The 69,251-nt window shown below is 44.5% G+C and overlaps 1 protein-coding gene across 1 annotated transcript; it reads left to right on the top strand.

Annotated features, from left to right (window-relative positions):
* The first annotated feature begins 23,342 nt into the window (after positions 1–23,342).
* NSUN7 (NOP2/Sun RNA methyltransferase family member 7) lies at positions 23,343–62,867 on the top strand. The gene is made up of 11 exons (XM_056125527.1): positions 23,343–23,702; positions 31,242–31,300; positions 31,673–31,803; positions 32,488–32,640; positions 33,501–33,684; positions 35,994–36,204; positions 41,790–41,933; positions 44,972–45,073; positions 51,081–51,198; positions 58,717–58,840; positions 62,241–62,867. Exons 1-11 carry the CDS (start codon positions 23,390–23,392, stop codon positions 62,865–62,867), a joined length of 2,166 nt encoding a protein of 721 aa, XP_055981502.1. The 5' UTR covers positions 23,343–23,389.
* The last annotated feature ends 6,384 nt before the right edge of the window (positions 62,868–69,251 follow it).

Genomic DNA, 69,251 nt, shown 5'->3' with positions numbered 1-69,251 from the left:
AACTAAATCAAACACCTGGAAATTAAACAGTGCGCTATTGAACAAGAGTCGCAACAATTCCAATGTAGAGATTAGTAAGCAAAAATGCAATTTTGTTTTAATCCCAAACCATCCTGAATAAATATTATTCTCATTGAAGTGCCATGGTTACAACAGTGCTAACCTTTATGCTTTAGATGTACAAAATTACTGCTCCTTAATCCCAAGCACCATTGTCCTTATATCACTTGCTTCCACTCCACACGATCACCTAAGCTTTAACAGTGTACCCAGGCTAACCCTCTCCAAGGCGAATGAAAACAAACAAAATCCCAACTCAGAGTCTTCAAAATCCAGCCACCTCATACTCAAAAAAATTGTCCAAACTGAGGGTGTCTCCATTTTTTCCCAACCATTTTCTTTGGAAAATCTAATTCTAATAATTAGTGAACAGTAAACTCTGTCCCTTTCATTTCTCTGTGGTATATTGCTTGGGGTTCCAAGTGAGAGCACTGATCCTCTAAACAGTTCTTTCTTTCTTTGTGGGGGGAGGGTTTGTGGGGGGATACCTGGTGATTCTCAGGGATTACTCCTGGCTCTGTGCTCAGGGATCACTCCTGGCAGACTCTGAGGATCATAGTGGGTGCTGGGAATTGAACCTGATTCAGCTGTGTGCAAGGCAAAACCCTCCCCACTGTATCGTCATTCCGGCCCCTAAAGAATCCTTTCTCAAAGAGATGTCACACAGCAATAGATTATCAGCTAGTTTACTGCAAATTCTTCCCCCCAAACCCTGTGGAAGTTTAGATTCTTCTCTTACTAATGCCACCAGTAAAGATTCTACCTTCAGTTCCATTACCTGGGGATGAGTGGGGGGATCAGTCTTTACATTTCAGCCAAATTCTCCTTTGAAGAATGTAGAATTAGATATCAACACAGGGTGCTCTAGAAAATCATAGCTTTGGGGTGATTAATTGGGACAAAGAAAATCTTTTTGGGGGCATTGGGGTGTTTGCGTGAAGTTTCTCTTTTTCTGGAGGGGCAGGAGGATCCTTTCTCATTTTCTACTGATATGCTTTGTTATTTATATAGCAATCAGGGTTCATTTGCTTCTTTTTGTTTGTTTCATCTAAGTATTTTTGTCTTGAGAGCTAGACGAAATGTATTTCTAGAGTTCTAAGTTTAGTTTATGTTCCAAGCAAGTGAGTTGTAAGTTCATTTTAACAGATACAAAATTACTCTCTGTCCCATACACCCTAAATAATAATAAAAGAAAAATTTAAAAACTTTTTTTAAGGGTTCTAAAGTGGTTAAAAAAAATCCCCTCCCCACCATGGGCAGGAGGGAAACTGGGGATATTGTTGGTAGGAAATGTATACTGGTGGAAGGATGGATGTTGGAACATTGTGTGACTGAAACCCCTTCCTCTCCTCCTTCCCCTTCATTGCTGATGATGAACAGAGGTGATAACCTGGCTTTGTTGAGTACAGTTTTAGATGTGGTTGGTGCTTGCCAGGGAGCTCTGCAGAGCTTATACACACACACACACACACACACACACACACACACACACACAGTAGTTGGGATGTTCATACTTCTTTTTAGTTGTGGAAATCTCTAGACACCCCCCTCCCAACACCCCCCCAGCCCCCCCCCCCCCCGTGTGGTACTTGCACAGGACAGGCTGTGGAGAAACCAGAGATCACTAGAGTGGTAGACGGCAGAGTTTCTAAAACATTTGGCGCAGGTGGAGCACAAGGGATTAGAACTCACTCCTCTGAGCTGCTAGGTAGGTGCAGATGCTGTTTGGCTCAATGTTGAGCGCTGTAGTACTATATTATAGAATCTGAACACTTCAAAATTCTCCATAGTTTCTGTCTCTTTCTTTACAAATTCCCTAACCAGCTCAGGATCAGATGAGATGAATGGGCTCCCTCATAACAATTCACATTTCAGAGTCAAATCGGTGCCTTTCAGAGTTTAAGAAAAAAGCCGTAATAGAATTTAAATAATTATGATCATTAATGTGATTGCTATAACAATCTTCCTTTGTTGAGTGCTTCCTGAGATGTAAGAATGATGCAAAATGTCTCACAAACATTATCTCATTGAAGCCTTAAAATAAGGTCAATAGTCATTTGCTTAAAGTCCTCTAGCTAATGAGAGTAGGATTAAGGCCCTGCTGGACCCGGGAGCTGGTCTTCTCAGTCTCTGCTTTCTATGATGGCAGCAGAACATACAAACCCAGAAAAATCATTGCCCAAGTTCAGCTGGCTAGTAAGTGGTAGAAGGACTAAAATTTGTATTTCCTACTCTTAGGACCAGATTCTCACCTGAATCTAATATAGTCTGCCCACAGGTAAAGCATGGGACCCATTAATTATTCAAAATATTTCAAGTCATTTAAATTTAATATAGAGACCACCAGAGACAACTGACTTAAGAGTATTCTTAAGGAGGGGGCGTTTTTCCCTTTGGTGCTCAGGGTAACTACTCCCAGCCCAGGGCTCAGGAGTTGCTCCTGGCAGTGTTCAGGCAACCTGGGATACTAGTGAGAGAACCCCGGGTGATGGCAATTAGTTTTAATCGTCTAGCTGGCAAAATTGAAAACAAGGCACAAAGTATGGGTCACAGAATCACTACTCTTGCTCCCTACCAAAGGGAATAAAGTGACCCAGAGTCTGTGCAAGTGGTAAGTGGTGAATGTTTAGTGGCAGGACCACAGGTGGGGAAGTCATGAAACCCACAGACAGCTTTTGGTTTTTTAAAAATTTTTATTAGTGAAACACCATGAGGTGCAGTTGTAGACTTACAAATTTTTGTGTTTGGGTTTCAGTTATACAATGATCGAGTACCCATCCATCCACCAGTTCCCATTCTCCACCACCACTAATCTCAGTATCCCTCCCACCCCCAATCCCCTCATCCCACCCTGCCTCTGTGGCAGGGCACTCCCTTTTGTTCTCTCTCTCCTTGGGTACTGTGGTTTGCAAAAGAGGCATTGAGTGGCAATCATGTTCGGTCTATAGTCTACTTGCAGCATGCTTCTCCCATCCTGGGCGGATCCTCCCAACACCCTTTATTTGGTGTTCCCTTTTCTATCTGAGCTCCCTTTTCCCCTAGCATGTGTGGTTGGCCTCCAAGCCATGGAGTAAACCTCCTGGTACTAATCTCGGCTATTCTTGGGTGTTTGTCTCCTATTTTGTTACTCTGTTCCCCAGATGAATGCAATCTTTCTATGTCTATCCCTCTCTTTCTGACTCATTTCGCTTAACATGATACTTTCCATGTAGTACCACTTGTATGTAAATTTCATGACTTCATCTTTTCTAACAGCTACACAGTACTCCATTGTGTAGACGTACCAAAGTTTCTTTAACCAGTCATCTGTTCACAGGCACTCAGGTTTTTTCCAGATTCTGGCTATTGTAAACAGTGCTGCAATGAACAAACAAGTGCAGATGTCACTTCAACTATACTGTTTTGCCTCTCTGCGATATATTCCCAGGAGTGCTAGAGCTGGGTCAAATGGGAACTCAATTTCTAATTTTTTGAGAATCGTCCATACTGTTTTGCAAAAGGGCTGAACCAGTCAGCATACCCACCAGCAGTGAAGTAGGGTCCCTTTCTCGCCACATCCGCGCCAGCACCGGTTGCTTTTGTTCTTTTGGATGTGGGCCAGTCTCTGTGGTGTGAGATGATATCTCATTGAAACCCACAGACAGCTTGCATGGAAGTTTAAGAAGCAGGAAAGGGGCTGGAGTGATAGTACAGCCAGTAGGGTGTTTGCCTTGCACGCGGCCGACCGGGTTTGATTCCCAGTATCCTGTATGGTCCCCTGAGCACCACCAGGAATAATTCCTGAGTGAAAAGCCAGGAATATAACCCCTGAGCATCACCGGGTGTGACCCAAAAAGAAAAAAAAATCAGGAAAAAGAATCTTGAGAGGATTGCCTGCGGCATGGAAATAGTCTCTGCAACCCCCCTCCCGCCCCCCCCCCGCCCCCGTCCAGGGGCTCTTGGCCTCTTCTGTCCACCTCTTTGCATGTCCAGCTCCTGGGTGGCCGGGGGCAGGGGCCAGGGGAATGTGCCAGCCCTGGGTGTTCTGCAGGCTCAGCTGAAGGGGCAGCTCTGGAGAGCCTTGGTGCCATGTCAATCTCCCGAGGACAATGGCCTCCTCAGTCCTGCAGTCCTGGTCACCCCTCCTAGGCCACCTCTCTCCGCTAAGTCTCTTTTTATTGAAGCCAGTTGAATGCTGTCGCGGCTCACGAAGGGACTTGGGCCGCTCCCCGCTAGGATTCTGCGGTTCTGTCTCCTGCGTAGAGAAAGGTCACCTGTCTAAGATTCCAAAGCCCGCGTACATTTTTCACCTTAAAGTTCACAGTGAAGTTTGGGTCAGCGGTATGTCAAGAAAAAGGAGCTACAGGAGACCAGGACACAAGAGCAAAGTATTAGACGGGCTCCATAGAAAGTCTGGGGCAGATTTGGCCACTAACGGTCACCTGGGGGAATCCAAGGGTCTCCCTGGAGCCCCTGGATTTGTGCTCAGCACTCCCCCTGCTGGCCACTGTGAAATGAGGTCAAGGTGCTCTCTCTCTCTCTCTCTCTCTCTCTCTCTCTCTCTCTCTCTCTCTCTCTCACACACACACACACACACACACACACACACACACACACACCCTCCTCTCCTATGCCTTCTTCCTCTTACCACATTCCAAATGCCTCCAGGTAAAGGGGGAAAGGGTTAGGCAAAGTGATAAAATCTCACGAGGGGCAGAGGGGCAGAGAGAGTATCCCCCGGACACCACTGAATGTGACTCAAAAACCAAAAAGGGAAAAGAGAGAAAAATCTAGTGCAAAGGGATGGCAGGCAATAGCTTTACATACAATGTATTTGCAGGCCAGCTATTCGGATGAAAATGCCATGAGATCTTTGCTTAGATGAAGAAGCGTCCTTCCCCAGGAGAACACTGTGTGTCTGGCACTGCAGGGTCCCCTAGACACAACCAGGAGCAAGCCCTGAGCAACAGGGCTGTCCCAGCATGATCTGCTGTTGCCCCCAAAGCCAATAAACAAACAAGGACGACAAGAGGCTCCTAGATGGTAGACCAGGGTGGGGAATCATACAGAGCTGAGGGTCTTGCTCAAATGCCACATTCTTTAAGATTTTATTTTGGTTTGCTTTTGGGGGTACCGTGGAGGGAAGAAACACATGCAGCAGTGCTCAGTGCTCACTCCTGCCTCTGTGCTCAGGGCTCACTTCTGGCAGTGCTTGGGGGACCCCATGGTGTTGCCAGGAAGCAAATTGGGGTCGGTCTTGTGTTGCTAAGCAAGTGTTTTTAGGTCACACCGAGCAATGCACAGGGGTTACTCCTGGCTCATGCATTCAGGAATCACTCCTGGCAGTCCTCGGGGGACCATATGGGATGCTGGGACTCTAACCCAGGTCGGCCCGCATGCAAGGCAAATGCCCTACCCCCTGTGCTATCGCTGTAGCCCCAAGGCAAATGTTTTAAGGCCCCTGTTATCTCTCTAGCTCCAGCCTCCATTTTAACTCCATTCAGTTCCTCTCTCACAATTTCAGATACAAGACTGGTTCTGCAATTGTGATAGAACTGAATGGAATTAGAACGGCAAGGTCTTCAGCTAGAAAAATCAGTGCATTATTAGATCACTTATCTACTTCTCTGCTGAGAATCCCAGACTGCTGAGCTGGCAGGAGAAACCTGTCATGGTATATACTAACCCACTGTCTCCAACCTTAACAGGGTTCTCATATGGCCTGGAGGTCACTCAGAATTTCTCCTCTAGTGCTCTCTCTCTCTCTCTCTCTCTCTCTCTCTCTTTCTCTCTCGTCCCCCTCTACCTATTTCCCTCCAGCTCTTTCTGTCTCTTTCCTTCTCTCTCTTTTCTTCCCTCTCTTCCTTCCTTCCCTCTCTCATCTGAGATCTCTTTTTATCCCTCTCTCTCTCCTGCTTTCCTGCCCCTTCTCTTCTCACTTCCCTCCCTCTATCCCCACGATTCTTCACAGAACTCATCCTTTCTTCTCTTTAGCCTTTGACCCCAGGATACACTCTGTCTTCTCACCCCACAGAGTGGCCTTCACTTTCCTTCCATGGTCACTGTGCACTGCTAAGTGTCCAAAAACCAACCCTCTGTGGGTTAGGGTATGAGGGAGTATCCACATCTGCCAATTTTCATGGTGCAAGTATTGCTGTGGACAGATTAAGGCTGTTAAATGCAGTTAGCCAAGCTTTCAAAATTCCTGATGGATTTTTCGGAGCTGGCCCCAGCATGCACGACACAGAACATCAATGCCCTTAGCACCTTATCTCTTCCTGCTCTGTCGCAGCTCTCTGTAAACGCCGCCTGCTTTCTCTAAGAGCCGGTTCTATGCTTTTAAAATCCCTCTCTCCTGCATTTCCAATTCCTCCCTTTTATTGCCTTTGTTATCAGTTAAGCTTCGATAACTCTGTCCTGTGCTTTTTGTTTGCTTGTTTCAACATTAGTAGCTTCTCCTTCGGCTAAGTCACAGACCCTGTTACTTTGGAGAATTGTTTTTTGCTGTCTTATCATCCAATCATGCACCCTTCTGCTTACTGGAATCTGAGTTTCCACGGAAATCTCAAGTCACCAATAATTTCCTGGTTACCCAATTCAGTTAGAGCATCTGGCCCTACAGTTGGCTTTTCTTTCGCCTTTGACCACTTCTTCCTTTCCTTGGCCTCTGGGACATGGTTAAGAGGACTTTTTTCTCCTCTTGACTTTGGTCTTTGAGGTTCTCTCCTTTTCCTGCTTGTTGTTCTCAGAATTCTAACCTAAGATCTAAGATATTCTCTCTCTCTCTCTATTTTTTTTTGTTTTGTTTTTTGGGTCACACCCGACGATGCACAGGGGTCACTCCTGGCTCTGCACTCAGGAATTACAACTGGCAGTGCTCAGGGGACCATATGGGATACTGGGAATCGAACCCAGGTCTGCAGTGTGCAAGGCAAACGACCTACCTGCTGTGCTATCGCTCCAGCCCTTAAGATATTCTCTTTGCATAACACTTGCCTAGATTGCCTCTTTGCCCCTAGATTTAATCAGTCCAAGAGACAGCACTGGGTTAAGGCACTTGCCCTGAACACAGCTGACCTAGGTTTGATCCCCAGCATTCCATGTTGCTCCTGGAGCCCCACCGAGCTTCACCCTTAAGCACTCAGACTGCAGACATGTCATCCCCAGCAGTTTTAGCTACATACCACTCACTGCACAATGAGGGGTATTCATTTGGACAACGCAAGTCTAATGCTGTGAAAATCAGAATCTCCCCAAATTTCCTCTTAGGGGAGTTCTCAGTCTTTTGAATAATCCGGGACCACCCATGCTCGAAGCCTTGGGATAATCCGGGCCACCTTCTCCCTAATACCTCATTCTAATTAATCATCGAGTCCTGCTGATTCAGCTTCCGGAACAGCTCTTTCCAATTTGTCCCTCTCTCTGCATCCTCAGTGCCTTCCGGTTTCTCCCGCTCCAGGCTGTCCGGGCCCTGTACCAACTCCATTCTACATGTCCCAGGTGAAGCCCCTAGGCACCTGGAGACTCACCTCCAGGGACCCTCCTGATGGTTCTCCCGTATTAGAGGGACAGAAGTGGAGACGCCCAGGAAGACCCTGTGGGATATGGCCCTGTCTGCAGCCTCTCCCTGCCTGCCCTATCCCTTAACCAGGATTCATTTTTTTTTATTCCTCTAGATTCTATTTCACTCCCTGCCCTGCAAACACGCCTCTTGGTTGGAGCCCCATCATCAATTGCCTGCTACTCCCCATTCCTCTTCCTCTGACTAATTCTTCCTCATCCCTGCAAGTCCCTTCCTGAACCAGCGCTGCTGGTACAACTCCCTTCACTTCTTTCCTCTCTCTGTTTTGTGTGTTTGTGTTTGATTTAGGGCCACTCCTGGCAGTGCTCCGGGCACTACTCAGGTCAGTGCTCGGAGGTCACTCCCAGTGGTGTGAAGCGGACCAAGTGGTGTGGGGCATCGAACTTGGGCAGGCAAAGCATTGTGTGAGGCCCTTAGGTCCACCTCCCTGGCCCCTCCCATAGCTTCTTTGATGCCTGCCTTTAACATGTGTTTCACGAACTGGTTTTACTTGCTTGTGTCCCTCCCAGCCAGAGATCCAAGATATCCATGAAGGCAGGAAGGAACCACGTCTGTGCTCTGCCACTCTGACCCCACTGATTTAATGTAATGAGTTTTAAAGTTCTTTTGTTTTGTTTTTAATGCCAGGGATAGAATCCATATCTGCAGCGTGCCAGTTAGTGCTTTACCACTGAACTATATCTCCAGTCCTTCCTGTTTATTTAATTTTGTTGTTTTGTTTTGTTTTGGAGTGGGGGACGGTGGGAAGGCAGTGCTTGGGACTCACTCTTTTTTTTTTTTTTTTTTTTGCTTTTTGGGTCACACCTGGCGATGCATAGGTGTTACTACTGGCTCCTGCACTCAGGAATTACTCCTGGCGGTGCTCAGGGGACCACATGGGATGCTGGGAATCGAACCCGGGTTGGCCGCGTGCAAGGCAAATGCCCTACCCACTATACTATCACTCCAGCCCCTTGGGACTCACTCTTGACTCTGGACTCAGGGATCACTCCTGGACATGCTCATGGGAAATATATATGGTGCCCAGGACCACATCAAGGTCGGTGCCATGCAAGGCAAGTGCCTTGCCCTGTGCTAGCTCCATTGATATTAATTTAATCAAGATTCCATAGGCATTAGCAGTCACTTTCACGATGTACCCTGTCCCTGGCAGCTACTGATCCACATGCTAACTCTCCAGAATTCAACTCCCTCAGCAAGTGGGGAGAGAGGCCTATTGAGCCTCAACTTGTAGCACTGTAGCACTGTTTTGCCGTTGTTCATGGATTTGCTCAAACGGATACTGGTAACATCTCCATCGTGAGACTTGTTGTTACTGTCTTTGGTATATCGAATACGCCATGAGGAGCTTGCCAGGCTCTGCCACGTGGGCGGGATACTCTCGGTAGCTTGCTGGGCTCTCTGAGAGGGGCAGAGGAATCGAACCCGGGTTGGCCATGTGCGAGGCAAACGCCTTACCCACTGTGCTATTGCTCTAGCCCAACTTACTACTTTTAAAATAAGAATAGCTAGTAGTTGATGATAAATGATTAGGCCCTTTTATGTATTCTTTTCATTCACTCTGAAAGGACGTCTACTTATCCAAGGACACAGGCTGGAAGATGACCTACAGTTTTAAATGAGCTAAATCTCAATTCACTTTCATCTACAAAATTTATTATCAATCACTAACTGAATATCCTTGTTCTGATAAATTTACAGAATCTATGATCTCAGTGGGCTGATAGCACAGCAGGTAGGGCGTTTGCCTTGAACGTAGCCAACCCGGTTTAAATTCCTTTGTCCCTCTCAGAGAGCCCAGCAAACTACCAAGAGTATCCTGTCCACACGGCAGAGCCTGGCAAGCCCCCCGTGGTGTATTCAATATGCTAAAAACAGTAACAAGTCCCACAATGGAGACGTTACTGGTGCCCACTTGAGCAAATTGATGAACAATGGGAGTACAGTGCCTCATTGCTATGACCTCAGTGTTGCTTGAGCCAGAAGTAAGTCTCTCATTATGCTTTGAAGAACCATTCATGGCCGTTGATGTTTCCTCAAGTCTCTGTCTCCTAGACTAGGAAACCATTCAGTTCTCTATTTTTTCTTTCTTTTTTTTTTTTTTTGTTTTTGGGCCACATTTGGCTATGCTCGGCTGGAGCGATAGCACAGTGGGTAGGGCGTTCGCCTTACAAGCGGCCAACAAGGCCGACCCGAGTTCGATTCCTCCGCCCCTCTCGGAGAGCCCGGCAAGCTACCGAGAGTATTCGATATGCCAAATACAGTAACAACAAAGTCTCCAATGGAGACGTTACTGGGCCCGCTCGAGCAAATCGACGATCAACGGGAGGGCCTTTACCTTTACCTTTACCTTGGCTATGCTCAGGGTTTACTTCTGGCTCTGCACTGAGGAATTACTCCTAGCGGTGCTCAGGGGACCATATGAGATGCCAGGGATCGAACCCAGGTCTGAAACATGCAAGGAAAGTGCCCTACCCACTATGCTATCTCTGCCGCATCCCCTTTCAGTTCTCTAAACATAAGTTGCTTCCCCTCCAATCTCAAGCAACTTAATACAAAATTATAATTTTGAAATTTATAATTTTCCTCCACTTATATTCATGGCTTTGTACTTCTGATCTATAAATTATGGAGAATAATTCATCTGAATACACACAAAAGTTTTTTAAAATGCCAGAGTAATCTTCATATTAGAAATAAACAATGTAGATCAAAGACTGAAGCAAAAGAACTGAAACTATAAGATTTTAGATAAAAACACAGTGGCTTATAATGATGACTGCTGTTCAATATTTGAGTCATGAGTTAAATCTCTAACTTGACCACATGGAAGTAATTAAGTTTACTCAGAAATCATGGTAAATTTATTTTTTGCGGAGGAGTGAGACAATATCTGGTGATGCTCAGGGATTACTCTCGGCACTGCACTCAGGAAATCACTTCTGGCAGTTCTTGGGGGACCCTATGGAATGCCGGGGAGAAAACCCGGGCCAGCAGCATGCAAGGCAAATGTTCTAGCTGCTGTATTGTCTCTCCAGCACAGAAATCACAGTAAATTTAGTTAATCTTAACAAAAAGTTATTCAAAATTTTTCTAAGTGTATTAAATTGAAAACATAATAAATTTCCTTTACATATTGCACTAAACTCAGAAACTAGGGTAATAAATAAAAACATAATACTTTTATATATTACATTAAACTGAGAAACTTTATTCTAGTCCTAGCTTCATCTTTATCTGCAATCATTCTGCATTATTTTGAGTGAGAAGAATTTTGATAATTCTATCATGCCATGTCTTATATTTTGAGAAAAGGTCCGTTGGCAGCTATTCTAATAAAATAAAACAGAAAGAAGCAATGAACAAGATGAGAGCTATTTTCTGATTTAATAGTTGGTATTTGAAAAATCATTTAGAGCAGAGTAATATCTAGGTATCTATTCATCGGACCCCTGAATACCTTTCCTGGGCAGACACTTCATGCAAAAGGATTTGAACAATATAAACTGTGGACTGGGAGAAATGGGGCAGACCACAGTGGGATTCAAGGCAAGAACAAGAAACAAAGATCAAACTGGTTTGCCAAACAGTAGGTGCCTGTCTTTGAAACAACGGGAGAGCTTTGGAGCAATGCAGCTTAGAAGTAAGGGAGAGGGGCTGGAGCGAAAGTATAGCAGGTAGGGCATTTGCCTTGCACGCAGCTGACCCGGGTTCAATTCTCAGCATTCCATATGGTCCCCTGAGCACCACCAGGAGTAATTCCTGAGTGCAAAGCCAGGAGTAACCCCTGTGCATCGCCGGATGTGACCCCCCCAAAAAAAACATGAAGAAGAAGTAAGTGAGATACACAACTTTCGGCCCCGAAGACGCGCTTAGCTCATTGGGTTCAGCATATTACAGTCCCAGGATCTGCCCACAATTAGCGCTGATTATTTGCTAGCTTCATCGTTTCTCTTCCTCTCCCAGTAAATTCAAGCTGCTCCGAGAAAAGACCTAAATTAGAAGAATAAAATTTTATTTGTTTTAACTAACAGAAACTAAAGTGGAGCCGTTTGGCCTGGAGGTGGAAACGAAGTCTATTTTTAGTTTTTAATAAAATTAGAAAGCATGGTGGTAGGCATTAGCGGCTCCTGAAAGATCATTTACTTCCCGTTGTCAAGTGTTCTCTCAGTAATTGGACCTTTCTCCTTCAAGAGCAAACCACTTACAGCAACTTAAAGGTAAGAACGGGATGTGGCAGATACACAGAATCACATATGACATTGTGTGTGTGTGTGTGTGTGTGGCGGGAGGAACAAGGCTTTGGAGACACAGCTACTCAGTCTTTTCTCCCTCATCTTCTTGTTGGACATTATTTTAAAATTTTTTGGTATCAGGGCTGGAAAAATAGTACTGCCTTGCATGCAGCTGACAAGGGTTTGATCCACATATGATCCACATACCCTGGCCCCCACCAGATATGATCCCTGAACACAGAGATAGGTGTAGGAAGTCCTGAGCACTGTAGGCCTCCACCCCTAAAAAAAAGGTTCAGAAAGTTAATGGCTGGAAAGAGAGTACAGGAGGTAAGGTACGCATGTCTCAGTAGCAGCTGTGACCCTAATTTTATCCCTAGCATTGCATACGGTCTCCTGAGCATGTGCGTCACATGATGGGGGTCACTCCTGAGCATGGTGTCAGGAATATCCCTGAGTACTGCAGAGTGAGGCCCCCAAACTAGAGAAGTGTTTTCCTAGATTCACAGCATTTTGCATTTATGACAAGTGCTATTGTCTAACTCTTAGATGTACTTGTTTCCTAGAGCCGGTTAAGGAAAAGGGAGAAAAGCAGAGTCCCAAAGAGAGCACTTGCTCCTTTTTTTTCTTTTTGGGTCACACCCAGCGACGCACAGGGGTTACTCCTGGCTCTGTACTCAGGAATTACCCCTGGCGGTGCTCAGGGGACCATATGGGATGCTGGGTTTCCAGCACTCAAGAGTCGCTTGGAAGAGTACGACAGACTGTCCAGGACAGGAAGCATTGGTATACAGAGAAATCATGAAAAAGACTCAGGATCCAAATGTTATTTTCTGTCTCTGTGAAATTCAAAGTTAACTGTGCAGCCTTTGCCTTCTCCAGCAACGGTAACTGTCTTCTCCTCAAGGTACAAATCAGGGACAACTCAGCCATTTGCCAGCAGATGGCGTACCAAAGCTAGTTTAGACGAAAACAGCCTCCTCAAACCCTAGTAAGGAGTCTGCTTGTTTCAGGGTTGAGGTGGTTGTGAGTGTGATTGGTCTAGTGAGGTTGGGCTACTTTGTGGGGAGTGAGGAATATTGATTATATAAAAAACAGAAAAGAGCCTTTTCACTGTTTCCTAATACTTTGTAAATTTTTTTTTTTTAGGTTTTTGGGCCATACCCAGTGTTTTTTGGGGCTCACTCCTGGCTCTGTACTCAGGAACTACTCCTGATAGTGCTGGGCATCACCTTGCACGCAGCTGGCCCAGTTAAGCTGGGTTTGATTCCTCCTCCCCTCTTGGAGAGCCCGGCAAGCTACCGAGAGTATCTCACCCACACCGTAAAGCCTGGGAAGCTACCTGTGATGTATTCAATATGCCAAACACAGTAACAACAAGTCTCACAATGTTACTGGACCCGCTCGAGCAAATCGATGAACAACGGGAGGACAGTGCCACAGTGCTGGGGATCGAACCTGGCTTGGCCACATTCAAGGCAAGCACCCTACCCACTGTACTATCTCTCCGGTTCCCCCTAACCCTCTTCATATCATTCACTTTAGAAGGAAAAGGAAAAGGAAACTGTTCAGTGTCGGCGTTTTTCTTTTCTATTTGCTCAAGTTTTTTCAATGCCGAGTGGGTGCCTGTGCTTGGTGGACAGAGATCCTGCCCTTTCATGATGGCCCTTTGGGGAGCGAGAGTGGAGGTGTCCACAGGCGAGAGGAGGAGAAAAGCAGAGGTGTGAAGGGGAGACTGCTCAGATCACGTATGCAGCAACTAACATACCAACCACACCCGTGACAGAGACAAAGCAAGGGCTCAGACAATGCCCAGTGGGAAAAAAAAAAACAGAGATAGATGCCAGCAGAATTTAGAAGGGATCCTCAGTGTGTGTGTGTGTGTGTGTGTGTGTGTGTGTGTGTGTGAGAGAGAGAGAGAGAGAGAAAGAGAGAGAGAGATGTTGGGGAGTGTGTGTGTGTGTGTGTGTGTGTGTATGTATGTGTGTATTGGTGTGGGGGAGGTGAGGACTTCGAGGACTTCAGAATAGAGATAGAAGGATATGGGCATTGTACCTGTAAAATAATAGTATCCGTGGTGTGACACATCATGATGCCTTATCCTTTTTATGTTAGAGAGGGAAACCCCCCAGAATCTTTTCCACTTTCCTGAGGTCTGATTTGCTGGGTTGCTTGAGCACCGAGGCACGGTACTTCTTGTGTGATGTGATGATGTGTTGGCAGCAGATTCTGGGTCCTGGCAGAGCTTGGGTGTCTAGTCTTCTCCAGCCCTTGGAGCTGTCTCCCTGGCCTCAGGATCTTTTTTTTTTTTTTTTTTTTTTTTGCTTTTTGGGTCACACCCGGCAATGCTCAGGGGTTACTCCTGGTTCACGCACTCAGGAATCGCTCCTGGCGGTGCTCGGGGAATCATATGGGATGCTGGGAATCGAACCTGGGTTGGCCATGTTTGCTGCGTGCAAGGCTGTGCTATTGCTCCAGCCCCATTTTCATTTTTTTTTACACATATATTCAAACTTACCCTGTTGGGAATCTGTGCAATATATGTGAGAGAATTCTTTCTTGCCATTTTTTTTATTAGTGAAACACCATGAGGTACAGTTAAGACTTACAAACTTTCATGCTTGGGTTTCAGTTATACAATGATCGAGTACCCATCCCACCACCAGTGCCCATTCTCCACCACCAATGATCCCAATAGCCCTCTCCCCACCCCATCCCATCCTCCGATCCCACCCCGCCTCTGTGACTCACTCTTTCCTTTAGGGTGTTGTAGTGTCCAATAGAGGTATTGAGTGGCCTCGAGATCATTATTTGGATCCAAACATACCCTTGAAGCACTGGCTCAGCAGAATTGCAAGACCTAGCTCAATTCTAGCTCTTTGCCAAAGCCAGGACATCTTTATGTTTCCCGTCAGATTTCTTTCCTTTTCACTGCTGAAGATGGGACCCAGGGCCCCCAGAGGCACAGCAAGTGCTCTGCCTCCAAGCCACATCCCCAGTACCATTTTTCTACTTCCTTTCTTTTATAAGTCTTTTTTCTTCTATGATCTCATTTCTACCTTCTTTTGCCAAAACAAACGTTTAAGTAGAAACCTTTAAAAATTTTTTATTTTAATTTGTTGGTTTGGGGGCTGGAGCAATAGCACAGCCAGTAGGGTGTTTGCCTTGCATGTGGCCAACCTGGGTTCGATTCCCAGCATCCCATATGGTCCCCTGAGCACCACCAGGGTTAACTACTTAGTGCAGAGCCAGGAGTAACCCCTGTGCATCGCCGGGTGTGACCCAAAGAGAAAAAATAATTGTTGGTTTGAGGCCACATCTGGCGAGACTCACTCTGCCTAGGGGTCACTCCCAGCAGTGCTTGGGAAACATATGTGGTACCAGGGATCAAAACCCATGTTGGCCACCTTGTAAGGCACTCAACTTAACCCCTGCTATTTCTCTCGGGCTTAAGTGGCTATTTTAAATAGATATTATTAAATGAATATCAAAGTACTTTAGTGCCCTTTCCATAATGACTATTCATATTTCTCAGTCTCTCTCAAATCTGTCTCTGTACTATCACCTATTAGTTGATAGCTCATAGACTTTACCATTTATCATAAAGCATCTAAAGTGTGGAAAGGCTTATCTGGAGTAATGCAACTAAATCTAATTTTAGTAACCTAACTAAACTAATTAGGACTAACTAGTAGGCATTCTGTCCATTATCCAGTAACAAGTTTCTGCTACATCCATGCCACCCAAGGCTACTGACTGTATTGAGACATTAGAGCCTTCTACTTTCTTTCTACAAAGTTCTGTGGGCTTTTGTTCTCTTCTTGTTTTAGAGGAGTCACTATTCTTCCAAGACATGCTTGAGCATGAATCTTTTTCTTAATGCAGAGTTTCCCAAAGATGGAGGGGAGGCCCATGGCAGGAAGGAGAGAAGTTAAATCTGAAGCATGTTTGCAGACTTAGTATTGAATGACAATTAGCCACAAAGGGTGAAATCTAGCCTTATTTTTTATCCTTTCCACAAGGAGAAAGTCTCATTTTTCTATTGGTTTTTAACACCTCTCTGACTCTGCCCAATTGTGATTTTTAACAAAGAACAAACTATTCCTTTTCCTACTACTTCTTCCTCTTCCTCCTTCTTCCTCTTCTTCTTGTTCTACTTTGTCTTCTTCTACTCCCTCTTCAGCTTCTAGTACTTTCTACTTCCTATTTTTCCTTCTCCTCCTCCTTTTTCTTCCACACCTAATGGTGCTCAGGACTTACTCCTGGTTCTCTGCTAAAGGATCTCTCCTGGGAGGGCTCGGGGGACCATATATGGCGCTAGGGTGGAACCAGATCAACCATGTGCAAGGCAAGCACTGTAACCCATGTACTAGCTCTCCTGCCTCAAGCCCTGTGTGCATCTAAGAAACTATTTCCAGGTAGAACTTCATCAGATTGCCTTGCTTTTGTTGTAGTTCTTCTGCATTCATGGCACATGCTACTGGTTTTCCGTTTGTCTTTTCTACTTCAGTGAGAAGGCATCAGTTCTCATCCTGGCTACTATTTTATTCACCAGATATTTACTGCCACCACCTCTGAGTCAATCCCTGGGTGACAGTGATATACAGCTACCTTTTTTTTCAGGGCCATGGTGGGCTGGGGGAAAAGACATGATATACTCTGTTACGCTAGAAATACAAGTCACCCCTCATGCCTGCAAATTGGAGTTTTTGTTATTTTGCAGTGCTGAGAATTGAATCCAGGGCATTCCACATACCAGGCAAGAGCTCTGCTGCTATGCACACCCCAGATCTGCAAGTTGGAAGTGATAGCTAACCAGTCCCTGTGTGGCTGGGAGGAGGGTGCCTCAAAATAAGAATGCGGCTCTGACTTTTCAGGGGAGATAAATTGGAGGTACAGCATGTACCTAGCAAGCCATGAGTTCAATACCCAGCACCGCAAGTAGAAATAAGATACTGAATCAGTAATGAAAGGATCATGAAAGAGGCACTTAGTGATCAGCCCGGGGAGCCCTTGTTACTTTAGTCAGACCGTGGTTGCTGCATGTAAGCTGGTTTCTCTGGGCTGCCAAGGACAGTCACGGCAGACAGCTAAGTCCCTGACGCCTCCCATCTCCTGTATTTTACGAAACTCCACTCTTACTGTTGTCATACTGGCTTCTAAATTTCTAGTAGTGTTTATAGGAGCACTGGCTGAAATGGCTACATTCCTGAGGTTTTTTCCTTTTCCACCTGCTCCACTCATGAGGGCTTTTCAATCATGCATGGCTTCCGCTGCTTCCAAATGAAGGGTGAAGCCTTTCCCCACTCCGCAAGAGGGCATGGCCCTTTCCACTGGACTTCTATGGTCTTGGATTGAGGAACTCACATTCATATTTGGTTTACCCAAAGGGATCTTTCATGATCAACTTACTATTTCCCTTTCAAGTGGTTTGAAATAGCATTTTCCAATCTGTTTTACATCAATAGAAACTGTCCTGTATACCCGTCTACAGGCTGACAGCTATAACCAAGGTGGTAAGACCAGTGGTTTTCAACCTTTTCTCCTCTGTGGACTGATACTGATCTGCACATTGGTGGTTGTACAATGCTGTTTTAAAATACGCTTTTTTAGGATGGGACAGGAAGACACTTGAACAATGCTACCATCTAGAATATGCAAAGCATTCCTTCACCCAGTCTCACCCAACATCAAAGGATGCTGTCCGCAGACCTCTGGGTAGGTCCCTGCCTTCTGGGCATCTCTTTCTCCGGGACAGGGATATTTCTACTCTGGCCATCAGTCTCCAAATGTACCTTATCCTCGAGGCCCCGGTGATCCTCAGATCAATAGATCCTGAAGCCTGCCAGAGTGTCTCCAAGTTCTGAGTTTGGAATAGCTTATGTTAATACTGCATAATTTTATTTTTAAAAAATAAGGAGAAAGGGGACCAGAAAGATAGTATAGAAAGTATAGAAAGCAGGTAGAGCACTTGCCTTGCTCCTGGTCAACCTGGGTATGATTCCCCAGCATCACATATGGTCCCCTAAACACTGCCAGGAGTGATTCCAGAGCCAGGAGTAACCCCTGAACACCACTGAGTGTGCCCCCCAAAAAACAAACAGGATTTTATTTCAAGTAGATTTCATTCTACTAAGGAGCAATCACTGTCACTGTCACTGTCCTCCCATTGTTCATCGATTTGCTCGAGTGGGCCCAGAAACATCTCCATTGTGACAACTGTTATTATATTTGGCATATTGAATACGACACAAGTAGCTTGTCAGGCTTTGCCATGTGGGTGAGATACTCTCGGTAGCTTGCCGGGCTCTCCGAGAGAGGCGGAGGAAACGAACTCAGGTTGACCATGTTGGCCGCTTGCAAGGCAAACGTCCTACCCGCTGTGCTATAGCTCCAGTCCACTAAGGAGCAATAATTATAAATTATTAGTGAAAAGAGATGTTTAAAATAATGAATTAAAATTCCTGAAGCTTCACATTTCTGTAACAAACTTCAAGGAAGCTGAACACATTGATATGCTTAGATCACACTGAAGCAAGGAACAAATGGATCATGAATACTTGCTTGGCTAATGTACACTAGCTACTCTGAGTCAAAGACAAGGAATGTTAATTTACAAATACTTCAAATACTCTACCCCCTGGGGAAAGAAGATTTCTCCTTTAAGTTCCTTTAGTTTAAAGCTCCAGGTAACTTTTAATTTTCTACACCACCCTTGATTTAATGCTTTGATCATATTACAGAGCATGACTTACACAAAGCCCACATTTTTCATTCTCTCTGCCTTCCTAGCACATCTATCGCTATGGTTACTTTTGTTTGATGCTCACTGGGGTTTAATGTGCTCCCCTCCCCCCCCCAACCTCCCCGCTTAGGAAGCCATAAACCAGGAGTTGAGCGGGAAGGAGGAAGCTTATAACACATGATTAGGGTAAATAGCAACCATCCACTCACCAACACAACCATTGCCCTAAGTTTACTTTGGGGATACAGATGCTCCTGAAATCTTGTTTTCAATACAATGAATAGTTGCATGGATCTATCAAAAATAAAACCCAAACCAAATAAACCTCAAGAAGCTCATAAAATTATATTCTGAAAAACAATTGCTATATATAATTTATAGTTAGCTGTGCCTCGCATTTTCAGCAGACTATATTGTATGCTGTGTTTCACTGTCACTGTCACTGTCCTCCCATTGTTCATCGATTTGCTCGAGTGGGCCCAGTAACGAGCGGCCCCAGTAACGAGCAGGCCCAGTAACGAGTGGGCCCAGTAATGTCTCCATTGTGACAATTGTTACTGTGTTTGGCTTATCAAATACATCACGGGTAGCCTGCCAGGCTTTGCTGTGTGGGCGAGATACTCTTGGTAGCTTGCTGGGCTCTCCGAGAGGGGCAGAGGAATCGAACTCGGGTGGGCCATATTGCCCACTTGCAAGGCAAACGCCCTACCCGCTGTGCTATCGCTCCAGCCCATGCTGTGTGACAGATAGTGAAATCTATCATGACCCCTAAGACGTCTTTATGTTTGTAATCATCTATGTAGATATGAAAGAGAAGGAAATTTTGATAGTACCTGGGAATACAAAAATAATAAAAAGATATAATAATAAAAACTGGGCTGGAGTGATAGCACAGTGGGTAGGGCATTTGCCTTGCATGCGGCCAACCCAGGTTCGATTCCTCCACCCCTCTTGGAGAGCCTGGCAAGCTGCTGAGAGTATCTTGCCCACACGGCAAAGCCTGGAAAGCTACCCATGACATATTCGATATGCCAACAACAGTAACAACTAGTCTCACAATTTGTTGTGAGATGTTACTGGTGCTGCTCAAGCAAATCAATGAACAATGGGAGGACAGTGCAGTGTAGTGCCACAATAATAAACATTCTCTGAGTGTAATACTTTGTCAATTGTAAAAAGTTCTGAGGACAGGAATACAGGAGGGCAGAGAATAGTACAAAGGTAGGGCACTTGCCTTGCATGTGGCTAACCTATATTTTGTTTCCATCACTCAATATGGTCCCCCAAGAACTTCCAGGAGTAATCCCTGAATGCAGAGCTAGGAGTAAGCTCTGAACACAGCTCTCAGGTATGGCTCAAACAGAAAAAAAAAAAACTGAAAGCTGCCAAAATACAAGTATGCTCATTCATTCATTTCTGAAGAATAAGGTCTAAGTCTATTTTATGCATTCATTTTTTCCCCCCACTTCCAGAGCTGACCATGGAACCAGGCATGTTAATATGTTTATTAACAGAATTAACTAATGTTTGTACACAAACACAAGGCCTTTTAGGAACATAGAAGAGGGAAGACTTGGCATTCTGAGCAGAATAGAAGTGAATGGGTTGGTAGATAAAAGGGTCAGAGAATAGAAATTTATAGCAGACTCCTGAGTGTTCCTCCAATATTCCTCCTTTTATAATGACAGTTCACTTTGATTTCTTGCTGGGCACACTTACCAGCTCCCTTTAGTGGTAGGAGAGTCCTGCGACTAAGTTCTATTCAGTGGAGAGTGAGCAAAAGAGACGCTGTGACTGAAAGAGAAAAACAAATCATTTCCCCATAAAGCAAGGATTATTCTCCTAATCACTGGCTGGAATGGACACGGATGCCAGCCAGCTGGTGCTAAGCAGAGCATGGGAAACCCTCACGTGCAGCCTAAAATAGGAATGTGGGATCCTGATGGCTTTGAGGAGGAAAAAAGAGATTTATGTGAGAAAAAAGTGGTTTTATTGCAGAAAGGATGGAAAGATATGTCAATAGTCCAGAGCACAGGCTTCCCCTGTGGGAATCCTGGGTTCAATCCTCAGTACCCTTAGCACACAACCATTGAATCCTTTTGGGTGTGGCTCCCTGAGCCAACCACAACAAAAAGATGGCGTTGCTGAGACCAGTGGTCATTGCCGAGACCAGGGGTTTCTGTTGCAATGGCAATTACACATCCTAAGGTAAGCTTTATAGAGGTGTTGCAGTATATTTCCATGATTGAGTGGTTCACCGGGTGGACATAAGGGAAGAACTTTCTAGAACAACGTTTATAGAGGTGTTGAAGCTTGGAGGGTGGCTTTAGGATTGAGGTGGAACATCACAACAAAGTCAGTCAGACTGGCCCCTTGGACTTCATCCAGCAGAGCTGGTCACAAAGAAAGTGACAGATGCAATGGCTTGTCCAGGTAGCAAGCTAGCCTTGGACACCCTGAACAAAATCACATGCACCATGATAATCATGAGTTAGTACACAGAACAAAAGATAAACTTTAAAAATATGTAAGTTGAATCACCGTGAGATAGATCGTTACAAAACTGTTGGGTTTCGGTCATGCAGTGTTCAACATCCATCCCTCCACCAGTGGACATTTCCTACCACCAATGTCCCCAGTTTCCCTCCCACCCACCCCCAACTCCCATTCCTCCAGCTTGCCTTTGTAACAGACTTCCTCCTCCTCCTCCTCCTCCTCCTTCTCTTCCTCTTCCTCCTCCTCCTCCTTCTCTTACTCTTCCTCCTCCTCCTTCTCTCCCCACCTTCTTTCCTTTTGGGCATTGTGGTTTGCAATACGCCTACTGAAAAGGCTAAGTTGTATATCCAAAAGAAACTTTTGGCACAGTTGTGGGCATGAGGGACTGAGGGTTGTGAAGCAATAGCCAGTAGACTATGGGAGTGCTCTGCTCTCTTCTGCCAGGCATTGGGTGACATATGGGGTACTGCAGCCCCCATAAGTTTAAGCATATGCTCTCCTTCACAGGTCCTTTCCAATTAGGCCCGAGCATTCCCAAAGCTTGCTTTACCCACAGTCAGATCTTAGCATTTATAGGATGATCTCTCACAAAGATGATGCCAAGAAATGAAATTGTAAGGGCAGGAAGAGGCAGACTCAAGAGGCCACGCATGGTCTTACTTAACTGAAAGGTCTGCGTGCCTCAGTACTTGAGACTACTTTTTTTGCACAACAACCCTGATTTCCCAAATACAGCACTAGCAACAGAAAGACCCCCAAATCAAACCAAGAGCAAAGCGGGGAGGGGGGGGGGGGGGGGGGGGGGGGGGAGGGGGGGCGAGAGGGAACACTGAAATGCACCAGTCTAGGAATAAACCCAAGGTGTTTCTAGCCGTGCTCTCCAGTTGTGTTTCTTAGGCGAAAAGAGGTTGCAAAAAACGAAGCTATCCTATTGAAAGTCCTTCAGGAGGTGTATGGTTGGTCCCAGTCTATTCCATACCAGGGTGAATTCTGTCACTGCATACGAATCGAACCTTCGCTGTAACTTCATCTCTTTTTGCAGCAGCCACAGGAAGGGTTGGCGTCTTGACGAAGGTCTTTACAAACTTGCTTGGATAAGTCCACCCAAAGGGTTGTGATTGTCTTAAGTACGGCGCCTAGGAACAAAATTAAACCCTGAACCCGTTTCTTCAACTTGCACTGCCCTAGCTAAGCTGGGTGCTCGCAGGGGGCCACAATTCCCTCTTTTTAAATATTTTTTTAAATTTATTTTCTTTTTTCACGATCACCTAGGAGGTGTCCTGAAACTGGAGCTTCCTTGCGATTCTGGGGAGCTAGTGGGGCCTTGCCACACGGGAGTCCTTCGAGCAAGAGGCCCTCCAACGTGCAAGCCGGGCTGGCCCCGAGTCCCAGGAACACTTGGCGAGCAACCGGCGGCGCGAGCGTGGGCGGGCGCGGTCCGCGGGCGGGCGCTGGGCTGCGGGCGGCCCCCGTTGCCCTGGAGACCCGGAGCTGGGCGGGCGGACTGCGGGCGCCAGGGGAGCCCGAGCCCTCCGCCGCCGCCTGGCCCGACGCGCCGCCGCTCGCCGCCGCCGCTCGCCGCCGCCGCGTCTCGGAGCGCCCCGGAGCCGGATCGGAGCGGCGCCGCCGTGCGCTCAAGGGCCCGGGCGCCCGGGCGGGCCGAGCCCCGCACGGCCACCCCCCTGCCCCGAGCCGGGCCGGTGGGAGAGGCTGCGTTTGAAGCAAACGGCTGCCGCCGCGGCCGGCCGCGGCCGTGCATCCCCAGGGCGCTAGGGACCGAGCCCCCCACCCTGGGAGCGGCGACCGCGTCCCGGGGACCATCTGCCCGCTGGGGTAAAGGAGGGCTCGCGGGAGCCCGTGCAGGGACGCCCAGGGTGGGCAGGGGTAGCTGGTGCGGGTCTCTGCCCGAGGTGGGATGTTGGGAAAACTGCCCCTTGCAGACCTTGGAAAAGTCGCTCGGGAGCAATTCCCGGGGTCGTCTCTTGACCAAAGTTTTGCGCTTGATGAACGTTTTGTTGGAGGCTTGTCGGGTTCCAAGGAGGTTCCTAGCCCAAGAGATGACCTTATTTATAGAAGACAGAGATGGCCGAGCCCAAGAGATGTCCTTACAGTCACTAAGTCCCCCGTCCCAGGTATCCCAAATTAACCTCCTATCTCACCTCCCTCCTCTCCCCTCCTTTCTTTCTTCTTCTTCGCAGAGAGATGCTGAAGGGACAAGGAAAATCATCGCCTGGAATACCTGACTTGCAAATCAAGCTTGAGTTATAGGCCAGCGACCCCAAGGCCCCAAACATGCTCGCCTCCTCCCTAGACATGGAAACGGAGCCGTCCAGCGAAGACTACACGGACATCTGCACCCCGTTCGGTTCCCCGGCCCTGTCGGGTACCACCTCCACCAGCGAGAAGAGCACGTCCCCCGAAAAAACGGGCTATCCGGACTCGGTTTATATGATGGCAGCGAATGTGTTTCATGGTATCCGAGTGGAGAAGTCCCCGGACAGAACCCTGATCAATTACGGGGACCAGCCCCTGCCAGTCGTGTACCAGTCTGAGGATGAATGCATGCAGCGTCAGTCCTACGAGTTGGCTTTCAGTGCCCTGAAGTGTGAGTAGTAGCTGGAAGAATAGCGCCCAGAGCTAGTTAATGGGAAGGAGGGTGTCTGTGGGCGCAGTGCTCCAGCCCTTCTGGGTCTGTGCCCACGTCACCTTGGGTCAATCACAGATGTCAAGGACTTCAGAAAGGTGCTGTCCAACAAGCTCTTTCAGACCCAGAGTGTCTCCCATTGAACTGTGTCCTTAGCTCTGTGTCATGCACACCAGTTCAATTGATCTAGGAAGTCAGTTGATGAGGAATCTTTTTTGCATGGGAAGTCTGTCTCCAGTTTCCTGGTGGGTTTCTAGGGATTATTATCATGAGATGCCAGATGGAACCCAGGTTGGATGTGTAGAAAGCAATCATCTTTGTGTTTAGTAATTTAAAAAAAAAATTTAGGCACTGTGATTTACAACTGTGTCCATATGAGAGGCAGAGAAGTTCCAACACCAGTCCCACCACCAGTGTCAACTTCTCTGTACCAATGTCCTCAGCTTCCCTTCCCCAGACCCAGCCTGCTTCCTTAACAGGCATAATTTTTATTTTTAGCACAGCAGGTAGGGTGTTTGCCTTGCACGCAGCCGACCTGGCCAACCTAGGTTCAATTCCTCTGCCCCTCTCAGAGAGCCCGCTACTAAGAGTATGTCGCCCGCAGGACGAAGCCTGACAAGCTACCCCGATGTACTGGATATGCCAAACACAGTAACAAGTGTCACAATGGAGACGTTACTGGGAGAGCTCAAGCAAATCGATGAACAGTGACAAATATAGGAATATGGCTATTTTATTCAGCCACTAATTCAGCTGACTAGAGCTGGCATGAATTCCACATTACTTAAAAATTTTTTTTTATTGAATATCTGTGAGATAGACCATTATAAATGTTCATAATTGGGTTTTAGTCATGCAATGATCCAACACTCATCCCTCCACCAGTCTACATTTCCCACCATCAATGTCCCCATTTCCCTCCCACCATCCCCCAAAACCTCACCCCCAACCTGCCTCTATGGCAGGCACCTTTCTTCTTTCTCTCCTTTTTGTGCATTATGGTTTGCAATCTGGTTTGCAATATAGGCACTTAAAGGTCATCGTGTTTGTTCAGGGCATTCAGTATTTTTATTGGGAAGCTAAGGCTGGAGTAGCTTTTTAAATGGGTGGAGGCTTTGGAATGTGTATGTGACTGCCAGGGCTTCCAGAGGTACAGGGAGGTGGGGGGAGGTAGCCCATCCCAATACTGACTGAGGAAGAACAGGCACATTTTTGAGATGATTGTAATCTGGGTCTCATGCTTCCATATTGATGCCTCTGTGCTTTAGGTATATACACATATCACACCTCTTCACCACCAGTGTATCCCAGGCTCCCGTCCCAGGGACCCATTGTGGCATGTCTGTCTCCTCTTCGTGCCCTACTCCATCTCCTCCTCTTAGACCGTTCATTACTGTACTCAACCATCAAGGGCTTACTTCGCTTTGGTACCTTGCATTCCCTAAGGCAAAGCTCCGTTATGATGTACTAGCTCTCCAGCCTAGAAACGATTTTACTTCCCACCTTGACTCCTCTCCCCAAAGTTATTTTGTTTGTTTTTGGGCCACATTTGGTAGTGCTCAGGGCTTATTTCTGGCTCTGTGTTCAGGGAACCTTCCTGATGGGGCTCATATATGGTGGGTCTCTTGGCCATTTGCATGCAAGGCAAACACTCAACCCACTGTACTATCAATCCAATCCACAAAATACTTAAAATAATTATAAAGTAAGAAAGATTTCTTTCACAGGCAGAGCAGGAATCTGGAATTCTCTCATTTTTGGTTTCCTTCTCCCAGGTATTTCTTTGCTTTCTCTACTTTTACATCATGTTTTCTTATTCATGAACTTTCTCAACTATAGAACTATGGCAGGGTGGGTGGGAAGAGCTGAAGAAAAAGAAAATATGGATTCATCAAAATGAAATCAATGCCAGTGCGTGCCTAGCTAATTGCTTCAAGTTGGTGAGCTTGTCGATTTATTCCTCCAGAGGAGTTTGTCACCAGGGTTTGACTTGTAGTGTTTTCACATTCTCTCAGTAAGTGGCAAATGACCAACCTCAAATTAGACAGTTGACAACTAGGACAGAAGCAAATACAATTAAGGTAAAAGAAGTAAAAAGGCTTGAAGATGTTTGTTGCTGTACTGGCTATAAAGTATAATATAGTATGTTATAAATGATGACATTTAACTGCTGTACTGTCTTTCCAGTCTTCTCCAATTTAATCTTTTTAAGATTCTGTTTTAGGTGCTGAATCAGTAGTACAGTGGGTAGGGTGCTTGCCTTGCACGTGGCCAACCAGGGTTGAATCCCCAAACATCCCATGTTGTTCCCTTGAGCACCACCAAGAGTAATTCCTGAGCACAGAGCCAGGAGTGACCCCTGAGCATTGCCAGGTATGTGGCCCCCAAACAAACAATAACAACAACAAAAAGATTCTGTTTTATTTACTTACTTCCACTCCCTTTAAAAACTTGTGGTTTAAAGAACAACCAAAGGGTCAAGGAGTGTTTTAACATTTTTCTCCCTAAGACCCTGAAATAAGGTTTGGGCATTTATATTGATTAGTGGGGTTTTTTTTTGAGGTGTTCGGAATTGAACCTGGGGTTTCCATATTGTCTGGCCCTCTGAGCTGTCTCCCTGTCTCAGTTGGTTTCTAGTAATTGCCCCAAAAATCTCTTGCTATAAGACTTTTGTTCATTTTTAATGAATCTATTCTAAAATAAAATGACATTGCATGGTACAAATATTTTCTTCTTATAATATCTTGCTTTAAATTACCATGCAAATGTTCAAATAGAATAAAATCAGAATACCTAAACACAGTGGGGTTCCAAGAGCTTTAAAGATTTGGAGGCTCTTGTACATTTTACTTTCCTCTTCTGTATTATCAGTGTTCTAACAATACTGTAAACATCACACACAGTAGTTTCAGAGAATTGATGCTGGTGGGGCGAGAACCATTTGAATTTCTTCCTGAAGGTTTTATAGAAGAAGGAAAGCTGAAAAGGTTAATATACAGAGAGAACTTGGATAACAGTCCCTTTTATTGGCAAATTTGTGATTAGATCAATGGAATGAATTATCATTTTTTTTTACAAGGAGAAGGAAAAAAATGACAGAAAAGTCTTTTAAATGCATGGATGTAAAGTAGAGTCCTTTGGTGGTTTTATATTAGTTTTGTTGTTTGCTCCAGTGTTGGTGTCTTTTGTATATAAGTTCTTCCAAAGCAGAGTTTGTATTTATCTGATTAATCTTGTAAAGGTTTAAAGGATGCAGTATAATATCTTTTGAAATGGAGACTACCACTAGCCCCCCTTTAGTAAATAACCCCAAGATTAACTTTCTGATTAAGAAGGTAAGGAATTCCTAATCCTATTGAGTTTGCTTCTGTCATAGAAGGGGCTGGAGCCATGGCACAGCGGGTAGGGTTCTTGCCCTGCAAGCAGCCAGGATTCAGTCCTGGCACCCCAGATAGTCCCCTGAACCCAGGAGGAGTAAACCTTGAGCACAGAGCCAGGAGTAATCCCTGAGCATCTCCTGGTGTGGCCCCTGCCAAACAAAACAACAAACTAAAGAAACTCCAAAAGCAGAGTACTAGCAAATATTTATCTTGTTCTTTAAAAATATTAGTCAGGCACCGTGATCTCTAATAGAGTTTGATGTCTCAGGAATCCAGCTTGCGACTACCAGAGTATTAGCATCCGTCCACCGAAGTCCCTTTCCCCCACATCTCCTGACCAGTAAGCTCAGTCCTTTACGTTGACTCCCAGGGTCTGTCATTGTTGGCCATGATTTATTCCTGTACTTTGTTTCCTTATTTAGATCATTCTGTCTCTCCCCTCCCTGTACCCTGCTTTCACTCACCACCATACCCTCGGCTCCATGCAGGTTGCAGCCAATGCAAGATTGCCTCTCTTCTTAGCTACTTAACTTTCTCATAGGAAGAACCTTTTGATGGTGCCAGAAATAGTAAATATTAAAAAATTTAATATTTAAAAAGGGGTCAGGAGCTAGTACAGTGGTTGGAGTATGTGCCTTGATATGCCTTGATGCACTTGATGTGGGTTCTGTTCCTGGCACCACATGGTTCCCTGAGCATCACTGGGTGGAGCCCTGAGGTCACCGGGTTTGCACTGGCATTACATACTTGGGTTCTTGCATTGTGTCAACAGTCTCATTGGCCAAGGATAGCCAGTGGGGCACTATTTGGGAGGTCCAATGAAAAATAAAGGGACTGGGGCTGGAACAATAACACAGCGGGTAGGGTGTTTGCCTTGCATGTGGCTGAACCTGGATTCGATTCCCAGCATCCCATATGGTCCCCCGAGCACTGCCAGGAGTAATTCCTGAGTGCACGAGACAGGAGTAACCCCTGTGCATCAGTAGGTGTGACACAGAAAGAAAGAAAGAAAGAAAGAAAGAAAGAAAGAAAGAGAGAGAAAGAAAGAAAGAAAGAGAGAGAGTGGGAGGGAGGGAGGGAGGGAGGGAGGGAGAGAGGGAGGGAGGGAGGGAGGGAGGGAAGGAAGGGGCTGTAGAGATAATACAGTGGGTAGGACATGTGCCTTGTACGAGGTTAACCCAGTTCTGACTCTTGGCTCTGCACACGCTTCCTGGAGTCTCACCGGGAGTGATTCCTGAGCACAGAGCCAGAAGTAAGCCCTGCAAACAGCCAGGAGTGGTTCCCAAACAAAAAAAAAAAAAAAAAAAAAAAAAAAAGAAAAACTAGCAAATAAATTTCTGTAGAAATAGGTTTGTGAAAGTAAGTAGAGGTGAAAGAAAAGAAACCCTTGCAGTTGCTAATCTTACTCCTGACTCTTCTTCCTTTTTTTTTTTTTTGTTCTGAATGCGATTTATGAGATTACATAACCTTCTTACTGAGTCTAAACCTTTTTCAGGTAACAGTCATGGCAGAACACTTCCCTCTTGGCTGAACTCTTATTCTCCCGTCTCTTGGGTGTATATAAGCAGCTGGCGACCTTTGAATTCTGAGAACTGGCAGTGGCATTAATCCGGGCATTTCAGAACCATTAATTTGTCAATGCAGTCTCTCAACTCTCCCATTTTTAGTTTTTGTTCTTTCTCCTCCTTTTCTCTCCCTCTGGGGCTTGCCTATGGATCAGTTTGATTGTGATGATCAGGAGTGGGGGTCTCGAGAGGCCTCCCATCTGGGGTACACAGTGCGGTTGTGCCAGGGATTGAAGTTGGTACATGGACCTCTACTTGGTGATACAGGCCCTCTTCCCCCTAATTCTGTTTTTTTTTTTAAGTGATTTTGAGCTGTTTTACTCTAACGCTATAACAGTTTTGTATTTGATGATGCCAGTTACTCTTAGTCTTTGCCAAACAGATGTAAGTGACTACATCAAATTTCCCACCTTCCCCCCACCCCTGATGCCTGATTCTGGTCTCCGTACTGTACAGCTGTAGGGTTGCTTGGACACTCTTGAAGGAGGGTCTCTTAGAATTTCCTCCTTGGAGGGAAGCTCCGTGAAAAGATAATGGAGAACCTTGGGAGAGCCCAAAGGAAACCCAGATTGGGCATCTGAAAACAGTGCTGCTCCTTTGTACCTGGTGTGAGAACCGGGTGAGAAGCTGTATGCGACCTTGCCAGGACTTCTCTCCCAGATGCCTTCCTTTCCCAGGAATCCAGGGTGCACCCCGGCCCTGGTGTGCAGGCATGCTTCAGGCATGTGGCTGCCACAGGAGGGGACGGGGAAGAGAGATGGAGGGGTGAAGGAAGGAATGGGGAGAGAAAGAGGGTAGAACAGTGTCAGCCTTCTCCCACTTTCTCAAGTCAGTGCACTTTTTCCATTGTTTTGCCTCTCCTGTTTCTTAGGAACTCAGTGCCTCTGATGCTCAGGGTCCTATAGCCAATGCAGGCCTGCAGTCTTGGAAGTCCTTCATTCTTAAAATGACTGTATGTTCTGTGACACAGATTTTAAGTCCTGCTGAGGAACTCTGGAGTAGATGGGATGACTTATGAGATCTGAAGAGGGAAAAATGTGGTTGTCCTTATAAGTGAAATGGCGACTTGTACAGTGCAACTATAATTGGCGAATGAAATGTGAATAACGATTCCCAAAGACTTCCTGATACAGTCTCGATTAGTTCTTAGTTTTCCCATCCCTCAGATAAAATCTGAAATTCAGTGAATTCATAGTTTTCCCATCCCTCAGATAAAATCTGAAATTCAGTGAATTCAGTGTTTCCCGTGAATATGGCAGTTTTTTTGAAGGTCCACTACATCAAAGCTCGCCTAATTTTCTGTTCAATTGGTTGCAGCATTTCTTATATGTGTGATTACATAGAGTCACACAGGTTACATTTATAGACACATGTATTTACTTAGGTAGCTAGAGCAGAAAGAAACCTTATGTATTGTGTGTGTGTGTGTGTGTGTGTGTGTGTGTTTTAATAGGGGCCACACCTGGTGCTGCAGGTCTATTCTGGCTCAATGCAGGGGTGAGAGGGTATAGAATTAAGAACTAATTCTAGGGGCTGGAGCGATAGCACAGTGGGTAGGGCGTTTCCCTTGCACGCGGCAGACCCGGGTTCAATTTCCAGCATCCCATATGGCCCCCTGAGCACCACCAGGAATGATTCCTGAGTGCATGAACCAGGAGTGACCCCTGAGCATTGCCAGGTGTGACCCAAAAAGAAAAAAAAGAACTAATTTTAATTCTAAACAGATCCCACCAGAGAAGAAAGGAAGATGATCATGTCTCATGTGTTCATTGGGTCATTACAACCCCGACAGCAATGCTGACGAAGATATGACAATAAAGGGAGATTGCAGAATATCCCTCAGGAACATAGACATGGATGTCCTAAGTAAAATTGCTTCTCTCTCTAGCTATTGAGTTTGTGGTTCCTGGGATCGAACCCAGGGCCTCAGACAGGTGAGGCCCAAGTGCTGCTGACGAGTGACATGCCCAGGACCCCCTACATAAAATTCTAGCAGATCAATTACAAGCAGTATAAAAAAGGATGCACGTATTACGAATTAGATCCTTTTTCATGTTTTCCAAAGGTCATCCATTACTGTTGGAAATCCTTTATTAAGACTGAGTCAGTTCAGATGATACTCCTTTGCCTAAAGAGTCTGGGTCCTAAAGGCTGCAAACATTATCGAGATTTCTTTTTTGTTTTGTTTTGTTTTGTGCCGCACCTAGCTGTGCCACACCTACTTGTGTTCAGGGCTTTCTCCTGGCTCTGTGCTCAGGGATCATTCCTAACAGTGCTCAGGAGATAATATAGGGGGCTGGGGACTTGCATGCAAGGCAAGTGCCCTACTGCTCGGGGTCCGACATTACCAATATTTCACTGTGTCACTATCATTTACATTGGTATTAGGAATTGAGGCATTTCCTTAGATGTTAAAGTCAGACCACTTGATGGCATTGTCTAAATGTGTTCTGAATTCAGAGTTTCATTTTTAGCTTTGGTATTTTCTGTTAAAGTTTGATATTGTCAATAAGTTTGGTGTTTTGAACAAATGAGGCACTTTCCTTGTTTTCCAGATCAAGATATTTTGGAAACTATATTAATAGACAGCTGTATTTTCCCAACTACCAGAATAGTAAGTAGACAACATTGATATAATTAGTTTTCTCATAACTGTTATTTAGAAAGTATTTTTAAAAGCCTCTAGATTTCAATAATTAACTAGCTTGCTTAATGCTAGCACTTCAAAAATACATACCAAAAGCTCTCCCACTCCGAACATTTCTAGTACTGACACTTCTACCTTCATTTAAAAAAAATGATCATAGCAAAAAAATGTCTTTTGAAATGTTCAGTTTTTACGGTATTGATTTTTTTGAAGTCCTTCCCTATCTCCCAGTTTAACCAGATTATGTGCTTAGTCATGTCCCTGCTCTCTTGTGAAAATGGATGGAATGGAAGATTCTGCTGTTCGACATTGTGTACTTTTCTTTGTTTCCTGTGGTAGCCAGACCAGTTGAATAGTCTTATTATTGTGATGCTGTATGATTTCCAAGAAAGAAAGTTTCAACCCCGTCTCCTTTCTGATAATGAAGAGGCCATCGGGGAGGTCCAAGAAATAGAGCTCTTTCTTAACAGGTAATTGTAAACGTGAAAAGGATGTTGTATAAAGGGAATGCCCTGCCACAGAGGCAGGGTGGGATGGCGGGCATGGGGGGTGGGAGGGATACTGGGACCCGTGGTGGTGGAAAATGGGCACTGGTGGAGGGATGGGTACTTGATCATTGTATAACTGAAACCCAAGCACAAAAATTTGTAAGTCTACAACTGTACCTCATGGTGTTTCACTAATAAAAATTAAAAAAAAAGAAATATTAAATGAAAAAAAATAAAGGATGTTGTATATAAAATTATTAGGATTTTCATTGGTATAGCCTTTGTTTTAGCATCTGTTCATAGTACAAAATTTTTAGATAAAAATATATAAAAATTTCTAGGTTTTTTTTTTTCCCTCTTACACATAGTCTTGAAGAGTTAGATAAGCCATTGAATATCACAATTAGTTTTGGGGACTTTTTTGTTTTGTTTTGTTTTGATGCTCAGGACTTACTCCTGGCTCTGTGCTCGTAATTACTCCTGGCAGTGCTCAGGAGACCGTATGGGATGTAGGGGATGGATCCCAGGTTAGCTGCGTGCAAGGACTTACTCACTGTTCTACCTCTATGGCCCTATTTTCTGAACTTTTAAATTGTAAGATCCAGAATCAACAATCTTGTTCTGGACGCATTAGTCACCCAAAATGCATTTTGTTTTCTGTCTCAGTTTTAAGACAAAGTTGGCGGCAGCATTGGCAAGATGTCGAATCAAACACGATGCCCTCTCAATCTACCACATTCTTCCAGAAACAGTTAGGAACCAGGAGCTAAGGGCCTCCACTTTGCCACTTTATGCTTGGATAAATACTGGCAAAATCAGGTAAGAGTTTGAAGCAGATTTTTCATATGTATTTCAAGTTGCTTTGAAATCTAGCAACTTGCCTTGTGAAATAGCCTTGAAATAACGTGATAAGAAATAGCACCTTTTTTTGCAGGGGGGAGAGGTTGGGAAGGGAGACAGGTGTTCCTAAGTAGTGCTCAGGGGGCCTGGGGGCCACTGACAGGCATGCTCAGCCAGAAGGGCCAGATGGTTCAGTGTTAGGGCCTGGGCCACCAGGATCATTAAGCAGTACTTAGGGGGCATCAAGGGCCACATGGTGGCACTTGAGTGAGGGACGCCTGTGGTGCAGAATTTTGAACTTGGGTCTCAGCACATACTTTGTGCTCCAACCACTGAGCTATCCCCTCAGGCGGAAAGACCACCTTTTAAACTTGTTTTGTTTTTGTTCTGGGGCCTCACCCTGTGACACTCAGGATTACTCCTGACTCTGCACTCAGGGATCACTCCTGGTGGTGCTCAGGGGACTATATGGGGTGCCTGGGCTCAAGCCTGGGTCAGCCACGTGCAAGCAGACATCCTACATTCTGTACTATCTCTCCGGCCCACCTTTTAAACTTTTAATTGTGGGGGGTGGCAAGGGAGAGCACATGTCGGGGAGTAGTTGGGGAGTCCACATAGTTTAGTTTAGAATCTTAATATCCTATTACTGAACATGAGCACCTAAATAATAGCTTTTTCTGTTCATAATTGCCGTTTAACTTATTGTTGACTAAGATGATGTTCCATTTGTATGCAATGAAGAGTTTTATGTACTGTAGAAGACAACATTAGTGTTAAGTGCATTTCAGCGTTTTTCAGTGCACTATGCTTAAAGTCATAACAATATTGTATTTTTACAGCCTTGAAGAAGTTTATGAGTCTCTGAAGAAGCAGGGCTATAATAAAGTCAAATCTGTACTGCATATGGCAGATAAAGTTTTTGCTGTGGATCAGCACTGCTATGATGTTTTACTTTTTCCATCTCATCTTAAAAGCGACCTTCTAAATATAGACCTGTTCAAAGATTACAAAGTTGTATTTCAGGTGAAATGGCATTTGATTTCATTGAGACTCTCAAGACAGGTCTTACCCCCAAATCCCTCCATTTAAAAATAAAAACCTTAAGGGATGGAGATAGCTCTCATCTTTGCATGTGGGAGCCCTGGATGTGATCCTCAGCACCACAGGGTCCCCTGAGTACCCCCAGGAGTGGCCCATGAACTCAGAGAAGGAGTAGACACAAACACCACCAAGTGTGACCCCAAAACAACCCACCCCTCCTAAAACCAAGGCAATCATATATATTTTTTTGACTTTCCAGCAATGCACAGGGGTCACTCCTGGCTCTGAGCTCAGGAATTACCCCCGGCGGTGCTCAGGGGACCATATGGGACACTAGGAATAGAACCCGGGTCGGCCGCGTGCAAGGCAAATGCCCTACGCGCTGTGTTATCGCTCCAGCCCCAAAATCAATGTTGTTGTTATTATTATTATTATTTTGCTTTTTGGGTCACACCTGGGGATGCACAGGGGTTACTCCTGGCTCTGCACTCAGGAGTTACTCCTGGTGGTGCTCAGGGGACCATATGGGATGCTGGGAATCGAACCCGGGTTGGCCGCGTGCAAGGCAAACGCCCTACCTGCTGTGCTATCACTCCAGCCCCTGCCAATCATATTTTTTATAGATCAGTAAAGAGGCCTAATTTTCATAGGCCCATAACTTTTATAGGCCTAACTTTTCCCTTGAATAAAATTAATAAAGTGTTTCTATTATTCTTTGGCATTTTTGTCTGGTGTGAAGCCATAAAGAGTACAGACTTCTCCCTGGACTTCACTGATGGGGGATTTGTGTTGTTGGCATCTAAAAGGCTGTAGTTTTTTCTCTTTCCCAAGGGAGGATTCAAGAGAAGTTTACAATATGACTTTACTTCCTTTTATACTGCATTTGTAAATGCACTGCACAGTACTCTCACATTATCTCTCTGTAGATAATGTGTCACAGAGGGCCTGAGAGACTATGCGTTGGGTGCTTGCCTTGCACACAGCTCACCTGGGTTTGATTCCCACCCCACCACATGGTCCCCTGAGGCCACCCGTAGTGATCCCCTGAGTGCAGAGCCAGGACTTACACCTGAGCACCGCCAGCTTTGACCAGACTTCTCCCCCAAACAAAGAAACAAACCAAAACCAAAAAAAAAAAATGTGTCACAGCTTTATAAGTGAGTGGCAGGACTAGCAATATGGGAAGAGAATATGAGGGAGAGTGGTTTCAGCCTAAAGAAAAATAAAGGGTCCCCAAATTTAGCTAAAATAATCTTTATACCCTTAGATTCCAATTTTTGCTTCAAATGCACCCTGGTCTTTACCCCTGCATTACATTTTATTCTTGGGTAGAATTTCTTACAATGAAAACGAATCAGGCAATAAGATCAATCATAAAAACCCACTTTGTCTGCCCCCTCCTTTAAAAGGTTGTCAGTCATCTTATATTTTTGTTTTGTTTGGAGGTCACACCCTGCAGTGCTCAGGGATGTTGCTGGTGCTTAGGGGTAATCATATGTGGGATGGAATCCAGGTTTGCCGATACAAGGAAAGCACCCTACTCACTGTAATATAGCTCTGATCCCAAGCCATCTTACTTCTGTTTATATATTGGTTTGGGTTTGGGGACTCACACCTAGAAATGCTCCAGAGATAGTCCTGGTTCTTTGCTCAAGCTTGACCCCTGGTGGTGGCAGGGAATCAAACCAGAACTGATGGCATGCAGGGCAAGCAAGGACTTTAAGCTACGTCTCTGGGCTTCTTACTTTTAATTTCTGTGAAGTAGCACTAATTTAGAGAACAGTGTAAAATAAGGAAGAAGGACACTAGAAGATAAGTGGGTTTCTGTAAAGAGCTCTTAAGAATGGAAGCTAAGACAGGGTATCATTAAGGACATTACAGTTTGGGGATTTGGGGCATTGTCTTATAATAAACCTTAAATGATAGTGTTTTGGCTCTCTGGCACCTTGGTCCTTTGCGCATGGCCAAGAGTGACCCATGAGCCGAGAACCAGGAGTAAGCCCTGAGCACAGTCAGGTGTGGCCCCAACCTCCCCTGCACCAAGTGAAAATTGTATGATAAGAATCCTACTTTAGGCTGAACAAAATTAGGGTCTTAGTTTTAAATCAGATAATATGTCATCTTTGTCATCAGATGATATGCAATGTCATATTTTAATATATAGTAAGATGTTTGAAACTGAAATAGATTAGGTATCATTTATGCCAAGTACTTTCATTTGCTTAAGGCATAAAGAAGTTCAAGTGTCTAGTGAAGCTGTGTGAAATTCTAATCATACCATTGTCTTACAGGATAAATCTCGAAGTCTTGCGGTCCATTCTGTAAAGGCTTTATTAAATATGGATGATGATATTTTAATGGTCAATACAGGCTCGTGGTACACAGTTGCCCATTTGGCAGTCTTAACAAGTAATAATACCTCAAAAATATTTGTTTGTGGAGTACAATCACAAGCTAAGGATCCTGACCTGAAAAGCCTTTTCACAAAAATGGGATGTAAAAGTATGTACAAATATTTATTTGCTTAGTGATTAATGTTTTGTAAGATTCAGAAATGCTAATAATCTTTGAATTTTTTAATATATATATATAATGTAAACCTTTCTGTGAGCTATATTATCCTTTGTTTTGTTTTGTTTTGTTTTGTTTGGGGGCCACAACCAGCAGTGCTGAAGGCTCATGCCTGACTCTGTGCTCAGGGATCTGGCAGTACTTGGGGACCATATGCATGCCCAGGTTGACCATGTGCAAGGCATGGACTTATCCTTCTGCTCTAGCTTTCTGGCCCCTGTGAGCTATGTTCTTTTTTAAAAAAGTTTTTTTAATTGAATCACGTGAGATATAGTTACAAAGCAGTCAAGTTTGATTTTCGGTCATACAGTGATCTAAAATCCATCCCTCCACCAGTGCACATTTTCCACCACCAGTGTCCCCAGTATCTGCCCCCCACCACATCCCAACCCTCCCCCTGCCTCTCTGGCAGACAACTTCCCCCCATACTCTCTCTATACTTTTGGGCATTATGGTTTGCAATATAGATACTGAGAGGCTATCACATTTGGTTGTTTATCGACTATGAGCTATATTTTTAAAATTCTCACTTACGTTATATCAGGTTGCTCTTTCTTCTTCATATTGGTTACACAGCTTCAGCTTAATGAACATATTAGCACTTTTGGTGCATTGTCTGAGGTTTAGCTACCATATAATTATTAGAATAGCAAATAGTAAACATTTAAAGTACAAATTTGTACCATGTAATATTGTTTGAAGTTCAGGCAATAATTAAAGTAGGTGCTAGAAATAATCCTTTAATATACATGAACATAATCCACAGGAAGGCTTAAAGAAAGAAGCTAGGATTAGAAATGAAGTCCCCCAGGTTCTTATTGGAAACAGATTTTACCAGAGCTCAGGAGATGGAGTAAAGGCTTAAGTGCAAGCTTTGTATGTGGATACCTGGGGTTTGATCCCCAGCACTGCCTGGTCCCCTGAGCACTGCCTAGAGGGAACCTCCAAAGAATTGAATTGGGACTAGTCCTCACCTGGCCCCAAATCAAAACAATAAATAAAGTCAAATGTATGTTACCGTTGCCAGCCGTGTGCTAGACAAGTGCATTAATCCCTGGTACTATCTCTTCAGTCTTCTGGAAATTACAATTTTGTGAAAGTCAAACAGTTTTACAGTTGAAAAGTAGAAAACATGGAATTTAGAAATATGTAGATTTAAGACTTACTACACAGAATTAAAGAATATGGGAACTGATAAGCAAGAAAATACTCAAAGTATGCAGCCTGCGGGGGTAGCTCAGAGAGGTTGGAAACCCGAAGTTTGGTCTCTGACTCCATGTGGCCCTCTGAACACAGCCAGAAGTAGTCCTAGCAACTCCAGACACTGTTGGGTGTGGCCCTGAGCGCTATTAATGTTTACTTGACTTCCTCAGACAAGCAAAATCTGAGAGCTTGTCATTGGAAGAATAATAAAGAGATGCTGGAGTGATAGTACAGTGGGTAGCACATTTGCCTTGCACGCTGCTGACCTGGGTTTGATCCTGGCATCCCATATGCTCCCCTGAGCATTGCCAGGTATGGCCCAAAAAAACACTAAAAAAAGAAGAAATGAAAGGCTATTGTTTGAGTTAAAAAATTATTACTTCATTTGGAAATTTGTAGATGTTAGAAAAAAAAATGAATCATAGGAAGAAGTACATAGGTAACTATAAATATGTAAATGCAATGTAATGTCTTATAGAATCATAAACTAATATCTTGTTTTAAAATGCACACTTAACTAAAATAACTAAAGTAACAACAATGGCGTAGCTATAGTTACACATTCTCTTATTCATTGGTTGCTGTAGCACAAACTACTACTGACTTAATGTTTTACTTTATGGATTGGAGAGATAGTACAGGAGGTGAAGCACTTGCCTTGCACACTTCCACCCAGCTCAAACCCCCAGTACCACATATGATGCTCCAAGCACTGCCAGGAGTGATCCCTGAGCATAGAGCCAGGAGTAGCTCCTGAACCAAGTTGTAGTATCAATCCAGCCCCATCCCTAATTTTTCTAAATTAAAGTGCTATGCATGATACCCTGCCAGCAACAGTATTTGAACCACAGTACCTAGAAGGGAAAAAGAAAAAGAAAAAAGTGCCTACTATGGAGGCAGGCTGGGCAGCAGGAGGGACACTGGGGACATTGGTAGAGAGAAGTGGACACTGGATTGATGTTGAAATGTTGTACACCTGAAACTCAATCGTGAGTAATTATGTAATTGTAAATCACAGAAATTCAATTTAAAAATTTTAAATAAAGTTGTGTGTAAAAATTTTTTAGAAAGGGTCCTGGAATGATAGTACAGCAGGTAGGGGATTGCCTGACACACAGCCAATCCAGGTTCAATCCCTGGCACCCCATATGATCCCCCAAACCCCACTACAAGTGATCCTTGAGCACAGAGCCAGGAGTAAGTCCTGAGCATTGCTGGGTGTGTCCCCAAAGCCAGAAAATGTTTTTTTTTATGGAAAAATAATGTTATTTTAATTGTTTTATGTGCAAAGCAGGATAGTTAGAGAATGCAAATTTGACTTAATTAAAAAATGTAAGGATCAACTAATAGATGTAGAAATTTGACAAAACTTAACATTTGCTTATGATATGTATGCAACAAACATAATACTTGATGGAATATTGAAAGTTTTATTTCTGACATTAGGAATAAGATAAGTATGCTGTCTACCACTATTAATAATCTCTGATATACTGGGAGTCATAGGTGATAGAGTAAGGAAAGAAGAAATAAAATAGAGACCAGAAAGGAAGAAGTCAAATTTTAATTTCTGACATATTTAAGTGGAAATTAAAAAAAAAATCTAACAAAATTACATATGGAACACAGGACTTTTGCAAGATTGGTATCTAGAAATAGCTTCAGCATGAGAGTTCTAATAACAAAAATCTGAAATGAAGTTTTGAAAGCAGATATCAAGGTCAGGGAGATAGTTCCAGGGGCTTGTGTGTATACTTTGCATACTGAGGCCCAGATTCAGTTCCTTGGGATAGCATGGTTTCCTGAACACTGAGCTAGCAGTGATGCCTGAGCACTGAGCTGGGAGTAGCCCCTGACTACCACTGCTGAGTGTGGCCTCCAAACAAAAAAATTAGTAAAATCATATTTTTATAGTAGTACTAAAATACTTGGCAGTATTTAATTTAAAAAAAGTGTTTTAAAAATAGCACAGCGGGTAGGGCGTTCGCCTTACAAGCGGCCAACATGGCTGACCCGAGTTCGATTCCTCCGCCCCTCTTGGAGAGCCCGGCAAGCTACCGAGAGTATTCGATATGCCAGACACAGTAACAACAAAGTCTCCAATGGAGACGTTACTGGGCCCGCTCGAGGAAATCGACGATCAACGGGAGGGCCTTTACCTTTACCTTTACCTTTTAAAAAGTATCTCTTCATAAAACTGGGTGACATTAGTGAAGGACAAAAAGACCCAAGTAAGTGGAAAAATAGACCTCGTTTGTGAACTGAAAAACCGTTGTAGAGATAATGTTTTTTTCCGAGTTGATTTGTATAGATTTAATTCACCCACGTGACACTGCAGAGTATTAAGGAAGAGATGGCCTTTTCTAGAAATAACGAGGGGGGAAAGGTGGAACTCCTATTTCACAGTACTCACATAAATCCAGCATCTCTTAGAATATGCCAGAGGACAGGAGTTGGAGAGATAGTACAGTGGGTCAGTTACTTGCCTTATATACACCTGACCTTGGGTCCATCCCTTGCACCATAGATGTTCCACTGGGCACTGCCAGGAGTGATCCTTGAGCACAGAGCCAGGAATAAATGCTGAGCGCAGCTGAGTGTGATCCCGAATAAACAGTAATAGTAATAATACTGTGGGGGTAGTGGACATGGGTCTAGATATAGGTGTAACCAGACTGGACGTGAGTAGTTCATTGTTGAAGTTCAGCGATGTTCCATGAAGTTTAAAAAGGTTAACTTTTTCAAAATGGTTAAAAATAAGGGGACGATAATAATGTCCTACATAAAAAAAAGTTCTAAACAGGGGACTGGAGGGACAGTACCAGAGTTAAGGCACTTCCCATGTATAGCAACACCCCTGCTTTGAATCCCTGGCATCGATTATGATCTCCAGAGCACAGCCTGAGGTCACTCCTGAGCACAGAGCTATGAGTGCCAGGAGTAGTAAGTAGCTCCACAATAAAATCTCCAACAACAACAGTCTAAAGAGAATAGTAGCATGTGCATTTGATCCTGGAGGAAGGGGTGTGTGTGTGGGGGGGGCTCCTCAGCAGGCTCTGAGCCGGGTGTAGGGGGAGGGTTAGTCTGAATGCGGGGAGTTAGAATTGGAGACAGGTTGAATATTTTCCATGAAATTACACATTCTCCCAGCGACCTTCTAGGATGCAAATATGTTACTGATTCTTTTTCCCCCCTTGAGTACACAGACTATGAAAGGGGTTTAAAACAGGAAAGGAAAATAACCAATAGGGATCATTTATTATTTGCTAGACACCAGCCTTGACTGACCTCCTCCAGCTCCATCTCCACCGCAGTTAGACCAGGTACATGTTATTGTTCCATTTTATGAATAAAAAAAATGGAGGGATAGAGGGATTAGTACACAGCAAGTAAGTAGTAAAGTCGGGAGTCACACTTGGGTATTGCTGCCTCTAAAGCCCTTTCTCTCGACTATATCACCTTGCTTTAGATGGAACTGGAAGTTCTGAATGAAACATTCAAATCACACTTCACATAGGAGATATTTCCCTTTCAAATCTGTTCTTGTAAGTGAAGGAGAAAGAGTTTGCATGTGACCCAGCTAATTCACTTCTTGGCTTCTACCCTCCAAACACAAGAATATCAATTTGAAAAGATATATGCATACCTGTGTTCATTGCAGCAGCACTAGCCCATCAGCCAGGATAGGGAAAAAGCTACCCAAATTTTCAACCACTGAAGAATGGAGGAAGTAGTCGTGGTAGATATACACAATAGAATATTATACAGCTGTGGGAAAAAGAGAGATGAATTCAAGTGGTTTGCTGCAACATATGATGGGTTTCATGTTAAGCAAAATAAGTCAGACGGAGAAGAAAATGCCAGCTGGTCTCATTCATCTGTGCAGTGGAAAAAAACATGGGAACAAATAACATGTAATGGCAAACCTTTGGCCTTGGATAAAAAACTGATTAACAGAGGAGAAAAAAAGCTCCAACTAGAGGTGAAATATAGTGGCAGAATGTTTTAGGCACTTGGTGGTGGTGGAATGCAGTAACTTTGTACATGAGTATCATGAACAGTAATACTATTGTAACTATGTTACTGTAACTATGATTTCAATCTTTTTGTTATTGTTGTCAAAAAAAAAAGAATGCTCCATTAAGAGAATTCATGTACTAACTTTGGGAAATTAGAAGAACAGGCCTCATTTCTGACTACATTAAAATGACTTGTGGGGTTGAAGATTGGAAGTGAACAATGAAATATAATTACATACTGCATTAACCTTTTAATTAATGTTCCACGTTGTTTTTCTATGCTTCTTGTCCCAGACATTGAAATACTTCGTGAGGCCTTTCTTAAGATCGAATCAAAGGATTTCAGATTACAGAAGGTGAAAGTGATCCTGCTGCTTCCTCGATGTTCTGGGCTGGGCGTCAGTAATCCAGTAGAATTCATTTTAAGTGAGCATGAAGGTACATTAACTTAAAAGGTGTCTAAAACATGCAATTTATTGATAGCTGCTTAAAAACTAGAATTAGGGCAAGTTACTGAAATGACCTCTCAGGACTGAGAAACAGCTCCAAGGGCTGGGGCAACTCCTGGTTCTGTCGTGGCTCTGCATGGTCCCTGAGAGCAGCATCCCTCCCCTCCCCCGACTCCCCCCCCCCCCCCCCCGGGGCTCGGATCCTGGCTGAGGTCCAAAGCAGAAATGCATAAAATGAGACATCAAATTAATATAATTAATGAAGAGCGCCCATGTAGAAACTCTTACGTATAAAGTACACCCACTACCTCATTTCATTCTTTGTAATCTTCTGAAATATGGGCAAGGAGATATTAAAAATTGGAATCTCTGATGAGGGAATTCTAATAATCAAAATATTTGAGGGAAGCCAGGATAGATATGACCAGCCTATCATTCTGGCGTAAAACCCAAGAGACAGACATTACAATTGGCCAGCATTTTATAGATAAAAAAACAGACTCCGAAAGAGCTGGCTTTCAGATTTCAATCAATCTTATCCTAGAGTCTGTGCTCTGAGATGACCTTCATTCAGTCATCAGAGGACAACTTTTAACCCAAGAATTCTTTAATCCCCAGTCTATATTTTCATGCTACAAATGCCTTATTAAATATCAATGGACATATATATGAATATATATTACATATAGGAACATATAATATAGGGTATATTATATATGATATAGAATATGTTAATATAGGAATTTTAATACCTCTGAAAGGATTATTTTGTGATAGCATTTTTATACCTTTATTAAGTCATTAGTTTAGTTACACTCAATACTCCATCACCAGTCCCACCACCAGTGCACTTTCCCATCATATTTCCAAATTTCACAACCACCCCTTGAGCCTGCCCCCATAGCAGACTCTCAGTAATTTATTTTGCTTGTTATAGCTAATTTGCTAAAAGGATGATCAAAAAATATTCCCTTAGAAGAAAGTTAGTTAAGGTTGTTGTATCTCACCATGGAGCCCATAAAGCCCTTGCATAAGAGATTACTAAGATGTCGTTACAGGTTAAGCCTTCTGTGTTTATATTTTGTTAATCGAGATTGATTGCCTTCTACACTACATCCCATCCAATCTGGTGTGCTATTTGTGGTTTATCGTGTTACAGAGCTTGAGAAGTGACTTCTCAAAAACTCCAAATTTTTAATGGGTGATACAGCTAGAATTAAAATTTTAACTGGGTGGTAGCTTTGGGGCATGTGCATGACTGATGGGCTTCTGGAAATACAGAGAGATGGGGAGAGATAGCCCATCCCCGACCCTGTGAAAGCTGTAGATTTCAGTCACAAAACCCACGTACTTGACTTTTTCAACAAATTAATTTCTGGATGACGTTTGCCTGAGCAGTGGGGTCCTGCCGGGAGTGTGATGGCGATTGTGGAGAGTGGAGGGTTTTGGCTGCTGGGGCTGTTTGAGCAGGTACGGGGCTTGCCTGACCCTCCAGGTTGCCCTGGGACTACTCAGCCTTGTGTGGGATCCAGGAGAAATTCTGCCACTTATTGATCTCTTTTGAGATTTATTTCTGAGTCTCTGGATCCTGGTCGGTGAGTGAGCTTACATGGCACTGGAGAAAGTAGCATTTACTGAGTGCATCGGACACTGCACTAAGCACGTTGTTTGGTGTAAAAGGTAAAGGTAAAGGTAAAGGCCCTCCCGTTGATCGTCGATTTGCTCGAGCGGGCCCAGTAACGTCTCCATTGGAGACTTTGTTGTTACTGTGTCTGGCATATCAAATACTCTCGGTAGCTTGCCGGGCTCTCCGAGAGGGGCGGAGGAATCGAACTCGGGTCGGCCATGTTGGCCGCGTGTAAGGCGAACGCCCTACCCGCTGTGCTATCGCTCCAATTCTCCCAGAATTCAGCTTCTTTTACCCTCCACTTTATAAGTTTGGAGTCACCTGAGGCTCAAAAAATTCCTAGAATTTTTGACTAGACTAGTATCATGAAACAATGCATTTAAAATAAGTATCATTCACTATATCTTAATATTAAACAATACACTGAACTCCCGTTGTTCATCAATTTGCTCGAGCGGGCCAGTAATGTCTCCATTTTTTTGAGACTTGTTGTTACTGTGTTTGGCATATCAAATACATCACGGGCAGCTTGCCAGGCCTTGCCGTGGGGGCGAGATACTCTCGGTAGCTTGCCGGGCTCTCGGAGAGGGGTGGAGGAATCTAACCCACCTCTGCCAGGCTGGTTGTGCGCAAGGCAAACACCCTACCGCTGTGCTATCGCTCCAGCCCCAAGTAATATCTTAATATTATTGTGTTTAAATCAGTAAAATTTTAAAAATTTCTTTTCAGACTATCTTTCTTTCTTTTTTTTTTTGGCCCTGAGTGGCAATTTGGACCACATCCAGCAGTGTTCAGGGCTTACTCCTGGCTCAGGGGTCACTCCTGGTGGTGCTTGGGGGACTGACCATATACAGTGCCAAGGATCGAACTGGGATGGGCAGAGAGAAAGGGAAGCTTTAACCCCTGTCCTGTCCTCTCCAGCTTCAGAGTTTGTTGATTTTGAAGACAAACATTTAGTTCCTACGTTAATTTTTGTATGTCTTTTGGTAAGTTGATATTTTTAATGGCATCCTTCTGGCTGAATTCTAGAAAGGCCGAATTCTGCCTTGAATATAAGTCTAGCTTCTCCCCTCAGTTAGTCCCCCACTGAGACAGCATCCTGGCTTCTTACCTAAAAGGCATTATCTGTCTGGTTGGGAGACTGGTCTTAGAGAAAAAAGAAGAGGACAATATGCAGACTAAACAAAATGTAACTAAAATACATAAAACTAAAATAAAACTAAACCTTTAGTCAAAACAAAGATTAATGTAGCATTTTATGATACTGTTTCATTTAAACAAATATTTTATACAGAATTCTTATTAATAGGGAGAGTTATTAAAAGTTAAATGACATGATAATAGCAATGTTGAAATAGCAGTCACCTAACTGTGATCTATTTTAAAATATTTGCTTTTAGATACAGATTTACTTAAAGATCTCTCTCAAGGAGGCATATCAGAAGATAAACTTCGTGCTCTCTGCCAGCAGCAGTATGAGCAGCTAACACATGCCATGACGTGTAAGTTTGTCATCAGCACCATCTCGAAATGTGTTGTAAATCTCAGAAACATTAATTTTTTTTTAAATTTTGATCAGGCAATGAGGTATGAACCATCAAGAATTTTTCTAGAACAGGGGTTGGCGAGATAGAACCGCAGGTAGGGTGCTTGCCTTGCACGTGGCTGACCTGGGTTCGATCCCCAGTATCCCATAAGGTCTTCAGAGCCCCATCAGGACTGATCCTTGAGTTCAGATCCAAGAGTAGTAAATTCTGAGTACTGCTGGGTGTGAGCCCCCCACCCCCAAACCAAACAAACAAAAAATGAATTTTCCAGAACAATCTTTTCATTTTCATTTCATTTCATCATCCTGTTAATCGTCGATTGCCTCGAGCAGGCCCCAGTAACGTCTCTTTCATCCTAGCCCTGAGATTATATTCAGGGCTCTTTAGGAGAATGAGACCCATCATTGTTACTGGTATTTGGCATATTTGGTAGGCCACGGGGAGTTTGCCAGACTCTGCCCTGTGGGCAGGCTACATTCGACAGCCTGCAAGTTTGTCCAAAGTAGGAATGAGATAGTAAGATGTCGCGCGGCCGCGAATGCGGCCGCGCGGTTCCAGGATCTGGATTTTATAGTCTCTGAGTCTTGGCCGCTGATGGGATTACACGGCGCCAGGGGGCCAGGTGGTGGGTGTGACCCCCGCCTACTGGAATTTGGAGGATCTGGGTGGAAGATGCTCGACTCCAATTCGAGTAGGCTTGGAGGTCTCGGCCCCGGAACCCGCGTGGCTTTGTCCCTCTGCCAGTACCTTCAGGTGTGCGGAGAGTGGTCTCAGCATGGTGGTGGCTGGTCCTGGAGGTCTCCGGCTGCCGTAGCCCTGGCCGGGGCGGGGAGGAAAGCTCAACCCGCTCCCCTCCAAGGGACTCCGGGAAGGAACATCCGAGGCGCGGGGGCAGAGACTGCACTGCTCTCGTCCGGGATCTGGATTTTATAGTCTCTGAGTCTTGGCCGCTGATGGGATTACACGGCGCCAGGGGGCCAGGTGGTGGGTGTGACCCCCGCCTACTGGAATTTGGAGGATCTGGGTGGAAGATGCTCGACTCCAATTCGAGTAGGCTTGGAGGTCTCGGCCCCGGAACCCGCGTGGCTTTGTCCCTCTGCCAGTACCTTCAGGTGTGCGGAGAGTGGTCTCAGCATGGTGGTGGCTGGTCCTGGAGGTCTCCGGCTGCCGTAGCCCTGGCCGGGGCGGGGAGGAAAGCTCAACCCGCTCCCCTCCAAGGGACTCCGGGAAGGAACATCCGAGGCGCGGGGGCAGAGACTGCACTGCTCTCGTCCGGGATCTGGATTTTATAGTCTCTGAGTCTTGGCCGCTGATGGGATTACACGGCGCCAGGGGGCCAGGTGGTGGGTGTGACCCCCGCCTACTGGAATTTGGAGGATCTGGGTGGAAGATGCTCGACTCCAATTCGAGTAGGCTTGGAGGTCTCGGCCCCGGAACCCGCGTGGCTTTGTCCCTCTGCCAGTACCTTCAGGTGTGCGGAGAGTGGTCTCAGCATGGTGGTGGCTGGTCCTGGAGGTCTCCGGCTGCCGTAGCCCTGGCCGGGGCGGGGAGGAAAGCTCAACCCGCTCCCCTCCAAGGGACTCCGGGAAGGAACATCCGAGGCGCGGGGGCAGAGACTGCACTGCTCTCGTCCGGGATCTGGATTTTATAGTCTCTGAGTCTTGGCCGCTGATGGGATTACACGGCGCCAGGGGGCCAGGTGGTGGGTGTGACCCCCGCCTACTGGAATTTGGAGGATCTGGGTGGAAGATGCTCGACTCCAATTCGAGTAGGCTTGGAGGTCTCGGCCCCGGAACCCGCGTGGCTTTGTCCCTCTGCCAGTACCTTCAGGTGTGCGGAGAGTGGTCTCAGCATGGTGGTGGCTGGTCCTGGAGGTCTCCGGCTGCCGTAGCCCTGGCCGGGGCGGGGAGGAAAGCTCAACCCGCTCCCCTCCAAGGGACTCCGGGAAGGAACATCCGAGGCGCGGGGGCAGAGACTGCACTGCTCTCGTCCGGGATCTGGATTTTATAGTCTCTGAGTCTTGGCCGCTGATGGGATTACACGGCGCCAGGGGGCCAGGTGGTGGGTGTGACCCCCGCCTACTGGAATTTGGAGGATCTGGGTGGAAGATGCTCGACTCCAATTCGAGTAGGCTTGGAGGTCTCGGCCCCGGAACCCGCGTGGCTTTGTCCCTCTGCCAGTACCTTCAGGTGTGCGGAGAGTGGTCTCAGCATGGTGGTGGCTGGTCCTGGAGGTCTCCGGCTGCCGTAGCCCTGGCCGGGGCGGGGAGGAAAGCTCAACCCGCTCCCCTCCAAGGGACTCCGGGAAGGAACATCCGAGGCGCGGGGGCAGAGACTGCACTGCTCTCGTCCGGGATCTGGATTTTATAGTCTCTGAGTCTTGGCCGCTGATGGGATTACACGGCGCCAGGGGGCCAGGTGGTGGGTGTGACCCCCGCCTACTGGAATTTGGAGGATCTGGGTGGAAGATGCTCGACTCCAATTCGAGTAGGCTTGGAGGTCTCGGCCCCGGAACCCGCGTGGCTTTGTCCCTCTGCCAGTACCTTCAGGTGTGCGGAGAGTGGTCTCAGCATGGTGGTGGCTGGTCCTGGAGGTCTCCGGCTGCCGTAGCCCTGGCCGGGGCGGGGAGGAAAGCTCAACCCGCTCCCCTCCAAGGGACTCCGGGAAGGAACATCCGAGGCGCGGGGGCAGAGACTGCACTGCTCTCGTCCGGGATCTGGATTTTATAGTCTCTGAGTCTTGGCCGCTGATGGGATTACACGGCGCCAGGGGGCCAGGTGGTGGGTGTGACCCCCGCCTACTGGAATTTGGAGGATCTGGGTGGAAGATGCTCGACTCCAATTCGAGTAGGCTTGGAGGTCTCGGCCCCGGAACCCGCGTGGCTTTGTCCCTCTGCCAGTACCTTCAGGTGTGCGGAGAGTGGTCTCAGCATGGTGGTGGCTGGTCCTGGAGGTCTCCGGCTGCCGTAGCCCTGGCCGGGGCGGGGAGGAAAGCTCAACCCGCTCCCCTCCAAGGGACTCCGGGAAGGAACATCCGAGGCGCGGGGGCAGAGACTGCACTGCTCTCGTCCGGGATCTGGATTTTATAGTCTCTGAGTCTTGGCCGCTGATGGGATTACACGGCGCCAGGGGGCCAGGTGGTGGGTGTGACCCCCGCCTACTGGAATTTGGAGGATCTGGGTGGAAGATGCTCGACTCCAATTCGAGTAGGCTTGGAGGTCTCGGCCCCGGAACCCGCGTGGCTTTGTCCCTCTGCCAGTACCTTCAGGTGTGCGGAGAGTGGTCTCAGCATGGTGGTGGCTGGTCCTGGAGGTCTCCGGCTGCCGTAGCCCTGGCCGGGGCGGGGAGGAAAGCTCAACCCGCTCCCCTCCAAGGGACTCCGGGAAGGAACATCCGAGGCGCGGGGGCAGAGACTGCACTGCTCTCGTCCGGGATCTGGATTTTATAGTCTCTGAGTCTTGGCCGCTGATGGGATTACACGGCGCCTCGGATGTTCCTTCCCGGAGTCCCTTGGAGGGGAGCGGGTTGAGCTTTCCTCCCCGCCCCGGCCAGGGCTACGGCAGCCGGAGACCTCCAGAACAATCTTAGAGCCTTCAAATATGTGTGTATGTGTGTGTGTGTGTGTGTGTGTGTGTGTGTGTGTATACAGTCTGTAAATATATAGTACCTATATATATTTACAGGCTCTATTTTGTTTTTTGGTTATATGTTGTCTCTCTCTCTACCTGATGGCTACTTTGGGAACTCTGCGGTACTGGGGATGGTACTAGGGTCAGCCACATGCGAAAAAGAACTTAGCTCCAGTCTGAAACCTCAGTCTATATTCTAACAGTTTAATCTCCATCTTTTAAATTATTCTTTACTATTATTTTTAACATAGATTAGTAGGCAGAATTAGCAATTTCTTAAAGCTGAAGTGAAATAATTGTGTGTATCTTTATTGTGAAGTTTCACCTTCTCTTTTTCTTTGCCTTCTTGATAAGGCTTTTTTAGCGGGGGTGGGGGGGGTCAGGGGGGTAGTTCTCCCAAATGGTGCTCAAGAGGCCCAGGATCCCACTGGCAATTCTCGGCCAGCTGGGCTTGCAGTTAGATGTGAGGGCCAGAAGATGCACTGCTGCTCAGGCCCTGTGCTGGAGGTACCTGGGCTATCCAACTGGTGCGGGGGCAGGGCAGGGCAGGAGAGGGGTGTCTCCAGGGCTGCACCTGGAGATGCTCAATGTTCAGGGGCCAAGTGGTTCTGGCAATTGCACCTCTATACCTAGCATGCACCATAACTGCTCTGCTGTCTCTTAGGCACCTTGATATATTTTCTTGTTCTTCTGGGACCATATTCAGTGGTGCTTGACTTACTCCAGATGGTATTTGGGGAACTGACTAGATGTGGTATGATGGATTGAACTGGGGTCTATCACACTTTAGACAATTGGCTTAACTCCGTTGTATCTCTCCAGCTCTCTGATAAAAGTTTCATCTTGTCATTATCCTGCACATAAATATTCTGTTACCCAAATTTTAATCAAATCCTTTAAAAAATTCCTTAGTGCCAAATATGGGCTGAAGTGATGGCACCGCGGGTAGGGCGTTTGCCTTGCGAGTGGCCGACCCTGGTTCCATTCCTCTGTCCCTCTTGGAGAGCTCAGCAAGCTACCAAGAGTATCCCACCCTCATGCAGAGCCTGGCAAGCTCCCCGTGGCGTGTTCGATATGCCAAAAACAGTAACAACAAGTCTCACAAATGGAGATGTTACTGGTGCCCTCTCGAGCAAATTGATGAACAGACAAACATAATGCAGTGCTGAACAGAGAACAGAGAAATGCAATTACAGATAAAGTCGAGATTTCTTGAGTTCAAATGTGAATGACAAAGTTCTTCCAGGATTCATATTATTTGCTTCGATCTCTAATTTAGAATCAGCACCATTTGGAGTCTAAGCAGCAGTGCCCTTCCATAATGGATGTGGAGATCTAGACGTCTCTGGCAGATTATCAGAACTCTTGCTAGTTCTGTGCCTGTTTATTTAATACCAATCCTGAGTCAGGCGTTAAGTTCGATGCAAAGGATATGTGAGTGAATACTCCTGACCTCCACAGGCTCAGGCGAGGGGGAAGTGAGGCCAAGTTCAGAGCACAGAGGAGCTCTGCCCTTTCAGTTGCTACAACTAATAAACATTAGTTTGGACCCTATCTGATGTACCTGATCACTGATCTCAACTGGGTGAAAGATTCGGAAGGCTGATAAATAACACATTTGGCTACGTTCTCCATTTCAAATATGTCTTGTTTCCTGAATTGAATTATCCTATGTCCTTGCTCCCCGCCCCCCCCCCCCCCCCAGTGCTTATCATCTAAAATTTTCCATTTTCTGCCTCAGAACATCAGTAAAACAAAGAAAAGAACTTCCCTAGAGCGAGTGACTTTTGCCTATATATCTCCAAGGTGCAGAGTCATACTTAGCACACAGCCGGCGCTTGCTAAGTGTGAGTGATATCTGCCTGAGCTTCAGGCAGAATATCATGTCATTTTCCAAGGAAAAAATACAAGAATTTCAGAAAGTTTCCCAGGTCCACAGAGTGCTTAGCAGTAGAATTCGGATCACCTCCAAGGCTGTCTCTAGAATCTTTCTGGTCCATTAGTTGGCTGAAGGAAGAGAAGCTGGAAATAATGAGCTCATGGGAATCTGCACTATCGATCTATGTTTGTAATCATTTGTGTATTTATGTGAGCTGGCTCATCCTGGCTGAATTTTCAGTTTCTGTTCCATCCTGCTCAATTTACTTCCCTGACTGACCTCTCAACTCCCTGCTGGATGTGTGCTTCTTCCGGGGTGGCCAGGTGGGCATCTGTGGCCACCCCGCCTGTCTAAATCGCACAGCAATAAGCAACCAAGTTGTCATGTGGAATGTTAACACAGATGTTTAGGATGTTCATGGAGACATTAGAGTAATCACCTCTTCTTTAAATACAGTTACTAAAGCACAAGCAGTTATCTACTGCACATGCTCAGTATATCCAGAAGAAAATGAAGCCATTGTTAAGAGAGCCTTGGAGTTGCAGGATGTTGGGATTAAAGTCCAGCCTTACAGGTAAGGCACTGAAGGCTTCTTCCAAAGCCCGCAAAGATTGACAGGGAAAAGTTTATGATATTTTAAGTTGAGTAAAGATGTTCCTTTTCCTGGTAGGTTTGAGTCCCACCAAGTAGTTTTTCAGACTACTAGAAAAGGGGAGGGGTTTTCTAGGGCCTGTTCAGTGGCTGGGCAGGGTGTACGCACTGAGGGACTCTGCTTGATGTAAGGGGAAGGCATTTGGCTTTGACTTGATTCATTTCTGAAAAATTGGATCCACATTTTATATAGTTCAAGTTAGAGAAACATATATTCCCCATAGAAGAAAAATCAGGTATACAAAATAACCTTGTAAAGGAGAGGGTAGGGCCAGGAATGTGACTATACATAGTGGTTGAGTACTTAGCTTGAGCTCCTGCCAGCACCTCATGGTCCCCGAGCACCAAGCTGGGAGCTACTCCTGAGCACCACCACATGTGGTCCCCAAACAATACCAGTGACAAAAAAGGTAGAAAACTGGATGCCTAGGATCTGAAGTGCACATTTCTTAGATCATTTTAAAAAATTTTTTTAATGAAACACCATGAGATACAATTACAGACTTACACACTTTCGTGATTGCATTTCAGTCATAGAATGGTTGAGTACCCATCCCTCCACCAGTGCCCATTCTCCACCACTAATGTTCCCAGTATCCCTCCCGCGACTCCCCCTCCCCCCACCCCCTCCCCTCGCCCTCACCTTTGTGGCAGGCACATTCCCTTTTACTTCCTCTCTCCTTTTGGGTATTATGGTTTGCAATACAGGTGTTAAGTGGCCGTTGTGTTTGGTCCAAAGTCTACTTTCAGCAAGCATCTCCCGTCCCCCACCGAGTCCTCCAAAGCATCCTTTGCTTGTTCCGTGGTCCCTTCTCTATCTCATCTGCTTCCCCCCACTCCCCAACATGTGAGACTGGCTTCCAAGCTATGGAGGAATCCTCCTGGTCCTTATCTTTACTATCCTTGGCTGTTAATCTCCCATTCTGTTGCTTTATATTCTACAAATGAGTGCAATCTTAGACCTTTTTTTAAACCAACATCTTCAAGCTGAGGTGAACAGAGCCTCAGTGATCTTAGTATCTGGAGTGGAAAGCTATAGCTCAGTAGGGATGAAGAGGAGGAGCAGTAGACAGTGGGCAGCTAGCCCAGGAGAGAGCTACCGCTCAGGTCAGCAGTTCTTTAAGATGCTGATCGTTAACAAGCTATCTAGAAACATCTGCTTTCTATCCAACACTCGTCTGATAAGGGGTTAATATCAAAGATGTATAAGGCGCTGGTAGAATGTTACGAGAAAAAACATCCAACCTCATTAAAATATAAGGAGAAGAGATGAACAGAAATGTTCTTAAAGAAGAAAGACAAATTTCCAAAAGACACTTGAAAAAATTGCTCTACATCACTGATCATCAGGGAGATGCAAATCAAAACAATAATAAGATATCTCATGCCAGAGACTGGCACACATCAAAAAGAACAAGAAAACCAAAAAGAACCCCTGCTGGTGTGGATGAGGGAGAAAGAGAGTCTCGTTCCTTGCTGCTGGGAATGCTGACTGGTCCGGCCTTTTTGGAAAACAATATGGGCATTCCTCCAAAACTAGAAATTGAGCTTTTATACCACCCAACAATTCTGCTCCAGGGAACATACCCTAGGGGCCCAAAAACACAATTCAGAAAAGACATCTGCACTTCTATGTTCATTGCAGCATTATTCACAATAGCCAAAATTTAGAAACAACCCATGTGCCTGAGAACAGATGACTGGATAAAGAAATTATGAAACATCTACAATGGAATACAATGGAATATTCCCTCTACAATGGAATACTCTTCATTTACAAAATACTTGACAAAAATACTTTTGTAAAGAAAAGTGAAGTTGGAGGGCTGTTCCACAGTTGGAAATTTGCCTCGAGTAGTGGGAGGGCAATTAGGACAGAAAAGGGACCACTATGACAGTGATAACTGTAAATTATCACTCTGGACAAGAACTGAGTGCCGAAAAGAGGTACAGAGATACACATAACTTTTCAGTAACAGTATTGTAAATGACACTGCCTTAGAGGAAGGAGAAAGAGAGAGGGGGAAGAGAAGTATCATAGATTGAGGCTGAGGGGTGGCAGGAAGGAAGCTGGGGGCATTGGTGGTGGGAAATGCGCACTGGTGAAGGGACGGCTGTTGGAACATTGTATGACTAAAACCTGATCATGAACAACTTTGTGACTGTGTATAACATGGTGATTAAATTTTAAATAAGAGGAAGATGGAAGCTTTCCAGTGATATCTACTTTCCAGTGATATCTCACGTTCTGAACATGAACATGTCCTGTAGTTTGGCTGGTGATTGTTCAGATTTTGGGCTACACCTCACAGTGTTCAGGGGTTACTCCTGTCTCGTGCAAGGGGTGCTGGTGGTGCTCTAGTAACCATCAAGTGTGGGAGGTCAAACCCAGGTTTCCTGCATGTAAGCATCTGCTCCAGCTCAGGAAATCCTGTAATTTTATAGGGAGTTCTTTTTTTTTTTTTTTTTTTTTTTTTTAGATTTTTAAATGAAACACCGTGAGATACAATTACAGACTAACATATATAGGGAGTTCTTGATATGCGTATGATCTTCCCTCTCCTCTTTTGACAGGGCACACCCAGTGGTGCTCTGGGACTGCTTCCAGCTCAGTTATCAGGGGTCACTCCTGGCAGAGTCACACACACTCAGGAGTCCAGCACGCATAGCATGTGCTATCGCCCTTTGTGCCATCTCCCTGACCCCTGCCACACCCATTACATTAGGTATTTTCCTTTTGCCCTTTCCCATATGGACATATTCATTACACCGGTAATTATTTCTTAACTTCCTTGTTTAGTAGCTCTTGCTAATGGCTAGCAGACACTCAAGCTCATGTTCCGAGAGCTTCTCAACAGAGCATTAGCTAAATCTCCATCCGGTGGCAGAGAACTATTGTTATTGTATATAAGCAGACCCATCTGAGAGTGGATGCCTCCTGATCTCCGTCAGGGATAAGGGTCCTAAAAATATCATAAGGCAAAAATGGAGAAACCCCTCAGCAGTTTATCTCATTAGTCTTTCTTTGAGATTAGCCACAATTAATGATTAGTTTATAATATGGTTAAATAAATGTAACCTGCCCACACAGCAGAGTCTGGCAAACTCCCCGTGGTATACCCAATATGCCAAATACCAGTAACAATGATGGGTCTCATTCTCCTAACCCTGAAAAAGCCTTGAATATGGCACTTTAAAAAAAAACCTCAGGGCTAGGATGAAGAAGATGTTACTGGCACTTGCTCGAGGCAATCGACGAACAACAGGGTGGTCGTGATGATAATGATGGTTAAATACACAAGTAACACTTAAAGACACAAAGACAACATGATCTGAAATTCAAACAAATTGGAGAGTGTAAATTCAAAAGGTTGATGAACTGCCTGTTAGGATGTTCAGTTCTGAATTACGGAATGTTTAGGAACTACTCTCTGTGACCCCGAAGAATAATTTTATATATATATATATATTTTTTATTTTTTAAATTTTCTTTTCTTTTTTTTTAATTTATTTTTTATTAGTGAAACACCATGAGGCACAGCTGCAGATCCACAAATCTTTGTGCTTGGATCCCGGTCACACCACAATCAAATACCCATCCCTCCACCAGTGCCCATTTTCCACTACCATGGATAATATCCCTCCCCCTCCCATCCCCCCCATCCCCCCCTGCCACTGTGGCAGGGCATTCCCTTTTGTTCTCTCTCTCCTTTTGGGTGTTGTGATCAGCAAAAGAGGCATTGAGTGGCAAACATGTTCAGTCCAGTCTACTTTCAACCTGCATCTCCCCTCCTGGGAGGATCCTCCAAACACCCTCCATTTGGTGCTCCCTTCTCTATCTGAACTGTCCTTTCCCCTAGAATACCCGGCTGGCCTCTAAGCTATGGAGTAATCCTCCTGGTGTTGATCTCAGCTATTCTATGGTATTAATCTCATATTTTGTTATTTTATATCCCCCAGATGAATGCAATCTTTCTATGTCTATTTCTCTCTTTCTGACTCATTTCGCTTAGCATGATACTTTCCATATTGTACCACTTGTATGTAAATTTCATGACTTCATCTTTTCTAAGAGCTACATAGTACTCCATCGTGTAGATGTACCAAAGTTTCTTTAACCAGTCATCTGTTCTTGGGCACTCAGGTTTCTTCCAGTTTCTGGCTACTGTAAAGAGTGCTGCAATGAACAAACAAGTGCAGATGTCACTTCGACTACACATTTTTGCCTCTCTGGGATATATTCCCAGGAGTGGTATCGCTGGGTCAAATGGGAGCTCAATTTCTAATTTTTTGAGGAACGTCCATACTGTTTTCCAAAAGGGCTGAACCAGTCGGCATTCCCACCAACAGTGAAGGAGTGTCCCTTTCTCTCCACATCTGCGCCAGCAACGGTTGCTTTTGTTCTTTTGAATGTGGGCCAGTCTCTGAGGTGTGAGATGGTATCTCATTGTGGTTTTGATCTGCATCTCCCTGATGATTAATGATGTAGAGCATTTTCTCATGTGCTTTTTTGCCATTTGGATTTCTTCTTTGAGAAAGTTTCTGTTCATTTCTTTGCCCCATTTTTTGATGGGGTTGGATGTTTTCTTCTTGTGGAGTTCAACCAGTATTTTGTATATCCTTGATATCAACCCCTTGTCAGATGTGTATTCGGCGAATATCCTTTCCCATTCTGTAGACTGTCTTTGTATTTTGGTCACTGTTTCTTTGTAGGTGCAGAAGGTGAAGAATAATTTTTCAGTTCCCCAAGTGATAGAGTTTTGGACTGAAAGCCTATTATATAGCATCAAATCTAAAAACCACCTAAATATTCAGCTCACATAGGACCTACTCTATTATAATACTTACCTTAGGTCTGTACACTTTTTTCTTTTGTCTTCTATTGTAAAAGTTTTGAACATTATAGAAATACTAAGTTAAAAATATTAAATTTGGAACCAGAGAGGCAGTACAGTTGGCAGGACACTTACCTTGCATGTGACTGATCTGAGTTCAATCTCTGGCAACCCATATGGTCTCCTGAGCAAGTGTCAGGAATAATTCCTGAGTGCAGAGCCAGGAGCAACCCCTGAGCATTGCTGGGTGTGGTCCCCAAATGAAAACAAAACATCTCTCGACCAAATACTGGAGAAGTAGAATTGATTATTCATGTGGTAACTGCATGTTCTTTGGTTTGAGAAACTGCCAGACTGTTTTCCAAAATGCTCGCAGCTAATGTTTGGCATTTTCTGACTTCTAAATTCTAGCCAGGCTGGTGTGTGTGAGGTGTTCTCTCATTGTGAGTTTACTTATGTTTTTCTGCTGACTCCTGAGGTTAAACTCTTCATGTGCTCATTGGCCATTTGGACATCTCCTTTGACAAATGTCTGTTCAGCTTCTCCGCTCACTTTTAAGTTGTGTTGTCTTTTTATTGTTGAGTCACGAGACCCTTATGTTCTACATACCAAACCCTGATCACATATACAATTTTTAAGTGTTGTTCCACGTTCTTTGGGCTTCGGTTTTGCTTTCTTGATAGTTGCCTCTGGTGCATAAGAGTTCATGATTTTGGAGAAACACTGGTCTGTACTTACTTGTATATTTATTTTTGTGGTGCCAGGGATGGAAACCAGGGCCTCACATGAGCCGAACAGGTAGGTGCTTTTCCACGGAAAGACTTCCCCAGCCCGATCTGCTTATTACTTCGTCACTTGTGCGTCTAGTATCACACTTAAGAAAGTTACACCAAACCCATGCTTTCTTCAAATCATTTGTATTCTGCTTTTTTATATTTATGCCTTAAAGTCTGATTACTTTTTTTTTGGGGGGGTGGCCTCCCAAGCCATGTCAGTGAGATTTACCAGGCTGACCCTGTGGTACTTGTGGGGGGGAGGGGGCTGTGTAGAGCCAGGTTTGAACTTGGGTCTCCATGCACACAAAACACATATCCCTGGCTTCTGGGCTATCTCCTCAGCCCCTTTGGATTAACTTTTATTTTGGGGTCACACCCAGTGGCAGTCAGGGTTTACTCCCAGCTCTGTGCTCAGGGGTAATGCCTGGTGGTGCTCAGGGGATTTGCAGTGCCTAGGATTGAACCTGAATTGACTGCATGTAAGGCAAGTGTCCTAACCTTGTACCATCTCTCCAACCCGATTTTTGTATTTGAAATGAGGGAGTTGTTTACCGATATTCTTGTACTTGTGGGTATCCAGTTATTTCAGCATCTTTTATTGAATAGAATTGTTCTTTCCATCTCGAATGGTCTGGTATGCTGGTAAAAAAATAGTCGATTGCAAAAAATATATAAAAAAAAATCAATTGATCAGGGACTGATCAGGTAAGGCACATGCCTTGCATGCAGCCGACCCTGGTTCAATCTCCAGAACCATATACAGTTCCCTAGCACTGCAGGAGTGATCCCTGAATAGAACCAGGACTAAGCCATTAGCACTGTTGGGTCTCGTTCTCTGCACCCCAACCAATTGATCATAAATGTATGAGCAATGAGCTTATTTCTGGACCCTCAGTTCTGTTTCATTGACTCATGAGACTGTCCTTATGCAGGTGGACAATTAACACATGAGAACATGCAAATTTAAATTTCAGTACATACAATTAATAAGTGCCTATGTTTTAACTTACATGAAGTATATTTCTTTGTTTAAATATATTTTAACTGTAAAAGCATGACTATAATCAAAATATAAATAAAATATATTAATTAATTTTTATAAATGAGCACTTACTATTATAGGAGAAAGTAAATGTTCAATATAAAAAACCAAGGTTTTGTTTTAAACTTACTAGTGATTATTTTTATTTTTTTTGTCTTTTTAATGTAATTTCTTGAACATTGCAGGACTCATCTATTAATATTCTGAAAATCACTGGGAAGCTGAGAACACAGTATAGATTAGGGCACTTGCCTTGCCTGTGGCCGACTCTGGTTCAATTCCCTGGTTCCACCAGTCTCCCAGCATTACCAGGAGTGATGCTTGAGCACAGAGTCATGCATAATCCCTGAGCATTAGCGGGGTAATCCCCAAACAAACAAAAAAGTGACTGAGAATAATGTAATTCAGGATAGGCTGTATTTTACAACTGCGCAAAAAGTAAGAGAAGGAAGTCGTTCATTTGTGTTATTTTGGGTTGTATCTGGGTGATTTCCATATATCAGTGGAAGTCATTTTGTTACCATTATTGATGAGAAGTTTTTGATTTGTTGGCATGGGGGTTCAGAGCCAGGGAATGCAGGCCATCAAATACCTTATGGGTTTAGATGAAACCTTATTGGTTTTAATTTATAACAGATTTGTCCTACTTCAGCCTTCTACTCTTATTTGGAATTTTTGTTTATTCTATCAGTAAAACATAAGAGAAGATTTGCCATTTCCTTCCTCCTCTTTCGGCAAATAAACTGTTCTAGTAACTGTTCCCTCCCCCCCCCCCCCATCTCTTGCAGACTTAGTCCTCCTGTACTTCCGCTCTGCTCCCCAAAGGAAATAAAATTGTCTACTGATAAATTTTTCAGAATGGAACCATCTGAAACTACCAATGGTTGTTTTCTTTCTGTTCTAACAAGGGAGGTAAGGAGAAAAAACAAAAACAAAAATAAAACTCACTCCATGTTGTGCTTCAGAATTAAGAAGCAACATAACAAACAATAAAACTTTATAAAAGGAACCTAGGAACTTTGTAAATATTTTATAATAGTATGCTTATTCTGTAAATAGCTAAAAGGGCAGGAAGAATAATTATACTATGTTGCAAAACAATCTTTATTTTGGGGGGGGGGCATACTTCTCTGTGCTCCTGACTCTGTGCTCAGGGATCACTCCTGATAGGGCTCAGGGAACCACATGGTATGCAGGGGATTAAATGTGGATTAGCCACATGCAAGGCAAGCACCCTACCCACAGTACTATCTCTTCAACACTCCCCCCCCCCCAAATCAGTTGATCAGGAACTGATCAGGTAAGGCACTTGCCTTGCATGCAGCCAACCCTGGTATAATGTATCCCCAAAGCACATCTTCTGACTGCACTAGATTTAAACTAGAAATCAATATGAAAATTGTATCCGCAAATTTTCCATATACTTAGCAAAATAGCAAGTATTGAAGAAGAAATTTTGAAATGACAGGTTGAAGAAGAAAGAATAAAAGAATAAAATAATAAAAGGAATAAATTATGTAGACTTAACGAAAATAACTATGGCCAGCTCAAAAATGACCACCCTAAAAGGAAACCCACATCCTAATCCTGGGAACCTATTACTATTATCTTATTTGGAAAAAAAAGGATCTCATAGCTGTAATGATTAAAGATCTTTAGACTTGGACATTATCTTAATTATCTGCCTGGGTCCTTGAATTAGTTAATTATGACAAGCTGGAGGTTTTATGCAACAGAAGTCTATCTCATTTCTGAATGCTGGATTCCAATAATTAGGGTGTTGGATACAAGATCAATAAAAAAAAAAAACCAGTTGTATTTTTCTATCCTAATAATGAACAACAGAAGTCTGTCTCATTTCTGGATGCTGGATTCCAATAATCAGGGTGTTGGATACAAGATCAATAAAAAAAAAACAGCTGTATTTTTCTATCCTAATAATGAACAATCTGAAAAGCAAATTAAATTAAGTTTACTAGAGGCCTATTTGTAACATTTCCTTTTGCTCAGTACATTGTGTGCAGTTAGATGGAAACCAATTAATTATAAGACAGCCAGAGTGATAGCAAAGTGCATAGGGCACTTGCCTTGCATGTAGCCCACCTGAGTTTGATCCCCTGTGTCCCATACGGTCCCCCAAAGCACTGCCAGGAGAAACCCTTGAGCACTGCAGGCTGTGCGGCCCCCCCAAAATTAAAAATATTAAAAGAAACAACATAGTAACAGGCAAAAATCACAGACTGATTGGACATTATCAGAGGCACAGTCAAATATGGCAGGGAGGTCACAGTTATGCTGGCCAGCACTAAAGGACAAATTAGAAAACAAGCAAGAACACAGTATAGGAGAATAGGTGAAAATTTGAAGGGAACCCCCCCAAATAACTTGATAAAAAGATACTGTAACAGAAACAAAGGATATATTAATAAACTAGAAATGGCTGTGAACAAAAAATAGTCTCTGAGGGCAGAGAGACAGTATAGCTGGTAGGGCTCTTGACTTGCAAGTAGACATCCTGGCACCTCACCTGGTCTCCAGAGCACTGTTAGGGATAATCCCTGGGCATTGAACCCGGAGCATAGCTGGATTCACCCCCAAAATAAGCAAACAGGTCTTTAAGTTTGAGAATATCTCTATACACATGTTCAAAAAATAAAAAACAAACAGGAAAATGCTGAAAAAAGTACTGAATAGTAATAATAAAAAAAGGGTATGTAAGAGCAATGACAACAGGTGTATCACCTGTGTCATAGGGAAGCCAGAAGATGGGAGAGGGACAGAAGCAATAATTAAGAATTTCTCCTAAGTTATTGTCAAACACCATCCACAGATCTGGAATCTCATAGCACTCTGAAAATAATGATCAAGGGCTAGAACGATACCACAGCGAGTAGGGTGTTTGCCTTGCTCACGGCCGACCCGGGTTCGATTCCCAGCATCCCAAATGGTCCCCTGAGCACCGCCAGGAATAATTCCTGAGTGCAGAGCCAGGAGTAACCTCAGTGCATCGCCGGGTGTGACCCAAAATCAAACAAAACAAAACAAAACAAAACCAAAACCAAAAAAAAAAAAAACAGAAAGAAAGAAAATAATGATCAACAAACAAAACCCCTTCCATGTGGTCATAAAATTTGAAGCTACAGAAAATTAAAGAAAATTGCCTGAAAATAGTAGGAAGAAAAACAGCTTACTTACAAGGAAGCAAATAAAAGAGGGGGGTTATATCTAACTTTTCAGAAACCAGACAAGCAAGAAGAGCATGAAGTGAAATATTTAATGTGTTGAGGAGGGAAAAAACTTTTTAAAATGCCATGAAATCTGTATTCTGTAAAATTAACTTTAAAAAAATGAAGTAAAGGGGTACCGGAGCAATAGCACAGTGGTTAGGGCAGTTGCCTTGCACATGGCTGACCTGGGTTCAAACCTGGGCATCCCATATTGTCCCCTGTACACCACCAGGAGTAATTCCTGAGTACAGAGCCAGGAGTAACCCCTGAACATCTGAGCATGAGTAGGTGTGACCCAAAAAGTTAAAAAAAAAAGAAAAATGCTTTCTCGAATTAAAACTGAAAATATTTACCTGAAACAATTACAAATATTTGTAAATCCAATAAGAAAGTGAACAGCCTATGGGCCAAAGATAGTACAGAGGTTAAGGTGCTTGCCTTGCATTTAACCAACAGAGATTTGGTCCCTGGGAACACATATGGTCCCCTGAGCACCGTTGCATGTGTTGGGTGAGTGTTGTGCATTGTGTGTGCCGCATTTGTTGTATGCATCATCTGTGTTTTGAGTGCTGTTTTGTATAGTATTTGTTGTGTATTATGAGTTTTGTATGTTATGTTTTGTGTGGTTTTTGTTATGTAGCTGTGTTGTTTTATGTAGCTGTGCTGTATAGTGTAGTATATTGTGAGTTGTGTGTTGTGCAGTTGTGTTGTATAGTTGTATGTTGTGTGGTCATATATTTGTATAATTGTATTGTGTACTGTTGTGTGTTGTGCAGCTGTGTTTTGTGTGGCTGTGAGTTGAGAGTTGTGTAGGTGTGTGTTGTCTGGCCATGCCAAACACTGTTGTGAAAAAGCAACTATAGGCAAAGTGCTGTAGTTTCCCTGGTTTCCCCTTAGGGCCCAAATGAGGGAGTTTTAAGTTTGAGAAACATCATTTGCTGAGTGAGGCTTTGCTGGGACCTAAAGCCCAACCCCCCCGTTTTCAGTCTAATGGCCTTAGCTGCTCACTGCCACCCTGATAAGTACTTGCAATAGGCTGGTCCTCTGCTCCCACAGTCAGTCAGTAACTGCCACTTTCGTTGTAGCGCGATCCATCAGAGACGGTGTCGGTGAAAGACGTTTTGGCCCGCGCTGCAGCGAAGGGTCTCCTGGAAGGGATCGAGTTGGGCAAATCGTCAAAACGGGAGAAGAAGAAGAAAAAAGCCAAAATGACCTTGCCCAAAGCTCCCAGTGTCGATATCAACATCCAAACCAAAATCATTGAGTTCCTGAACCGAGAGAGTGGCGTGAGTTCCAGTCACCCAGACAGAACGACGGCCAAGGCCTTCCCGCAGAAACCCCCCAGCCAGGTGGGCCCTCCCTCCCAGCCCCGGAAGCCCAAGCCGGTGCCTGCTGCAGTCAGGAACCCGCCCGCCTCCAGGGCCTATGACCGGCAGCAGCCCTTGGTGAGGTCCCGGCCCATGGATGGGATGGTGGCCCTCAAGCCCGTGGAGATCGTTTTGCCTCCAGTCGTGCTGCCCTTTTCCAGTTCCCCTGCCACCAGACCTCATTTCTCAGGTCAGTCGTTTTTCTATCCCTGGGGTAGCTCCAAGATCGGGTCCAAGACTCCTCTTCCTGGCTACCTTGCCACATCAACCGGAGGCAGGAAGGGGGAAAAGCCCAAGGAAAACTTACCTGCCTCCCAATCCCAGAGGCCTCAGCCCTGGCTTTGACCGCCACGTGTGTTCTTAGCAGGGGCCAAAGAGCAGCTATGTTTAGAGCCTGGTTTGCCTCTGAAGGCGGGACATCCTATACAAGGCACCCCTCCCTCTGCTTATCTGGCATCTGCTAAGTGTGGTAGCACCCTCACCGGAACTCAAGGCAAGTGAGAATCAATAATGTAGGTGATTCAGGATGGCAGAATTCAGAGATTTCAGCAGTGTGGGGCTGATCTCTTCGGAAAGAAACAGCTGTAAGACTTGGCAGCTGTGAAAACTTGCCTCACTCTTGTCTGGACGTCGGACACCTGTGTTAAAAAGCTGCAGCCATTTGTTCTTGAAGGGAAACCATGTCTGCCTTTGAACAGACTTGTTCACAGACTCGATTTTGTGAGGCAGCTCACTAAAAAGCCCGGGTGGGTGAGAGCCTCTCGCGCCAACTTCGAATTGCTCTTCAGTAGCTATCATATCGCCGGTACTTTTTTTTTTTCAATGTTTTCAACCATAACCAAGGTTGACATTTGTTTAAATATATTCTCTAAATGAGGTGATCGGGGCCTGGGGGATGTAGCCTAGATGGAGTTTGAGGAAGAACAGGGAGTCCCAAAGTTTCTGACATGACAATTCCACGGGCACAGTCAGGTTTCTCCTTGGAGGAGCTTCAAGAAACCGAGCAGGTGGTATGGAATCAAAACACTCTTGTAAAAAAAAAGTGATTGTATGCATATTTCCATCTGAATGATAGTAATTTTGAGCAGGAATCAAAATCTGTTAGGCATAAGTGAGTCGAAAAAAACCTTTGAAGACATCTGCTTCTTTTCAAAGATCAGGTGAAAAGACTTGAGCTATACAAGTCATTTCAAATGGCACACAGCAATCACACTTTGGATAATCATTTATGGCACATAATTAAAATATACCTGTAGCACAGTGTTAACTAAATATTTAGTCAATTCATAAAGTTTTAATTGCCTACTGATTTTTTGATCATGGCAACAGAAATTTCCATTAAACCAGTTACAACTATAAATCCTATTGTTTAAAAAAAGTTCATAGACACATTCACAAAGTTTAAATTTAAAGTTCTATTTTAGAACCCAGTGTATTGAGAAGTGTTATATGGATTACTCAATGTTCAGTTCAGGTGATATGGTTTTAGCAGGATAAGTATTAAGGTCTTTAGTTGCGCTACTCGTTGAGGATAAAAAATGGTAAATTTGACTAGTAATGATACATTTTTGTTTTAGTTGAAGATTTAAATATTATGTTTGTTTTGGGCCACACTTGGCAATGCTCAGGGGTTACTCCTGGCTCTCCACTCAGGAAACTTCTGCAGGTACTTGGACGACCGCATGGGATGCCAGGGATGGGACCAGGATTGGGAGTGTGCAAGGCAAACACCCTAACCACTCTACTTCCACTCTGATCCCTGAAGATTTATATTTTATCAGTAAAACGTTCAGTGAGGAAAGTAAGACAGACACTTAATATTTGAATGGAGCTTTTTCTATTTTAAATCCCCAAAGAATTTTCGAGTCTATGTTGTGGTCTTGGCCCCACCCCCCACCCTTCACTTCCCAATTATGAGGGTCTCCCCTTCCACTGTGGCTTAGCTCTCGGGTAAGTGCAGTTGAATTCAACTTGGGTCAATAAAGTGCTGATATTGTCTTCTTTTTATAGGGGAGTGTTTGGGGTTCACACCTGCAGGTACTCGTGGGTCACTCTTGACAGTTGGGGGAACCACATGCAGTACTAGAGATGGACTTGGGTCCAGTCAAGTGGAAGGCAAGCACCTCATTATGTTTCTGCAACCCCAAAGTATTAGTGTTTTATTACAGGATTCCTGCCCTCTTCCTTCTGCCTCAGGTCTAAAGGATTCCGCTGTCTGAAAGTGTGAGATACTTATTTTTGTGCTAAGTTACAAAAGGCAAGCTGCCCTGTTTCTGTTCTGACCAGGTCAGCATTTCTGGTCCCTACAGCTGCACACGACCCACATCATAACTGTAGCCACTGATTTTTTAATCTCACGATACACGGCTTATCACTACATAATTTGTCTCTTTAGAAGTATATGGATCTTCCAAGTTAAACCAAATCATCTAACCTTCTCCTTTAAGAATCTGCTTAAAAGGACATGATTCACATGGCCTTTATGCAAACAACCTGGTAAGAGTAAAAAGGGGAAAAATACTTTGGATTAAAGCATCGTGCAAGAATTCCCATGAAAAACATTACACTGACTTTTCTCAAGTTTTTTTAAAGTGTTGTAAAATTTAGAATGAATTAACTGGTGTTTATATTAAATGTTAAGTGATTCCCCAAAATAATGAAATCTTATTCCTTGAGAGTAAAGGGAAAAATAGGAGAAAAAGTGTGTGTGTGTGTGTGTGTGTGTGTGTGTGTGTGGTGGGCACATCTATTAAATTCTACTCTTCTGTTAGTCTAAATTAAACCAGACCACAACCAACTGGTTTATTTTAATTTAGTACTGGGTCAACTCTGTTCTGCAATCATATCAGATTCTGAATGAATGAAAGATTACCTTAACACCAGGAAGACTGCTGATGGTGACTAAATTCTGTGTTCAGAATGGCAGCTGACCGTGACAAATCCCTCAGAAGCCACGCACCACAAGTTAGACCTATCAAATAACCTGTCTTGCCTTATGAAAGTGAGTTTTTCTGAAAAAGGGTTGTGTTCAGAAAATTTGGCAGTGGCTAGCCTGGACACAGGTATTCCTGTCCCTGGAAACAGGATCGAGAGGTCAGAGAAACGAGCCAACCATTTTACGCAGCTAACTTTATTCTCACAACAGATTACACTTGAATGAATGAAGGTGGTCGACAGCACAAAGGGAAAAAGGGAAAACCAATAGTTTTGTGGGGATCAACACACTGCTCAGGATGGCAGGGGGTGCTCTCCTTGACACACAGCATCAGCGGGACCCTCAGCTGAAATAAGCCATCCCTGCCTGGACCCCGTGTGTGGACTGCATCACTAGGCTGAGCAAGCCTGGCAGGTGAGGGTTCGAACAGCATCACCGGTCAAATGACCCTCTTACAGGGTGAGGGAAATGTTTTCCTGTTGCTCTCGAAACCTCGGATCTATCCTATAAAGCGTATGAAAGGAGTGTGTCAACCGAGGAGAAAGATGGAAGGGCTTCTTTCTAGAACATAACCCGATACAGGTTCGTCAGTGACCGTTCATCCTAAAATCATGAAGTGGGTGTTTAATTTTCTTGTAAGTATCAGTGCCAACAATTTATCGCCAAGGACTTCTTTTCATGGAAATGGGTCTAGTGTCCCTTTTGCACAGGACAGACACAAACAAAAACCAGTGGCAGTCACCCCATCTGGGGGGGCTTGCCAGATGGGGCCAGAGAGCACTTGTGTTGGTCTCTGGCAGAGTGTGTGTGAGGAAGGATCTCGGATGCAGATCACTGCTTCATGCTTGCAAAGGAAAGTTCTTGGCCACAGGCATGTCGGCCCTTCCCTTGATGCTGCTGAGGAACACACGTAGAAGGTGGCAAGTGTACATCTAGCTGCTTTTAAAAAATAAAAGGGACTTTTAAGCGTTTTGCCATTTCTTCTACATAGTCCGATAAAAAAACGTGACTACAAATCATTACAAAACCACCTTGTAGTCAATGTATATATATATATAGTTCACTGAGATTACTTATACCTGGACACATTGTGAGAGAATATCCAGCAAAGATAATACATCAACACAAGAATGCAGTATATTTCAGTAAAAATAGAATAAATAAAATAAAAATATCTTAAGCTGTATTTAACAGGTTAATTAAAAAAATGATAAGACATACAAGGCATTGTGAACATGGCTGCCTGTTTACCAATCACAGATATAAAGAATGCATAGATAACTCAAGTGTCACTACAATATCAGGTAAAACACTGGCATCCTTTCACAGAGACACACATACTTTTCATACATACTTTTTTGGCCATGGCAGAAAGTGTCTGAACATACTGTTTAACAGAATTACTTTTACAAAATTAATTGCATTTAGTATGCAAAGCTATTTTCCAAACAAAATATATGCAGTTCGGTTTTCAATAGGTAAAGGCTATATCATTCATCATAATGCATCCTGTAATTGCATATATAAGTCAGTTTGCTACTTAAAGCGAGCTCAGTATTCTTGATCCTGAAAACAAATGAACAAAGGCCTTAAAGAAGGAACAGGGGAGTTTTGGTAGCGATTTCCACTCTTGAAAGTAGATGGTTTGTCCAGAATTTTGAGTTTATCACATTAGCAATGGGTCACCGCAGAGACCAAGACCATGACAACTGACCATTGAAGGACTTTCATAGGGCACAGGAAGGATTTTAACGCTAGAATTCCTTCCAACGGCACCTGGGACCTTGAGTAAGACAGAGGCGGGAAGTACAACTCTCTCAAGTGGCATCTTTTGGGTTCATAATGTAGGCTGTCAGTAAATGACTCCAGGATTCTGAGAGGGAACAGAGGGCAGGGCTACTTGGGCACCCTACTGTCTGGTAGCCAAGGACCCAGAATTAGGAATCTCTTCAAAGGGAATGTGATGTTTCCATGGGATTAGCTCCCGGGTCCATCTGTCCCCTAACACATGAAGGCAGCACACTCCAAGAAAACTGCCCTGGGCTGTCAGCATCAGGGCGAGGGGTTTATTAAACCAACCATGTAAGGAATCTGGACAGGTTTCCCTAGGAGGCTGGGAGAGCAAAGAGTGTATCTGGCTGTGCTCAGAGCCACTCTGGAAAGATGCTTCCGACCAGGTAGGTGTCCAAGCAGCCCAGTAAGGCAAGGACCACAAGCTGGGAAGCCAGGCTCCTTCGTGAGCTCTCAGACTAGGAGATGCTGTGTAGTACTTCCCTTTCACAGATGTGCCAGGTCCACCCTTGCTAAGGCTCACACTGTGCTATGAATGAAGAAACCATTTCAACCAGCATACAGCAGTGGGAGAGACCTCCAGCATTTACTTTCGTAGCTGGTTGTGGCAAAACGTTCATCCTGACCTAACAAAAGCCAATGACAGATAATTAGATTATGCTCTCTCTGGCCCCTTCCTTTTATTCGTTTTTTACTTTTTGGGTCACACTCGGAGTTGCACAGGGGTTACTCCTGGCTCATGCACTAAGGAATTACTCCTGGCGGTGCTTGGGGGAACATAGGGGATGCTGGGAATTGAACCCTGGGTCGGCCGGGTGCAAGGCAAACGCCCTACCCGCTGTGCTATTGCTCCAGCCCCTGGCTCCTTCCTTTTAAAACAGCATTGTCAACTGGAGCTTAAATTTGACTTATCCTTATAGCTCCATTTCTTATCTGGATAGAGAAGATCAAGGAAATGTGTCGTGGCATCCAGTGGTGAAAGAGTCCGTGATTCCTATGTATATATCTCAGTCTGAATAGGAAAGTTTTAAATCTTGAAAAGAAATGAAAAAAATATATAAATTAAAAAAATATATCTAGTTTAACCAATCCTGCTAACACAGACATACATTTAAGGACAGTTTCAATAGGATATAAACAGTTGCCATGGACAGTACATGGACGGACAGACAGCTTTCTGGGCAAAAAGCAGTTAGGGGAAGATGGAGCTAGATGCAGAACCCTGGAGGAACATCTTCCTAGGAGGCAGATCAACAACATACCACGGTGGCGGTAACCTAGACTAGAAATGGCATGTCCTCAATTCCAAATTGCATACTGGCCAAGTGGGGTGAACTGAGGATGAAAGGCTTACGAGGACAATTTTGTTTAAATGTTGTTTGTGTGGAGAATGGCCATGTGCAGTGTTAATTCTCTAGCTGCGTTGTACAATATAAGGCAGAAGTTTGAAACATGTCCCATCCAAAATGCACACTATGATCTTTGCGAATCTTTCATTAATGGTCCATTGAAAACCCCTCTGAAAAGAAAGGTTTATTTTGAATTCTTCCCACCCACCCCCGTGTGTGTTCAATTTTTTAAGTCCTCAAATTCAGTCTGTGTTTCCATTCTGAAGTCGCACTTGTCTCCACCATCCCACAAAGAGCTGCAGAATGAAATGTCCCTATGTCGTGAGCACCTCACGCAGAGATGACAGTCGTGTTTTCATTCTGACACCAGCAGCTGATGCTGTGGACCCAAAGGTTCCATTTTCTGAAAGACTTGGAAGAATCTGTCCTTCTATCCCTCCCCAACCCCCCAATGGTTCAGCGGTGTATCTGGTGTTTGCAGTGTCTGACTCTGGTGTTGGGAGCAGGGCAAGGGGCCGTAGGGCTGGGGTTTGCTTGTGATGGACCCCTCAGAGGCCGGAGGTCACTGTGGGGCCTCGGCTCCAGCTCTTGCAGGAAGGGGAACCCTCTCTCTTCCCCCTCCCCCTGCTACCTGTGAAGTTCGTATTCCCGATA

The sequence above is a fragment of the Sorex fumeus genome, unplaced genomic scaffold (genome assembly GCF_029834395.1).
Source record: "Sorex fumeus unplaced genomic scaffold, SorFum_2.1 ptg000055l, whole genome shotgun sequence".
Classification (NCBI taxonomy): Eukaryota; Metazoa; Chordata; class Mammalia; order Eulipotyphla; family Soricidae; genus Sorex; species Sorex fumeus.
This window is presented reverse-complemented; position numbering and strand designations above follow the sequence as displayed.

Bases quoted from the DNA above. Each gene is read 5' to 3' on its own strand.
- NSUN7 (XM_056125527.1), top strand. From the start codon at position 23,390: ATGCTCGCCTCCTCCCTAGACATGGAAACGGAGCCGTCCAGCGAAGAC. The intron at 33,685-35,993 runs GTGAAATGGCAT...ATTGTCTTACAG, and splicing joins ATTACAAAGTTGTATTTCAG to GATAAATCTCGAAGTCTTGC. The intron at 41,934-44,971 runs GTACATTAACTT...ATTTGCTTTTAG, and splicing joins CATTTTAAGTGAGCATGAAG to ATACAGATTTACTTAAAGAT.